The sequence below is a fragment of the Oryctolagus cuniculus genome, chromosome 7 (genome assembly GCF_051225735.1).
Source record: "Oryctolagus cuniculus isolate XC-2025 breed Fujian yellow rabbit chromosome 7, ASM5122573v1, whole genome shotgun sequence".
Classification (NCBI taxonomy): Eukaryota; Metazoa; Chordata; class Mammalia; order Lagomorpha; family Leporidae; genus Oryctolagus; species Oryctolagus cuniculus.
This window is the reverse complement of record NC_142873.1, coordinates 39725207-39796447: the sequence shown is the minus strand read 5'-3', so window position 1 is coordinate 39796447 and position 71241 is coordinate 39725207. Positions and strand designations below refer to the sequence as shown.

Here is a 71241-nt window from a genome sequence, read left to right as displayed (position 1 = left end):
CAGGAAGAGCACCGGGGAATGCGGACAGGGACATCGCGATTTATATGTCCATTTTTGTGACCCTGATTGTTTTTGAAAACTATCGGAGAACGATTTTCTTTTAGAGTGGCCACTACTGCCAGGTAATAAATCAGGTAATTTTTGAATCTGCCAAAACCCGCCTATAGTTCTTCATCAAAAGCCCAGATTCCATTTGATTACAAAATAATTCAGCAGAAAGGAGCATTTAAATAGAAATCAAAAAACATACATTATCATCCCAACCTAGATATTTTTTTGCAGCAGAAGTTTGAACAAACCACCTAACCTTTCTGGGCCTCATGTATAAAACCAGAAACTTGAGCTATAAGGGTTCTGAGGACCTCTTCTGCTTTAGAAATCCTGCAGTTCTATTCTTTCTGGTGACTCAATCCTCTTAGAGAGGCTCATTCTTCACAAAGGCTCACCTAGATCTTCTGAGGCATCCTTGGGTCAGAAAGTAAGAGAGGGAGAGCCAGAGCCTCAGTGTGGACAGCAGTGGCATGGCACCTGACACAACCAGGAGGAACTGGGTCCAGTAGGCACCACAGCGTCCAGGGTCCCAGGAGCACACTTCACCCGCCCCTTAATACATCCATGCCCACCCGTCCAGGACGTTGGTACTAAAGATCCCCCCCCCAACACACACACACACACACATGCACATGGACAGTGCTACTCCATCCTGTGACAATGCCTCTCCTACTTAGATCTCCATTCTCTTCTTCCAAAAACTGGTTCTTCAAGTGATTGTGTCCCTGCTCTAAGATTATCTTTTCTTCTGTCTCCTCAAGGTAGTCTTTCTTCAGGGTCTTGTCTTCCTCCTGAGGGGGCGTTCATCCATCAAAATTAACAACATCTGAGCTTGGCTCTGTGTCACATAGTTATGAAGGGGAGCACAGAATCTTTGTGCCCCTGCAGAGAGCGAGCCTAAAGGTGATGCCATCATTGCTGTGGTCCCTGGTGGCAAAGGAGAACAGGCTTTAGCTTGTGGCAGATCAGAGGAGATACTGCCCCTGGGAAAAGCCAACAGAAGCTTCCTCAACTGTGGTTTGAAACCTCCTAAGTATTAGTTGAATCTTTACAAATCCTGAAAGCCTAAAACCCATTCCCCTGAGGTTTGCAGGAGCAACAAAGCAGTAAAGTAATTTTCTCTTAGAGCAGAGGCCTCACTTTGTCACTAACATTGTTGGGGAGCACAAATCCCTGGCGATAATCACAAAGATCTTCCTGTCACTTTTCAGAGGATGAAATGCCTTTAAGTACATTGCCAAACCTGATTTTCACAATACCCTGTGAGTGGTTGGTGTCTTAGGAAAAGACGAGTGGAGGGGATCAGGAGCTCTGGGTGCAGGCCTTGACTCTGTCATTCGCCAGCTTGTGCCTTAAGTGAGTCACTTATCCTAGGAGTGTGACATCACCTTCATTTTGCAGATAGGGAAACCAAAGCCCAAGTGGGCCGAGTGAAGTGTGGTGTCCTACCAAAAGGGACACCACAGGACAGACTGGGAGGAGCAAAGAGCTGAAGAAGTAGCTTCTTTATTACAGGGTCTAGCATTAACATGAAAAAGGTGGGAGATAATATCCAAAGGCTGCCACAGCAATAGGCAGGGTGGACAGAAAGTAGGACTACAGGGGTTAAGGAGATATGAAAGCCATCACTGAAAACTAGCATGCACTACTTATTGGAATAATAACTAACATGAATGCCAATCCTGATGGAATCTACAAAGACCAAAGAGGTGGTGACCATGACTCACATGTGTGACTTGCCCTGAACCCCAAACCTGAGGGACCTCCTCAAAGCTGCCAAAGAGGCACAAACCTCCACCTGCCCAGAGCCAGTCATCAAAAATTTCACTAAAAGGGCCACTTATACACATCCTACTGTTCTTCTGAGTACCTCAACCAGTTAAAAATGACAGAGACTTACAAGGGTAAAGTCCAGGCACCTAAGAACTTGCTTAAAAGAACATTTCATTTGTATCCTAAATCTACTGCTTATAGGTTTCCGAACATACCTACTAGTCATGACGGGACAGGGAAGGATGATTTTTCTGCCTAGGTAACCACTTCCTATCTAGAGATTTCAATTATGCTCTTCTCAGCTCACTCTTTGCAACCTGAAGAGTCCTTGGTGAAGAAACCATTCACCTTAATACTCATCCTCCCAGAAGACCCCGCCCCTGCTCCAGCCAACTAAAGCCTGGGGAAGGGGTTTTCCCTAAAGGATGAAGAAGAATTGAAACCAGAGCGAGAGTTTCACCGTGGCTATGCCCTAAAGTCTCTACAGTAGTTCTAGTGAGAAGATAGAGGTGGTGAGAATGAGTCAAGGCCAACCCTTTGCACGCTCTGGTGTCCACCATTCATAGTGTATCCTTGTACCGGGCAGCATTCACGTGAACTCATCTTTCTACTTCCTGCCTTCCAGTTTAAACTTCCCTATCTTCAGTTATGTTTCTTCTGAACCTTTAGAGGGAAAAGTGTGAAGCAAATGTGCGATTATCTTTTTTTTTTCTTTTTTTTTTTTTAAACTTTTATTTAATGCATATAAATTTCCAAAGTACGACTTATGGATTACAATGGCTTCCCCCCCATACCGTCCCTCCCACCCACAACCCTCCCCTTTCCCACTCCCTCTCCCCTTCCATTCACATCAAGATTCATTTTTGATTATCTTAATATACAGAAGATCAGCTTAGTATACATCAAGTATGGATTTCAACAGTTTGCTCCCACACAGAAACATAAAGTGAAAAATAATAGATGATTTTTTTAAATGATGATGAAATCAGAGCAGACCTATTGTCATGTTTAATCCCAGTGAGAGTCAAGTTGGGAATTGATAATTTCTTTTTTTTTTCTTTTTTTTTTTTTTACAGAGGATCAGTTTAGTATGCATTAAGTAAGGATTTCAACAGTTTGCACCCCCATAGAAACACAAAGTGAAATATATTGTTTGAGTACTCATTATTATCTTTTAAAGTACAGGTGTCACTCAGTATCCATTGGTAACTGGTTCCAGGAACCCCCGGATGTATACCAAAATCCATGGATGCTTAAGTCCTTTATACAAAATAATAACATACATACATTTTCCTGTATACTTTATATCATCTGTAGGTTATTTATATTACTTAATGCAATGTTAATTTTATGTAAATAGTTGTTTTTAGCATATTGTTAAGGGAATAATGTAAGAAAAAGATCTTACATGTGTGATATAAATGAAAATGTTTAATATTCTTGATGCATGGCTGGTTGAATCCATGGATGGGCAACTGTATAGTGCTTCAGGAAGTGCAGTGATTGTAACTCTGCTTTACGTTAGGGAATGGCAACGGTTGCCACTGAAAGCTCCATGCCAGTCTCCTTAATGCAAAAGTAATCACAGTGGCATGACTTGGTGCTGACCCAGAGAAGGAAGCACCATTGATCCCATCATCTCTACACACTGCCTATCAGTGCCTTTGTACAGTTTGTGTTGCAGTGGCTTAGCCTCTCCCCATTAACATTTACAGAATGTGATTTATGTACCTCAGAAAGCCTGATCCATTCTGCTTTATACAGCTGGTTAAGTCAAAAGGAAAATGCAGAGGCTCATCTTAGCATTAAAGACAGTTGTTTCACTTATGCATCATCATGGCCAAATGAAAATATACGGAGTGCACATGGACTGAGGGGGATGGAAAGTACAGACACAGTCAGTGTGAGCACAGCAGAATGGGAGGGGTTGTCAGTAAGCATTCACTCACCACAGTAACAAGGACCCAAATACAGTGGCTGAAGCAAAACTAAGGACTCATTTTCTCGCGTAAAAGAAATCAAAAGATCAGGGGCAGCACTGTGGTACAGTGGGTTAAGCCACTGTCTGCAGTACCAGCATCCCATATGGGTGCCACGTCAAATCCCAACTGCTCCACTTCTGACCAAGCTCTCTGCTATGGTCTGGGAAAGCAGCAGAAGATGGCCCAAGAGCTTGGGCCTGTGCACTCACATGGGTGACCTAGAAGAAACTTCTGGCTTCAGGCTTTGGCCTGGCCTAGCCCCCACATTCTGTGACCATTTGGGGAGTGAACTAGTAGATAGAAGATCTTTCTCTCTCTTCTTTCCCCTTGTCTCTCTCACTCTGTAACTCTTTCAAATAAAAAAAAGATTGAAGGTCCAAGAGGTAGTAATACAGTTCCACAGAGTTATCAAAAACCAAGGAACCCTCTAATGAATGAACCAACCATTCTTACTAGATGTCTTCTATTCTCAGAGTTACAAGATGACTGATGAGATCTGGCCATCATTTCTATTTTCAAAATTAGGAGGGGAAATGGAAAGACTACAGGCAAGAGATTAGGTTCCAGCATTCTGTCCCCTTAAGTAACTTTACAGATGTGCCACCAATAACTTCTGTTTGAACTTAGCCATGTAACCAAATATAACTGCAAGGGAGGCTAGGAAATGTAGTCTCTCAGCTGCACATATCACACCACCTTGAATAAAACCAGAAACTTTTTTTAAGATTTTATTTATTTATTCGAAAGGCAGAGTCACAGAGACAGGGAGAGACAGAGAGAAGTCTTCCATCTACTGGTTCACTCCCCAAGTGGCTACAATGGCCAAAGCTGGGCAGATCCAAAGCCAGGAGCCAGGAGTTTCTTCTGGGCCTCCCATAGGGTACAGGGGCCCAAGCACTTGGGCCATCTGCTGCCATAAACAAAGAGCTGGATTGGAAGAGGAGCCACCGGGACACAAACCAGTACCAATATTGGATGTCGGCACTGCAGAAGGATGCTTAGCCTACTATGCCACAGGGATAGCCCCCAGAAATTATTTCTAGAAAGAATGGAAATACAGATATTGAGTGGGCAAAGAGCAGGTGTTGTCAGGGCATTATATAGTCTGTGTGAAGTCGGTGATCTGGGCAGTGTAATTTCAAGCAGAACTCAGTGCAGAGCAGGTGTGAAATCACTGAGACAGGGAAGTCTGTTCTGTTGGTATGAGCTTAGTAGGACTGTGAGAAACATAGACTCCGGTGTGGGGTTAACAATGTGATGTATAATCTGCAGGCTCAATGAAGTGGTGAGGGCTATGCAGTCAGTCTGGGCTCTAGGGGAACAAAAAGCTTAATGCACAGTCACTGTGAGATCAATGAAACAGCGACAAGAATGCACAATCAGAGTGGCCTCAGTGAAATGGTGAGGGGTGTACATACTTGGTGTAGTTCATGTCTGATTGGTCTGGAGAGACTGGCCTTCACTAAAACTCTTATTCCTACTTTGCAGCTGTTCAGGAGCATTGGTTTGGAAGAACTACTTAGCAAGATCAGGAAAGGCGAGAAATACTCTCTTCCTCCTTTATGGAGGCCATGCCCACTCCTCCTTCTCTGTAAGTGGTTTGGAAACAGGGTCTGTGTTCATCAGGGCAGATGCTACATGCACAGGTACAGGTGGCTCCTCTTGTCAGTTCCCAGCAGGCTCAACCCGGCTGTTGTCCTATGGTCAAGCTTCTTCAGGCTAGCAGGCTTCATTCATCACAGCAGGCAGGTTTATACACCTCAACCCAAAGCCAGAACTGCTAACAAATTACCTTGACATGTTGATTGCTTGCCTTATCTCACCCTGGAGGCCTCTAGAGTCTTCCTTCACATCACCACGAACACTTCCAATTACTGCATTGGTTTATCAGGAACTGTTTTCTGGGTGTTCCATTCTGCTCTCCACGACCTTGGTTGTCTGAGTGATACATCCTTTGAGTTGTGGCTGCATTCTTCTTAGATTTGCCTCTGCTTATCTCTACCTCTACTCCTAAAGGATGTGTTTTATTGCCACACAAACTTGGCTGGTAGCTCTATGGCATCATCCAGCACTAACTGTCCCTCTAACAACTCTAGAACACCTATAAGTGGCCTCTGTGGGAGAGATTTCCAGAAATGCATTGCGTTATCAGACTTCTTGAGTTGCACAATGGGAGGAAATCATAACATGATTTAAAAGAACAACAGAGAATTTCAACATAAACCGGGAATTTGATTTGTTGTTCAAGCCAGCCAATGCCAAGTTAATGACGGGAAGGGATAGCTAGCGTGTCATGTGATTGCCAAGCACTGTTCCAAATCCTTCCTGAGGTCAGCATTCTCAATCCCACCAAACCCTGCAGACCAAAAATCAGCTCCAAGTGCAACATGACATTGTAGAAATCAACTACTGAAATAAATTTCAGAGCCACACCTGAAACTTATTGATTTGGATTTGAAATGTGATAAACAAGATGCTCTTAAAAGTACCGTGAGCTTCTAAGAGATGATATTGACTCATTAGTTTATCTGTCATAATCAATTATAATTCTAGAAATAAACTCAACAAGAACCCTTAAGAGCAAAGGTCAGAAAGAACTGATACTTGAGAATCTACCCTATCTTACTTTGCAGATGCACTGATATAGTCAAAGAAAATGACAAGAAATTCATCTTGAGTTTGTTTACCAAGGAGTTATCCATAGTTATATGCTCTCAACACATCTAAGGAAAAGTATCAGAGCTTGGTTGGGATCAGATATTAAGTTTGGTTTTCCACCAACTGAGGATCTTGGGTTAGTTATCTTGGATGTGGAGCTTCTCCTTCCTTTAGTAATATCCTATTGAAATAAGTTAGGATTTCACACAGGTAAAGACAGTACAAATACCTAGGCTCCATGGGGAAACTGACTTTAGTTCACTTTTAGAATGAGGAAGAAAAAGTAGAAATTATCACCTATGAACCTTATATCAAATATCCTGCATCACAGCAACATGCCTGGTCTTCTTTGGAGAGGTGAATTGACCTCAATTTCAGGACACCACAGGAACTCAATATAAACTTGGAACATCATCTTATGATTTATAAAGGCATAACTAATTCAACAACTGGAAAGAATAACGACTATTGTCCATTGATTACAAAATATTTCTTCTGTTCAAGCATCATTTGAAATCCTATAATATGTAAAATCAACTATATGATCAGAAAGACCATGAAAATTATTCCAGATGCTAGATGAAGACATGAAATTATTAATTCCTTCAACAGTCCCCTTTTTTTATCTAGCTGCTTAATAAAACTTACTGGAGTCAGACTGGTATTGAGAAGAAATCCCAGAGCCATGGTGGGAAACCAAGAAGAAAAACAAAACAAGTCTAAGACTCACAGACAGTGTCAAGGAATGGGCAAAGTCAACAGGGCTCAGAAGCCAATGAGCATTCAGGAATCAGATGCATGTCAGGAGTTGAGATTAAGTCTGAAGGTTAAAAACCAAGCATCAGTTAGAAACCATGAAACTCACAGGCACCAGAGAATAATACAAATCAAAGAGTCTGTAACCAAGAAAAAAGTCAAGATGGTCAATCACAAAGCACCACCATCAGGATGGCGTTGAAGCTGAAGCACCTGCTATGTCAGGAAAGCAGATTCTTACTCCAATTCCGTGCGAGCAGATTGTGGCCATGCCAGATTGTACAGATGCAAGCAGAGGATTCAAAAAGAGGAGCTGGATGGCAGAGCTGCAGGATTTAAAAACATTGAAGAACACATCCTGACACTCAGCCCAGTGCCTGACACAGGTCAGAACATGAAGCCAGTGTTTCACATCAGGATCTAAGAACACACAGATCAGAAACAGCCACTATGGGTTTAGGTAGAAAATGAAAATTAAGAAATTATGCTTTGAGACTTCCCCACCACCCTGTCAGTACCACTTCCTGGCATCCTCTCCCTGCTAGTTCTCAAGCCCCAGGAAGTCCATGTTGCCCATCTGTGGTCCAAATCCTTCCTGTAAGGCACAGTACACAGATCTCCTCATTCCTCAAAGGTTTCCAAATTTAAAAGAAAAAAAATTGCTTCTTTTTTTAAATTTGGAAGGCATGTAACAGATGCTAATAGGCAAGCAAGTGCATCAAAGTAACTAACTGAGGTATAAATGATAAACACACATAGCTGAAGAGATTTAAATTTGAAGAGGAGAACTAATTAATACAAAAACATTTCTAGAACTCTGCCCCTAGCACTCTAGGGGAATGAGGGTTATCAGAAGAAGAAGAAGGAGAAGATGAAGAACAAGGGGAAAAAAAAAAGAAAAACTATCCCTCTTCTAAAAGTGGGGGGGGGGTGGCTTAAGACTTGGATTATCCTTCTAAAATAATGGTTGGTTTTTCCTCACAATAAAAATACTTATTAATCAACACTGTTAAGGACTTCATTTAAAGGCAATAACTGGTTCATATTTCTGATCTCCCTTTTTAATCAGATATAGTTCTAGGGCTAAACACAGACAATTTGAATTTCAATGGTTTCCGAAAACCGATACTTGACTATATAAAAAATTCAGATATTTCTGTCTTCTAGGACAAAAGACAAATTACTTCATAGAGGCTGCACTGCATAGTAGAAAGAGCATGAATTCAGAATTGTCTTGGAAGGGCCCTTCTCATGTCTGGTGCCATTCTCCTCACAGAGACAATAACACAGACTCTATAGCGTTCTTGAGAAGATTAAAAGCCACATGTGTGAAGTATCTAGCATACAACATGGCACATCATAGATGTTCCGTGAATGGCACCAATTGTTAATGGCTCATTCACCAAAGAGATGCCCAGGCATCTGTCATTGTAAACACATTTCTGCCTAATCAAAAGAAGAACTGGTGTAGCAGGAGGAGCATCTAGGTGCAGCAGTAGAAATTCCTGTAGAAGAGCAGAAGATTGAGCAACAGACAATCCCTGTTTTATCACCAATCAGCCACCTAACTTCTCTGGACGTCAGCTTCCTCACCTGAAAAATGAGGGCTTTAAACACATGATAACTTTTGTCATTTCCAAATCTGAGGGTCTCTGGCACCAGTTGACTACCCTCCCAGGCAGAGAGAAGGCGAAAGGTTGTTCCTCTCTGGAGTCAGCCTAGCCCTAGATGATCAGCTGTTTGCCCAAGGGAAATATTTGCATTCACCTTTCCACCTGCATTTCCCAGCCCTACTTCTGATCTTTGTACCTGGCTTAAGCACACAAAGGGACATGACCACCCTCCAAGACCAGATGTGAACCCCACCACTGACTCACACTTTCCCTGAGAACTGGAATAATTTCCTTCAGTTATCTGTGCTTCAGTTTTCTCTTCTGTAAAAGCAGGAGAGTAATATCCACCTCATTGAGTTTTTATGAGGATTAAATGAAACATGTATATGAAAATGATTTATAGGCTCTACAGCATTGTGCAATGTTAATATAACAACCATGATTACTGGTGATTTACACCATTGGAAACATGCTGTGGAAAGCAGTCCATGAGGTTTGATTCTAAGTCAGGACACTCATGGGTTGTCTACCTGTGAACTTTGTGTGCTCAAAAGAATCTGGCCAAATGGGATTGAATTTTGCTGTAATCAGATATTGATTTTGGTTTTCCCAACCTAGAAAAGAGGTTTGTTTAAACTTCCACTTACAGCAAGTGACAGGAACTTGTTTTAATGGCCCAGAAAAGTTTTCACCCCATTAGCAATATCCTACCCATGTGATCTGAAGTTTTCCTATTTCAAGAGGCACTTGCAGAATTTCAGGAGCACTTCCTATTACTAATTGTAACAAACCCATCAATCACTGGAAAGATATGTTCCTACAGTGCCCCACTCTTAAGCCTTGCTTCACAGAACACCAGGCTCCTATGGTCACAAAGAGACTATAAGAAATATCAGGAAGTCTGAAAAGAAGCTGAACATGATGTTGGATTCCTCAGAAGTGTCCTGAAACACCCCGTTTCCTGTGCTCTTCAATGTTGTAGAATTTCTTCCAGAATTTTCTCCTCCTTTTCAAAGTCTATAAGCTATTTGTTGATACAAAGATTTTAAGCAGTTACTCCAGAACATAATCCCATGTGTTGAGTTTTCAGAGCAGTCAGCTATATGGAAGCTTTAATTAGCCTCTATCTCTGGCTCTTTGAGTCCTTCCCATCCACATGTGCAGGTCGCATGCCCTTGGACAGGGCTGGTCGCATAAACAGAAGAGTAAGCAACTGCTCATATGGTGTAACTTGAGACATGTCACAGTCCCCACTGCCCAGAATATCTTCCCCACCAAATGCCACAGTGCCCAAAGTCCCCGGCATTAAATTCACTGCTGTTAATCTCCTTCCTTCACCTCACCTTCTCCCCCTGGCTCTGCACATGTAAGCACTTCCATCCTTCAAGTCTAGCTTGCTATCCTTCTTCCCTGAGAACTTCCCCCAGGTTGGAAGTAATCTCTCATTCCTCTAAACACTCATAAGGCTTAATCCCACCTCTCTTATGAAATGTTACTTTATGCTTAACCATTTGGACCATCCCCCATCAGGTATAATCTTAAACTCCAACTCCTCAGCCAGGCCTTATTCACCCTCGCTCAACCACCCCATTCCCAAACAACCAGGCGGCCCAGAGCTGGCACTCAGTGAAGAGTCAATATCTGATCAATGGGTGCCATGTGGGCAAATGGATTTTAAGAAACAGCTCAGCCAGATTGAGAGTTTGCTACTCACTAGATCTCTATATTTAAGTAGTTACTTCCCTTGTCAGTGCCCAATCTCCTTCCTATTAAATTTGGCCACCAGGGCCTGAGCTGTGGCGTAGTGGGTAAAACCACTGCCTGCAGTGCCGGCATCCCATATGGGCTCCAGTTTGAGTCTCGGATTCTCCACTTCCAATCCAACTCTCTGCTGTGGCCTGGGAGAGCAGTACAAGATGGCCCAAGTCCTTGGGCCTCTGCACCCACATGGGAGACCTGGAAGAAACTCCTGGCTCCTGGCTCCTGGCTCCTGGCTTCGGATCGGCACAGCTCTAGCCATTATGGCCAATTGGGGAGTAAATCAGCAGATAGAAGACCTCTCTCTCTCCCTCCCTCTCTCTCTCTCTCTCTGCCTCTCCTCTCTCTGTGTAACTCTGACTTTCAAGTAAATAAATAAATCTTAAAAAAATATGCAGCCACCAGAGAGTTATAAAATGCCAGAGCTCTCCTAGCAATCAATGCTAATCCACTGGATAATCTTACAGCCGACCCTGGGTCACTCAAGGCAAAACATTACTTGCATTCACTTTCTGAAGTACTTAACAATATATATACTGCAGAGAGGTTTTTTTTTTTAAGACAAAAAAGATTTTTAAAAATAGTGTAAAGCCAAGTGAAAATAAACACAAATGCATTCCTTATAATGCTATTTACGTGCAAAAGTAGAGTATAAATTCAGCTTTGAGCTTCCTAGTGACCAAAGCAAAAAGGTAAAAGTATACCAGTTGTTCAAGAAAGTACAGCTCCTGTTGATATTAAGATCCAAGAGAAGTTGACATAGTAGACTTTGTCATCAAAACAACTCAACAATGAGTAAGTACATCAGGGAGTTTTTTTTTTTTTTTTTTGACAGGCAGAGTGGACAGTGAGAGAGAGAGACAGAGAGAAAGGTCTTCCTTTTGCCGTTGGTTCACCCTCCAGTGGCCGCCACGGCCTGTGCACTGCGGCCGGTGCACCGTGCTGATCCGATGGCAGGAGCCAGGTACTTCTCCTGGTCTCCCATGGGGTGCAGGGCCCAAGCACTTGGGCCATCCTCCACTGCACTCCCTGGCCACAGCAGAGAACTGGCCTGGAAGAGGGGCAACCGGGACAGAATCCGGCGCCCCGACCGGGACTAGAACCCGGTGTGCCGGAGCCACAAGGCGGAGGATTAGCCTAGTGAGCCACGGCACCGGCCTCAGGGAGTTTCAAAGAACTGTTTCCTGAAGCTTCCATCCACAATAAAGTGTTCTAGATACTATTACTGCTACACAAAATAGTAGCTTAAAATGATAGCAACTGCTTATTATTATCTCACTGGGGAAGGGTAGCACTCAGCTAAGCAATTCTCACTTAGTGTCCTTGTTTTAAAGTTCTGCTTAGTTTTCATTTTATTTGAAAGGCAAAGAGAGAGAAACATAGGCAGGTCAAACAGATGGAGACCTTCCATCTGCCACACAGCCAGGACTTGGCCAAGCCAAAGCCAGGAGTCCACAACTCAATCTGGGTCTCCCACATGAGGGACAGAGGCCCAAGTATTTGATCCATCACCTGCACTTTAGCAGGAAGCTGGGGATCAGAAGAGAAGCAGGATTCAAACCCAGGCACAGGCATTCCAATATACAATGTGGGCATCATAAGTGAATCTTAGCCACTGCACCAAACACCAGCCCAAGTCAGGTTGTCTTATAAAGTTGCAGTCAGATGGGAGTTGGGGCTACAATAATATGGAGCCTACACAGGGAAGACTCAAACAGACAAGAACAGCTGTTTTTTATCAAATATCTCTAGGTTGTCACTTCATGTGCCCTCCAGAATGACAGCATTAGAGGAGCCAGAATCCTTACTTGGAAGTTCAGGTAGACCAAGAGAGAGCCAGACAGGATGTATCATGAGCTAGCCTCAAAAGTCCCATCACATCACTTCTGCCACATTCTACTTGCTAGAAACAAGTCACCATGCCAACCTATATTCAATGGAAGAATGGTTGGTGTTCATCTTTTGCAGTAAGTGTCTAAGAATGTGAGAACATGTTTTAAAACCACCATTATGGGGCCAACATTGTGGCATCGCAGGTAAACCTGTCACCTGTAACACCAGCATCCTATGTAGGCACCAGTTTGTGTCCTAGCTGCTCTACTTCCCATCCAGTTCCTTGCTACTAGTCTGGGAAAAGCAGTGGAAGATGGCCCAAATCCTTGGGCCCATGCCACTCACATGGGAGACCTGGAATAAGCTTCTGGCTCCAGACTTCAGACTGGCCCAGCTCTGGCCATTGCAGCTACTTGAGGAGTGAACCAGTGGATGGAAGATTCTCATTCTCTCTCTCTCTCTCTCTCTCTCTCTCTCTCTTTTCACTCCCTCTCTCTGTAAAATTTTCCTTTCAAATAAGTAAAAGAAATCTTAAAAAATTGACAAAATAAAAATTCGCAATTCAATAAATACTCCTTTAGAAAACCAAAGAAGGAATACTCTGACTTGATCCAGAAATAAAATGTAGCATATGTGGGGCCAGCATTGTGGTATGGCAGGTAAAGTTGCCACCTACAATGCTGGCATCCCATATGGGTACCAGTTCAAATCCCAGCCACTCCACTTCAATCCAGCTTCCTGCTAATGTGCCTGGAAAAGCAGCGAAGGGCAACCCAAGAGCTTGAGCCCTGGCACCCACATGGGAGACCCAGATGAAGCTCCTGGCTCCTGGTTTCAGCCTGCCCCATCTCCAGCCATTGGAGCCTAAATGGGAGTGAACCAGCAGATGGAACATCTCTCTGTGTCCCTCCCTCTCTTTGTAACTGTGCCTTTCAAATAAAAAAAAGGCCAGCACCGCGGCTCACTAGGCTAATCCTCCAGGTTCTAGTCCCGGTCGGGGTGCCGGATTCTGTCCCGGTTGCCCCTCTTCCAGGCCAGCTCTCTGCTGTGGCCAGGGAGTGCAGTGGAGGATGGCCCAAGTGCTTGGGCCCTGCACCCCATGGGAGACCAGGAGAAGTACCTGGCTCCTGCCATCGGATCAGCGCGGTGTGCCAGCTGCAGTGCGCAGGCCGTGGCAGCCATTGGAGGGTGAACCAACGGTAAAGGAAGACCCTTCTCTCTGTCTCTCTCTCTTACTGTCCACTCTGCCTGTCAAAAAAAAAGCAAACAAATAAAAAAAAGCTTTATATTAAAAAATGTAACCTATCTAGAGTTGTTCTGTCCAATATGGCAGCCATTGGAATAAGTGACCCTTTAAATTAGTTAGAATTACATTTTAAAATTATAAATAGCATCCCTGCTATTATAGACACATTACAAATGCTCAATAGCCACACATGACTACTGACTGCCGTGTTGGGAAGCACAATCACAAAACATTTATATCATCAACAGAGAGTTCTGTTGGACAGCACGCATCTAGAATAATGAAAGAATTATATAGCTTTCAGATGTCAATCAGAATTTCTAGCCCTTCTAATTAAGCTTTTAGCAGGCATTGGGCAGCAGAAATGTTTAAATTTTAAGATTTGTCAAGGTTTTGATTACATGAAATCCCTTTTGCTAATCAGGGACAGTCCATTTCACACAGTTTCCTAAAAAATGATTCCTCAACATAGTTGAGAGAAATACCAACAAAAGCAAAGCCACAAAGTTTATTCCTTTACTCTTTCATTCAACCAACATGTACAGAGCAGTCATGAATACCAGACTTTGTCCATAAAGAAAAAAATTTGAAATAGATTTTACTAATCTCCCAGTCTCCAGGAACCAACAAATGTCAATAATTAACCCAAGAAATGTCTACTTCTAAGTAGCATCATCTTCTAGTGAAACCACTGGGAAAAAATGGTTGCAAAATATATCCCTAAGTAGCTGAAAGATTTAGTAGAGTTGGCTGGCTATATTTAATCATTAGATATAAGCCAACTAGATTACAAATATTATCTGCCAAAAATGACAACTTTGTATGAGAAAAGTTGAATCCAAGCCACTCTATTTTCCACTAAGATAAAGAGGCCATTTCTGGTTAGTGACAATAAAATTATATCATGAGCATAGAGAATAGTTAGTTTTTTTTTTATTTTTATTTTTTTTTTGACAGGCAGAGTGGACAGTGAGAGAAAGAGACAGAGAGAAGGGTCTTCCTTTGCCGTTGGTTCACCCTCCAATGGCCGCCACGGCCTGCGCACTGCGGCCGGTGCACCGTGCTGATCCGATGGCAGGAGCCAGGTACTTCTCCTGGTCTCCCATGGGGTGCAGGGCCCAAGCACTTGGGCCATCCTCCACTGCACTCCCTGGCCACAGCAGAGAGCTGACCTGGAAGAGGGGCAACCGGGACAGAATCCGGCGCTCCGACCGGGACTAGAACCCAGTGTGCCGGCGCCACAAGGCAGAGGATTAGCCTAGTGAGCTGTGGCGCTGGCCGAGAATAGTTATTTTTATACTTTTTATAATAAGGGCACATGCAGCTAGATCATCCACAAGTTGTTTCAAATCATTAATATACAAATTAAAAAGAAGAGTTGGAGGAAGCAGAGTGAGAACACAGCTCCATTTTTTAAAGATTAGAATTATTATCTGATCCATTAGGAGACCATCCCCAGGAACACTTGTTGTGCTCTCAAGCTAAGGTTGCACATAAGCATTAGCTTTCAGATCTTCCATCCAAACTTCACCTTCTGTTTCACCCTCCCTGTCCACTCTCCACCCTTCTCCACCCTGCTCTGTGCCTTAAGAGCCTCACTTACATGATTTACAGCCTACTTCAACAGGCTCCCTTGCCCTCTCCTTTCTAAAGGCATTCACCCAATGGGAAGCACCAGCTCCCTCCCTGCCAGGCCACCGGGGGTTGGGTACACTGCTTAACCAAAAGCTGTAGTTGCTTCAGAAGCCCTCTGCATATAGTTATGCTCTCCAAATTCCAGGAACTCCTCACTTCCACTGGTCATTCAGGTCCATGACTGCTTCTGTTAGCTCAAGGTACTATGAAACTCTTTGTAAACTTTCCCCAACCTGCCGGCGCCACGGCTCAATAGGCTAATCCTCCACCTGTGGCGCTGGCACACTGGGTTCTGGTCCCAGTTGGGACATCAGATTCTGTCCCGGCCACTCCTCTTCATGTCCAGCTCTCTGCTCTGGCACGGGACTGCAGTGGAGGTTGGTCCAAGTCCTTGGGGCCTGCACCCCATGGGAGACCAGGAGAAGCACCTGACTCCCAGCTTTGGATCAGCATGGTGCGCCTGCCACAGAGGCCATTGCGGGGGTGAAACAACGGAAAAGGAAGACCTTTCTCTCTGTCTCTCTCTCACTGTCCACTCTGCCTGTAAAAAAAAAAAAAAAAAAAAAAAAACACTTTCCCCCAACCCTGTCTATTCTTTTGTGTATAGTCCTTTTATTAAACTCTCTTGATTATTCAGTTTATATGGACTGTCTCCTGATAAATCCTGTTGAAACATCAGTTCATCATTTGTTTTTATTCACAAAGACTAAGGAACGATCAATAAAGTCTACAAGCAATCTTAGAGTTATTCCTGAAAGACGTTTTCAACAAATTTTCAAGAGTGCAACATGTTTAATATTGAAATATTGCACCTAAATACAACCTAATTTTCATAGAAAATGTTAGTCAGAAAAATTCAGAGCTATGATTTATGAAAATCATTTAAATGAAAAGCCCATAAAAATAATGGCTCTATTATTTGATGGAGCAATGTTCCCCTTTGGGAGGGTGGAGGAGGTACTATGGCACAGCCAGCTAAGTTGCTGCTTGAGACACACACATCCCATAATTAAAGTGCCTGGGATCAGGGCCTGCCTCCACTTCTTTTTTTTTTTTAAGGATTTATTTATTTTGAAAGTCAGAGTTACACAGAGAGAGAAGGAGAGGCAGAGAGAGAGAGTAGGGTAGGTCTTCCATCCGCTGGTTCACTCTCCAGATGGCCACAATGGCCAGAGCTGCGCCAATCCAAAGCCAGGAGCCAGGAGCTTCTTTTGGGTATCCCACAGGGTGCAGGGGCCCAAGCATGTGGGCATCTTCTACTGCTTTCTCAGGCCATAGTTGAGAGCTGGATCAGAAGTGGAGCAGCCGGGACTCAAACCAACGCCCATATGGGATGCCGGCACTGCAGGCGGCAGCTTTATCTGCTGTGCCACAGCGCCGCTGCCTCCACTTCTGATTCAACTTCTTGTGAATGTGCTTGGGAGACAGCACATGATGCCCCAAGTACTTGGATCCCTGCCACACATGTGGGAGGCCAGGATGGAGTTCCTGGCTCCTGGCTTTAGCCTGGCCCATCCGCAAGTATTGCAGGAATTTGGGAAGTAAACGAGCTGAAGGATCTCTCTGTCTCCCTCTCCCTTTCAGATAAAATGAAACTGTTTTAACCAAAAAAAGTTAAATACCTAGCACAGTATCTGATTCACTAAAGTCATTACAAATGAAAATTCAAAAACAAACCCAACAGAAGGAAACCAAAGACTTACATCCCATGATGATCCTGAAAATCAACAAGTAGAAAAAAAATAAATATATATATATATATGGGAAAGAATAGGTTGATAAAGTGTCCTGCATCATCTCCTGTAGTTATGCACATTTTGAGGACTTCCATAGAAGTGAATTCCCTTCTCAAATACCCGTCGGTAAAGGATAGTCACTTAACGGAATTTCCTCATTCTCTGTCCTGGATGATCTCCAACTTTTCTTCTTCTAGCTTTTTAAGTTTCAAGGTTAGTTCTCTCTTTTCCCAATGCATCACAGCAATCATTTCTCGTGATTACAAACCACTGGGGAGGCCAGCAGATTTTAAATGGCCATTGGTCTGAAGTAGGCATCTCCTTGGCAACCATGGTACCCTTCCAATTGACCAGAAGTTCCTCTGACATATTGCTCCAGTAATGTCCTGAGCGCAGTCTCCATCTGAGTTCCCTTTGGGGCCTTTTGAGATCGTCCCATATGTATGGGAAAACATTGCCTTTGCATCAGTTGCCACATCCAGATCCCAGAAGACCATCATTTCCTCAAAGAAAGGGATTTCTTCCTTTCTATTCTCGAGTTATTCCAGATAAGTTACTGGCTCTACTTCTGGATCGAACCTATAATTTAACATCAATTTATAAGACAATGAGATTCTTCAATAAGACCATAAGGAATGAGATGTAGAACAAATTTTCTGAAAAATGACAAAGGAAGAGTATTCCAAAGACTGCATCAGACACTGAACAATGCATTAAAAACACTGATGACAGTACTCATGAAAGAATCCTAAAGACAATTCAGAAATTTTGCTCTATGCCTGGAGTTGATATAAAGACCCCTAACCCTAAAATCACGGACCCAATCACCCCAGTTTGCCTGATCCTGGAGTTGTTGAACCAAGGATCCTCAAATCCAAGGGCCCAGGGAACTCCTTAAAGAAATGTTGCATGATGAACAGAGCAAACCAAAATAGAGAGAGATCAACATGTGGGGACCACCCACTATGAGCCAGGCATTACACAGCATGTGCTTACATGTGGCATCTCCGTTAATCCTGAGAAAACCCATAAAATAGAGACCATCCTGTCCACTCCACAGGCACAGAAACAAAGACTCTGAACAGCTAGGTAACTTTTCCAAAGATGTCTTGCAGAACTAGAATTTTTACTTAGGTCTTCATGTGTCATAGCCCATTCTAATTCTGTTCTGCCACACGTTCATTAAAGACTTCATCCATTATTCAGCATCTTTACAGAAGGACTACTATGAGAGTCTTTAACACATTGTCTTCACTCCGTCCATTCTTCATCTTTTACACAAAATTGTCAAGAGAATGTCAATAACGTTCAGAAAACCAGAGAACCCAAGTGCACGGCATCCTCCTGGTCTAAAATTTACGAGCTATAACTGGATGCTTGATTGCAGACACCACTCTTAGTTGTCTGGCTTTGCATAATAAAATACCCCCAGAGTTAGTGGTTTAAAGTATTGTATCTCATGATGCTGTGGGTCATTTGGGTCATGCCAGCTGCCTTGAATAGCCTTGAACTGGCAACTTACCTGGAGATACGGTCAAACTAGGACAGTTTGAGGCAACAAAGTCTCTCTGTCCATGTGGCCTTTTTGTAACAGGCTCTTTCACAACGTGGTGATTCCAGGGCAGTTTCCAAGACGACAAGCCACAAAGTACAAGCATATTTCAAGCCTTGGCTTACATCACATGTGCTGATATACCACTCACTAAAGCAAGTCTTACAACCAAGCACAGAATCATTGTGGGAAGGGGATATCTAGGGCATGATATCCCATGGCATAATTCATTAAGGTTCATTATCATAGCAACGTACCACAGTCTTCCCTCTGGCCCAGGTCACTCACATTCCTGAATCACACAACACACTGTCTTCCCAAAACTACCAAATATTTCATTTACTCATGCTATCAAACTGCAGGTCCAGGGTCTATGAGAAGGTCACACTCAATAAACACTCCTATTAATTTTAAATGGTGGAAGAACAGGGAGCCACAGTGCCACCACTTGTCCATAGCAATTCTGAAATCCAGCTACACGTATGTTGCAGGCCCTCCTACTCTTAAGTACCGGAAGTTGTTTTGTTCTGAAACGGAGCCTGCTTCTACCCTCTGGAAATGGTTAGATCTGCCTTAGGAGGTAGACTTCCTTTTTAATACAAATAGCCTGTGCTTGCAGCTAAGAAATGTTCTCACTTAACTTCCTCTTTCTTTGTTTTGAACCTCTGTGCACCATTTAGTCTAAACTGGTCCAATTCCCTGATAAATTCTATAGGCTTTCTACACACCCAGTTATAGTCCACTTCATTAGTTAAAAGCTGTACCTACAATTGAGACGGGCCTCTACCTTGATCAGCATGTCAAGGTTCTTTTAAAAAATGCCCTTAAAATTCTTAGAATCCTTTTAGTATAGATGAAGAGTCTAGTAGACATCATTGTAAATCTTTCTTGCTGGGGCTAAAGCTGTGGTGTAACGGGCAAAGGCAGAGCTGGCATCCCATATGGGTGCCAATTCAAGTCCCCACTGCTCCATTTCCAATCCAGCTCCTTGCTAATGTGCCTGGGAAAGCAGCAGAGGGTGGCCCAAGTACTTCTGCCACTGCACCCATGTGAGAGACCAGGCTGAATCTCCTGGCTCCCAGTTTTACCCTGGCCCAGATCTGGCTTTTGTAGCTATTTGGGGAATGAACCAGCAGATGAAAGATATTTCTCTCTCTGTCTCTCCCTGTCTCTCTCTGTAACTCTGCCTTTCAAATAAATAAATAAATCTTTTAAAAAATCTTTCTTGCTAAATAAGCAATATTTAAAATAAAAATAAATCCCTTTGTGGCTTTAACAGTCTTGTTAACCATATTCTTGGTTTAATTTGCACCCTGATGTCCTTTCTTACTTTGAGAATCTTTTGCCAACTGGAGAAGCTGGAAATGTAAAACAGTTTTATTTCTCAACTTACACAGCCTGGACACTCCATGTTTGCTTTAAACTCTGCTTGCAAATGGAGCAGTTCTTTCTTTAATTCATCTCTCTTCTTCCTACACTAGATTATATATAACTTTTTAAAAGCTAATTGACCCCTTCAGCATTCTAAATGGAAATTTCCTTGAGCCAAATCCAAAAGTTCATTAAGTACATTTTCTATCTGCCTAGTTTCTGGAGGTGACAATGCCGCCAGTTATTCTACTACTAAATAATATGCTTTGTTCCTTCAGCCTGTAGTCCTAGTTCCCTCTCAGGTGCTCGGGGTCCACTAACTCTCTACTTGGCTGCCCTGCAGCCTCTACCAGTCAATCAGTCCCAGAGCCAGTACTACATGTTTTAGGTTCTTGTTACAGTGACACACCACTCCCAAGTGCCAATTTTTATGTCAAATTTAACTTCTGCATAGCAAACCACCCCAAAACTTAGTGGTTTAACAAAAACTATTGGTTCCCATGATTCTGTAAGTTAGCTTGGTCACTCCTCTGCTGGTCATTCCTGGGATCACTCACGCATCTGTATCAGCTGGGGGTGGGGGTTGACCTTGGGGGTTGGGCTCAATGGTCTCACCTATCACATGATGTTTAATTCTGGGCTTCTTCATAACATGATGGTTTTGGGGTTCCAAGATGACAAGCCCCAATGTGCAAATGTTCTTTATGGTCACATGGCTGAGCCTAGTACCAATGGGTACAAGAATAGATAAAGGTATAAATATACAAGGAGGTATAATCCATTGTAACATCTACCAAATGCCCAAAACATACGTTTCATGCTTTTCTCTGTTTCTCCAATCAGCTGTATAGCACATCATGCCCATATAGGCATTTTTGGTTTATATTTGTTTATCTGAATTGAGATGTGGAGTTTTCAAAACATAAGAAACAGAAAGGCTAAGACTACCACAATATATAGTCTTTAGAAAATTCCAAAGACTGTAAAACAAAGTTAAGCATAAGAAAAAATAATTTCTTCCCTCCATCTTCCCATGTTATTATAAATCAAATACCTTTTCTGCCCAAAGATCTTTGGGGCAACATGAATTTCAAGCAAATGACTCTGACTCATCAATCTGATATCTGTTATGGTCATAGCAATTCTAGAAATAGATTCTATATGAATTTGTAATTTTCCTCATCCTAAATAAGTGTTTGAACATTCAAATAATCATACAATGAAGACTCTAGTATTTGCACAAGAGAGAAAGAATCAAATAGAATCACTGACATTTCAAACACAGTATTTGAGTTTTTGCTAAGACATAAGTTAGACTTGATTTGTCTTTCCCATCTGAATATATAGGTATATTTAGTTTCTCACTGAAATACAGAGAATTGGGAGTGCATTTTAAAGGCCCTGAAAGCTCTCTTCCTATCAGTTATTTCCTTCAGAATTGTTTGGGATTTTTCATCAATAGTGGTGGGTAATGATGAATACATTCTGAAACAGACTCTCCATTAATAATGTCTTGCTTTTACGGATTGATTGGCCATAAAATCCTGTGCTAAAAGACCCATTCTTCCCTTGCTACCAATTGTGAATCTAAGGATCCAAGTATGCTTTCACTGTTTTTCCCCATGAAGCAGAATATCCCATCAGGTGTAACAAGGGATTCACTGAGAACTCAATTTGCATGTGGTGGATTTTGTTCTGTTTTGTTTGCTTGCTTACCTGTTATACAATTAACCCTCTGCCTGAGTCTCCAGTTTTGGAAGTGGTGTTTCCACCCCAGACTAAAGACAACAGGAGGAGTTCTTGAGCCTGTTCTTTAGGATCAGATGGGGCCATTAATGCACTCTCTATTTGAAACACCTACTACCAATTAGTCCTGATAAGTATGTAGTGCCTACTGTGATGACGGTGGTGGTGATGGTAACAATAGCATTTATTGATCCCTCACTGTGCCAAGCATTGTTCAAAGCACTTTACACAGATCAGCACACTTAATCCTCACAACTCTATTGGATATTATTGTCATCTGTACTTTATAGAGAAATCCAGGCAGTATAAAGCAATTTATTCAGGGTTATATAGTTCAAAATGCCAGAGGTGGGATTTGAATCCACCACCAGCACTGTGGCTTCAAAGAGACTAGTTTCATACAGAACTCAGAATCCCTTCCTGTATCTGTCACCTTGGGAATGTATCTTCAGCAATAAGTCACTGACATTCATATGCTTTGATGTTAGTTGACCTATTTATGATTTGCACAAATGAATAGAAAGGCAATTCTAGAAGCCTCTTCACCTACAGCCAATGATATCTCAGCCCAAGTCTTTTTCTCCTCGATTGTCTGGAAGTCTATTTTCTTCTGGAACTCAGATGAGATTACCAGCCAAGCCATTAACAGTGCAGATATCTCATAATATCCAGTCCCACAGAGCTAGAGAACTCTCATGTGCCAGGCACTCTTCCTGGCCACCAACACTATGCACCCCTCCAACACACAATCAAAACAGGTCACCTGCTGGACTCCTATATGCCCGGCCCCATGGTAGGTACAGAAGATAGATCTGATACTGGGAACTCTCCTTCCCAACAGCTTTGACTCCCAACTTGAGAAACATGATCAATTTAGGGAAATATCAGCCTGGAAGTAATTGGAGGAGTGGGTGTTTTAGAAAAGATTCAGACTAAACCATAAGTCCCTTCCAACCCCACCCCATGCTCTTGATTTCTCTCTAAGCAAGCATTTATTAGTTTGATTTCAAAACACACACTTGTACCTGTAATTACTATATAATGTCTGTTTACTTTTCAAATGAAAATGAATTTAAATTAATCTTGTTTTGTGAATTTCAAGGCACCCCCTGAGATAAATGAAGACACTCCAGGGTGTCATCAAACCAGTGTTGGGAATCCTTGCTTTAAAAAGTAGAGAAGCAAGCTCATTAAACCTTCAAGGAGCCAGAGGGGAGAAATGTATATAGATATATAGACAGGGCAAGCACATTAACGAAAGTTTTATACATATGTTATTCACTTATACATGCTATATACTACACTTGCAAATACATAGGAAAAGTAGCATATCAAAATGCAATTATCATTAGGTGAACTGTCTCACATAAACTTGCATCAATGCCACTCATTTCTAAAGTCTCTACACCACAGAAGAGATGCTGGAACATTTTCAAAGATTCCCCCTCCCCATAGATCTTGAGTGCCATTGAGAGCACTTGTTTGAGATTTGGAAGAAGAAAAGAGACTGATATTTCCATTATTTTCCATAAGCAGACAAATTCATAGGCAGATGAGAGGTTTAGACCATATCCGGGTTAATTTCTTGAGTCTCCCCACATTAGTACTGCAGGCTTTGACAACTGGTGGAAATTTTCCAGAAGTTCTTAAGATTTACAGTGGAATAGCTTCCAGGCCAGGTATCTGAGAGTGTCTCCTTTGGGTACTTTTGCTACACAGTTTATCTACTCTGCAGGCATGTACACTGTGAATCCTTCTATTGCTCCCTTTCATGCCTGAAAGCATACAGTGGCTCTTCTTGTGCTAATTGAACACCAACAAACGTAAGTAGGTAATGGCTAATCATTTCTTTTTTGTGTATATGCATTTCAATGCTTCTACAATAAACATTGTGTTAGAAATTAATACTTTCAAATGTATTTAAACGTATTATGTAACAAATATTGATAGAGATACTACAAAAGCTCAAATGGACATACTGGATGAACTGCAAGGGACCAGGGAAGCCTTCCTAGAGAAAGTGTTTATTCACAAACTGAACCTGAGGGAGGCGAGGTGTTCCTGCAGGCTAAAGGTAAGAACAGAACAGGCAAAGGGCACTGCGTGAGAACAGCTCTGCCTCTCTGACAACTCAAACCCTGCTCAACGAGATGGGAACAAACACTGTCACAGAGGAATGAGCTAAGACAAGGCTGAAGAGAAACGCCAGGAGCCTCATCCTGGGGGCACTTTTTCTGCCAGTCTATAAATGCCAGAGGTTTTCTCTTGAAGACAATAGGAGCTACTGAAGACCTAGAAAAGTAAGTAGTGGGTGGGGAGTTGGGGGGAGGCCAACATTGTGGCTTAGCAAGTAAAGCCACTGGCTGCAACACCAGCATCCCATCTGGGCGCCCGTTCACGTCCCGGCTGCTCCACTTCTGATCCAGCTCCCTGTTAATGGTCTGGAAAAAGCAGCAGAAGATGACCCAGGCGCTTGGTCCCCTGTCACCTGCATGGAAGACCTGGAAGAAGTTCCTGGCTCCTGGCTTTGACCTGGCCCAGCCCTGGCAGTTGTGTAGTTGTGGCCATCTGGAAAGTGAACCAGCAGGTGGAAGATTCTCTCTCTCTCTCTCTCTCTCTAATTCTGACCTTCAAATAAATAAATAATTTGTTTTTAAATTAAGTGGGTTCCATGAAAGTGACTGTAGCTGCACAGAGGAGAAACGTGTAGGGCTGGAATAGGGGACATCAGTGTGGAGATCCACGTAGGAGGTGGGTCCTCAGGACATTCTGGAAGGATGGATGCATTTGGATGGAAAGGTGGTCTACCCTGCAAGAAAGGCAGGGGTGGAGGGATGATAGGAGACTGCCAATGGCTCCTTTCTCTTTGTCCAAAGTTGCAGGGATACTGGAAGCACTTGAATGGTAGAATGACTAGGGCAATTTCTGCCATGCCTGGAATGTAGTTTTAAGATGGAGATAGGAGGAAGTGATGTTTCAAGCATTCCTCCAGAAAGGAAATCTGGGAACCAAGCCCTTCCTTGGAACAAAAACAGGAAGGGCAACCGCAAACTTAAATGTATTTTTCTTGGACATCTTCCTAACCTGCAGATGAAGCCAACAGACTGTTCTCATCTGGGAGATTAGGTACTTCCACTTGGCCTCAGGCTTTCCCCTAGGCCACTGAGGCCCCTCTGAGGGCTCTGCCTCTGCCAAAGGGCTCCTCAGCCCACATCACTGCTCAGCCAAAGCTTCTCAGGTCTAGAAAGAAGGCACCTGGGGCCCTCCAAGTCAGCAACTCTGCGAGCAGCCCCTGTGTTCAGGTGCTGCCCATGAGCATCAGGCAGAAGGGAAAACAGCACTGCAGCACAAGCAGGTCTTCTCAGCCCAAGTGTGCCTGTGAGCCGCCTGGGGCTCCTGCAGGTCTCTGGTGGGGCCGGAGATTCTGCATTTCTCACAAGCTTCCCTGTGTTGCTGACTGTGCATCGCACCTTCGGAAGCACTGGTCTGGAAGTGGTTGGGGCAAAGGCCAAGCGTTTGGGAAATTACCTAAAGGAAACCAGAGGGAGGCTGACAATTCCTGAGCACCATAGATTCTATCTGTTGCATCTGCACTGGAAAATGAACCTGTCTACAGTTGGAGGTTAGAAACTTAAAGGGGAAAGAAGTAATACAGTGGTGGGACTGGCACTGTGGCGCAATGGGTTAAAGCCCTGGCCTGCAGCGCCAACATCCCATATATGGATGCCGGTTCAAGTCCCGGCTGCTCCACTTCCAATCCAGCTCTCTGCTATGGCCTGGGAAAAGCAGTAGAAGATGGCCCAAGTCCTTGGGCCCCTGCACCCATGTGGAAGACCCAGAAGACACTCCTGGCTCCTGGCTTTGGATCAGCTCAGCTCAGGCCAATGCAGTCATCTGGGGATTGAACCAGCAGATGGGAGATCTCTCTCTCTTTCTCTCTGGCTCTACGTTTCTCTGTAACTCTGCCAATAAAATAAATCTTTTTTTTTTTTTTGACAGAGTGGACAGTGAGAGAGAGAGAGACAGAGAGAAAGGTCTTCCTTTTGCCATTGGTTCACCCTCCAATGGCCACCGCGACCGGCGCACTGCAGCCAGCGCACCGCGCTGATCCGAAGCCAGGAGCCAGGTGCTTATCCTGGTCTCCCATGCGGGTGCAGGGCCCAAGCACTCGGGCCATCCTCCACTGCACTCCCGGGCCATAGCAGAGAGCTGGCCTGGAAGAGGGGCAACTGGGACAGAATCCGGCACCCCGACCGGAACTAGAACCCGATGTGCCGGCGCCGCAAGGCAGAGGATTAGCCTGTTGAGCTGCAGCGCTGGCCAAATAAATTTTTAAAAAAAGAAGTAATACAGTGGTTTAGAAGGTCTAACATTGCAACCAGCATATTAAAGATAAGAAAATAAGTAAATAAGAGGATCTGGGTTAGCTTTCTATTGCTTCATAAGAAACTACCACAAACCTACTGATTGAAGAAATACCTGCTGATTATGTCATAGGCCTGTGAGTTAGAAATCCAGACACAGGTTAGCGGGATTCTCCACTCAGGGTCTCATCAGGCTGACTTTAATGGGTCAACCAGGCTAAGACACTGCTGAGGCTCCAGGCAGCATGAATACAGAAGTGAGAATCCACCAAAAATGGTTTTAATGGAAAGGGGGCTCTTCCCTAACTAGGTGACCCCTCTTCTCAGAGCCTGCTCTCACCTGCTTTTGTTGGAGAGCTTTTCAAAAACCAAAGCCTGGCCCCCAATGCCTCCCCTGTCTGCAGTTCCCAGAACAACAGCACCTGGAGTAAGGCGGCAGTCCCCAACATCCTCACTTGACATTTCAATGTGCTCCTGGGACAGTCTAAAGGAAAACCACAAATTTTTGGCAATAGAATTGTCAAAGGAACAAGAAATCAGCTAGTAAATTGTGAGATTTCAGTTATACTATGTTTTACAACAGTACACAAATCACCAATTTTTCAACAAGACAAAGCAAAGAGGAGGAACAAGGGAAAGCTATCAGTGCCATCTTGTGGAAAGACCTATATTAAATGTCCGAGGTGATCTGGCCACACCCAGACCATTTCAGAACCCCAAATCCAACGCACACACAATAGACACCAGGGCAGCATCACTATTTATTTGTAGGGCAATTGGTAGAGATCCTGTTTTTGGTAGGTGTCCTGTTCTAATTTCTTGCTTCCTGTGGCATAACCAGTTATTAATCTCTAACCATACATATTCCATCCCAACACCATCCACCTCCCAACTACTCTTGTTCCCTTAGACAGTATAGTTCTCCAAATGTAGAAAGTGTGACTTATCACAGCACACACAGACATATGTCACAATTGCTTATGTTTCTTTCTGTTTAAATTAACTTTGATCTTATATCACTTCTTGCGTTTATTGGAAATGACTTCTCTTCCTTTCTTCAAACTGAATATTTTCATCAGCATTAGTTACTCACTGCCACATAACAGATGTGATGGCTTAAAACAGTAAATATTTATTATATCAGTTTCTATAGAAGGAGAGGCTTAGCCAGGTAATTGAGGGAATCCATGAAATCACAGTCATGATAATGAGCAAATATTGTCTTGATGGGTTGGATGACCCACTCTCAAAATAGCTTACTCACTTATGCGACTGCTGGTAGGAGCTTCAGGTCCTCACTCTATGAACTTTTCACATCCTCACATGGAGGTCAGCTTCCTCCAAAATGCTTCGCATGGCAACTCTTCTTCCCAAGACACAGCAACACACACACACACACACACACACAGGCATTTTATGACCCACCAAGAAAGTGACACACCATAATTTCCATGATATCTTAATGATACCCCGAAACTGGCCCTATCAGTGTAAGAAAGGACTTCACAAAGCAGGGAATAGCCCATGGGGGTCATCTCAGAGGAGGGCTACCACACCACTCCTTCTTTATAGATTCAGTTTATAGATCAGTGGGTTCCAGCTGGGAGATGTGCCTTAGACACAGAAAAATCACAACATTTAGGACACTGAGAATTCTGACTGCAGTCCAAGGCCCACAGAAACCCAAACCCAAGCAATCCTTTGCGTTCATGGGACATAGGACCTTCCTGGAGGAAGAAGTTCTTTAAATTGAATTTCACCTGTAACTGCATCAAGCCTATCAGGGAACTAAGCCTTCAACATGAGCAAGAACTAGGTCAAGAAATGTGTGTGTGTGTGTGTGTGTGTGTGTGTAAAATAACTGGGGTAGGGTGGGTGGAGGATAGGATGCCTTAAAACTTTCTGTTGGCCCACGCTGCAGCTCACTTGGCTAATACTCCGCCTACAGCACTGACACTCCAGGTTCCAGACCCTGTTGGGGCGCCTGTTCTGTCCCAGTTGCTCCTCTTCCAGTCCAGCTCTCTGCTGTGGCCCGGGAAGGCAGTGGAGGATGGCCCAAGTGCTTGGGCCCTGCACCCGCATGGGAGACCAGGAGAAGCACCTGGCTCCCGGCTTCAGATTGGAGCAGCGCGTCGGCCATAGCGGCCATGTGGGGGCGGGGGGTGAACCAACGGAAGGAAGACCTTTCTCTCTGTCTTTCTCTCTCACTGTCTAACTCTGCCTGTCAAAAAAAAAAAAAAAAACTTTCTGTTGAGTGTTTCAATGGACAGAGAACAAAACAAGAATGGGAGACCTCACCTTCCGTATGCCTCTCCTTTTGGTTCCAGACTAAGCTTATCTTCCCTCCCCCTCCCCACTGACTTCTTTTGTGCTTGTTATTTTTCCTGAACAATTATCTCCTTAATATATATTACCTGATTGTCAGATGATGACGATTGCTTTGATGAGTAATTTAGTGCCTTATTATATGTTCTGAGAATAATTATATCTACGTCTAAATCCCCCCAAGTATGTTGCAAATTCCTTGAAGTCAGGGAAATTACTTAAGCTTATTACTCATCCCATTATCAGTGTCAACAGATTGTTTTCCAGGAATATGTCCCCCAACACACTCATACACACACTGTCACAGACATGCACACCACAGGAACAATGCTCTATAAAGAACAAGTCTTATTTATCCCTTTTTTACAAAAATAGTAATTAGACTTGGCTGGGATCATACTGACACAGTCATTCTTTCCTTAAAAGCATAGACCAGCACATCTCAAAAAAGGTGCCACACAACACTCAACCCATGCAAATAAAGAGAACCACAAATACACATTGTCACCTTGTCCTAATCACATTTGCCCCCCCTCAGCAATGTAGGCGCACAGCCTTGCCATTGCCTCCCACTAACTTAATTTGCCATTTATTTGATCATTGAACATTTTTGAGCACTTCTGTGTCAGTCTCCATATTAGCTGTGTAGAGTTCAAACCTGGAAGTAGTAGTCTTGGTTCCTTTGCAAACAGGTCATCCCAATCCAGTGTAAGAACTGCCATACTGGGAAGGCATCCTGATACAACGTGAGATAGGAGACACAAAGAGTCTAAACCTTCCTGAGGGTCAAATAACCCTGTACAGAGGAAAGAGGGAAGAAAGGCAGTATTACCTGTGTAGGGAAACAGGGGGACAGGCTTCTCGAGTTCTTAGTTGCAGGGGTTCTGGCCAGGCCACCACCAGAGACATTTTGTTCTTACAGCTTAAGACTCCCTGGTCCCAATACAGAAAATTAAATGTCACTCTCTTGATGATGGACACAGACGAAACAATCACGCTGGCCCTCTCCATCTTGGGTCTACTGGAGGGGAGCAGCAGAGGAGGGGAAGGAAATCCTAAAAAGGGAGCCTGGCCTTTCCATAGAGAAGCCCTGGTGTGTGGTTGGAAGCACTTCCGGCCCTGCAGAGACCCTCATGGAGGGAAGTCACTAACAGGGGCTCGGGAGAGAGGGAAATCTCTCTGCAGAAGACAGGCTTTGGACAGGACATCAAGGAGGCAAGGAAGGAAGGGTGGGAAGAAAGAAGAGGAAGGCAGAGGGATGAATGACTAACTTGCAGGGAGCAAGAGCAGGAGTCTTGTCTCCAGGAGCAGGGCAACCAGAAAGCCTGGGGCACAATTAGAATGAGAGAAGTGGAGGTGGGGTGATGGGCAGCAGAAAGCCTACAGCTGGGGAGGGGTGGAATGAATTGAGGTGGGCTAGAGAGACTGATAGGGAGTTCTGTGGGACCGGGAGTGCAAACAGGAAGAGCTTAATCAGGGCTGTGATGCTGTGGAATGGGAGCAAAGGGGAGATGGGGCAGCTCCTGGAGCCGGGGAGAAAGCCGTTGTGTGCAAATGGTTAAGTGCATTTTCCACAGGGGCAGAGCACACTTTGAACTCTAAGGGAGGAGAAATCCTTTTTCATTTTCTGGGGCCAGAGGTTTAAACGGTCAAGTGTGTTTGTCGGAGGCAGAAGGGGAAGAAGGAGGGAAGGACCTGTGCCTGGCCGTGTTAACCGTCTCTCAGACTCAGATTACTCACGTACAAAATGGACATAGAGCACCTCCCTTCCAAAAGCACTTACCACAGGGCCCGACACACTAGCACATTCAATAGGAGTTTTCACAGTTACAGTCACTCTGCATCCCTAGAAGCCCAAAGATTTGCACCCTTCAGAGCTCAGCTAAAGAAGCTTGTTCAGATCTAGGTCCCCACCTGACAAGAGCAACGCTGATCAACTCCAGCCTGCCCAGTGCAGGGTAATCCAGCCAGCCTGGAAACCCTGAAATAGGAAGAAATGTGCACTAGAGAAAAAATTCAGAAAGCCCACAGGTATCTGTACCAGTTCATATTTGGGGTGTGAGGATGGTTACATGATGAAAAACTAATTTTGTTTAATTAACAGTTCTGTGCTGTTAAAGATTCATCTGCTGGTCAAGTTCCCGAGCCTCACCCAGTAGACAGTGGCTTGAGCTATCACGTCATGCCAGCAGAGAGTACCTCGTCGTCCCATGCCAGCAGGAAGTAGCTCTAAAGACAGATCATCTACCCTCTACCCCTCCTGGACTTTTGGGGCCAATGTAATCCCTTACAACTCTTGCTTTATAAAAAAAAAGGGAGGGGGGAATGTTAGTAAAATGCCACAGTCATCTATGGCACAATCTATGCCCTGAACACCATACTAGGCTCTGGCCCCCCCACCCCACCCCACCCCTCACCATTGCTGGAAGCCAGTGACCGCATGGCCCAACCACTGGTGTCAGCTCCACCCCCATCCTAAAGAGATTCACTGCTCCTATTTCCCTACCCGACCCCCATGCAAAGGTTTAACAGGACCAGGTCCTGAACACAGGGCCCTCTCTTGATCTCTCTCTGTCTCTTAATCTCTCTCCCTCTCTTTCTCTTGATCTCGCTCTCTTATGCTCTTTTTCCTTCTTCGCCCCTTCCCTCCAGCCTTTGGGTTTCCCCCAATAAACCCTTTCCTTAAAAAAAAAAAAAAAAGTTCCTGAGCCTCTTGCCTCTTCAGTGCCTGAATTTTCTCATGTACAAAATGGGGTTTATTAGGTCACCTATCTCATTATCGTGGTGATTAAATGAATTAATACATGTAACATACTTAGAAGAGTAGCTGGCACGTAGTAGATGCTCAGTATACATGAATTGGTTGGTTATTATTAGTAGTACTACAACTGTAGTTATTGTCTTGGTAAGATCTCAGAGTGTTAGAGGGTAGCCCAGAATTCTTAGTAGTTCCAGCAATGGGAAAATAAGGATGGTGTCCGTGCGGTGGTGATTCCCTCATACTGGGAGAATTCAAAAAGCCATACTGATAACGACTTGTCAGTCACAGGAGAGATTGCCCATCCCCCTGGACAAAGTGTGGCCCAGGCCTTAGGGAGGCAGAGGCGGCTACCCAGAGTTGCAGTAACACCAACACACCGCCAGGGCGCAGCAGAGCCCGACCCCGTGTTGTCTCAGCCACAGAAAACAATTCATTCGTTCCAGGTTTTCCTGCTTGGCTGTTTGGGTTGCGCACGGCTGCAGTAATCCCGCCCATTATTGATGATGCAACCAACCAACGATTGTCCTGGGCGGGCCTGGGGGCGGTGGCGGTGGGGGGGTGGATCGCGCTGCCACTTTGCATTGCTCAAAGCCTGGAGGACCGCGCTCTAGCCACGCCCCCGGGCGGCTCGACCAATCCCCAGCGGCGGACCGGACCCGGGGGCGGGGTCCCGCAACCCACGTGGCCCGGTCGGCGCCGAAGCCGCGTAGGTGGCCGGTTACTGCCCGCCCGAATAGAGGTGACGGGAGGGCGGCTCTAGCAGTGCCAGCCTCGCCCCGGGTGACCCCCAGCCATGGGAGTGCAGCCCCCCAACTTCTCCTGGGTGCTGCCGGGCCGGCTGGCGGGGCTGGCGCTGCCGCGGCTCCCCGCCCACTACCAGTTCCTGCTTGAGCTGGGAGTGCGGCACCTGGTGTCCCTGACGGAGCGCGGGCCCCCGCACAGCGACAGCTGCCCGGGCCTCACCGTGCACCGGCTGCGCATCCCGGACTTCTGCCCGCCCGCCCCCAACCAGATCGACCGCTTCGTGCAGATCGTGGACGAGGCCAACGCGCGGGGCGAGGTCAGCGGGCGGGGTCGGCGCGGGGAGGGCGGGACTTGGCCGGACTCAGCTGGGGACGTGGGCGGAGCTGGCTGCGGGGAGGCCCTTACGGGGAAGATGATGGGGACGCTACAGAGGAGCGAAGGGGAGAGGGCTAGGCAGCGCTTGAGAGGGCAGAGGCTGGACAGACTCGGGAGAAGTGCAAGGTGAAGTCAGAGCGAGCCTGTTTTCCGGTTTCCGTAGCTATGTTCTCATACCAGGGCACTTAAAAAAGTTCAGAGAGCAGAATTGAAAGGTAAGCTCGTTTTGGTTCCAAAAAAAATCTGAAATCCATGAAAAGTATTTTCATGATATATGTTTTTCATGAACTTTTCTGACAACCCTTTGCATAGGTTTCAAAATTTTTTGCACCACAATAAATTTCATTTCATTTTCCACAAGGCTTTCAAAGCACCTGCATATGTAATTTTAAATTTTCTAGCGATCACATGTTTTAAAGAGTAAAAACAAGCAGGTGAAGTTAATTTGGATAATATTAACTTGGTAAGTCAGAAATATTATCATTTAAACACGCAGTCAATGTAAAATTAAAAATTTGTTTTTCATTTTATAAGAAAGGTATAAAAAGACAGATGAAGAGAGATCTTCCACCCACTGGTTTGCTCCCTAAATGCTTGCAACAGCTAGGTCTGGGCCAGACTAAAGTTAGGAGCCCACACTCAGTCCAGTTTCCCTGCATGGGTGGCAGATACCCAACTACATGAACCTGGGGTTCACATTAGCATTCAGAAGTTAGAGCAGAAGTGTAGTATCCAGGAGCAGAACCAGGCACTCCAATATGAGATGCGAGTACGGAGTAATGCCCACTTCTGAAATAGTAGACAGCTGCTTTCCTTTTATTGTACTGCCTCTTCAGACTCAGGTGTGTGTTTTACCCCGCATGTCATTTGAAATGGCCACATTTTAAGTACACAGGAGCCATGCATAGAGGCCCTTGTAGTGGATAGCACAGGTAGAAGGCTGTGTGGATGGAGGCCCGGAGCCTGGCTCTGGAACCAGCCACTTCAGAGGCTTCCTAGCCACTGGGGTGCAGGGACACCCTCCCTGACTGATGTCACTTGCCCTCTGAAGGCATGAAAAGAGCCCTGGGCCTATCCTGGAGAAGCCGCTGTGGGGAGGGTACTGATCCCAGTGAGCAGCACAAGAATGGCGGGGAGGGTGTTGGGCTCCACACCCTCAACTTCTTCTTCACAGGCGGTGGGAGTGCACTGCGCCCTGGGCTATGGCCGCACTGGCACCATGCTGGCCTGCTACCTGGTGAAGGAGAAGGGCTTGGCTGCAGGCGATGCCATTGCTGAAATCCGACGCCTGCGACCTGGCTCCATCGAGACCTATGAACAAGAGAAGGCCGTCTTCCAGTTCTACCAGCGAACTAAGTAACAGCCTCGGCACCCTTCTCCGGGCTCCTCCTGTCCCGCCCTATGGGGTAGACAGGGCCAGAGATGAAGGGAAATGGACTAAAGGATTTAACCTTGCGGCTCCTGGCTGGTTCAAGAGACTCAAGTAGCCACCCCTGCAGGCAGGTCCTGGTTGACGGGATGGCTGGGACCCCGTTGAGGTGGGAGTTGAAGGGAGCCCTGAACTGTTTTCTTGAAGCAAATAACCTTCAAGAACCAGCTCACAATGCATAGCACTCCACAGAGTACTCCCACACATTGTTTTCTCTGCATCTCACGCAAGGCCAGAGATACAGGAAAGGCAAAAGCCGGTTCCATTCTTTGGCTGAGGTGGCCAAGGCTCAGAGAGCCCCCAGGAGAGTGGAAGGATAGGCCACGGCTACGACACGTATGTTCTGCCTCTTGAAGATGCTGAAATTCTGTGTATCTTGATATGGCTTCTGGAGCACTGGGCATTGACAAACATGCAAACCCATGGCACCTGAGCCCCCCCCACCCTGCAGCTTTCTCTAATGCACCCCTGTTGGCACGACCCCTCAGTCTAGGCCCATCTGCCCCACAAATGTCACCCTTGTCCCTCTCAGTACGGAGAAGGCCTGGACGTCAAGCTCACAGGTGACCACCAACTCCGTTTTCTGGGGACGGGCCCCTCCTGCCAGCCTCAGTGCTGCTAGGCTCATGTGGCATCTCCAGCTTACTGTGCCACCCCCACGATATCAGGCCTAAGGATGCAGATCGTTAATGATTAAATGAAGACCTCCAGGACTATGAATCTTAGCCATGTTTCTCAGATATCGTCTCCACTTCTATCTTGCTAAGTCCCATTGTGCCATCAGTATATGCTTTTGACATCTAACAGATGGGAGGAGTGGCATACACCAGCCAAATGGACTCAATTTGCTACAGTGTCTGGGTGAATTCCCGTCCTCTTGTGCTAGAGTGGGCTGGGCTGGATAAGGTAGAATTCATCGTGAAATACATAGTAAGTGCCTGTGTGGACCAGGCTCTGTTACATACAGAGGCTCCCCAATGAGATGTGACATGGTTTCTGTTCTCAAAAGCTCACAAGAATATGGACATAGAAAGAGCTCAAGCACATAGAATGGACTCCACGGTAGACCTGCTTTGCAGGTAGGGTAGAGACAGAGGAGGGAGGAGGTGTCCCCCTGCAGACCCCATCTCTGAGGTCTAGGTCAGACCCAGGACTAAACCACCCACTCCTACTTTTTTCCACCACTACCTCGCAACTCACCCCCATCCAGCTCACCCTTACATAAAAGGTAAATCAGCCAAAGTCTCCCTAGTCAGAGACTGTAAGATGCCCTCCCCCCCGTTGCCTTCTGTGCATCACATCTGAGAGGTCAGTTCCTTCACTTCATTCCTTGGACCCCACTCTCCCAAGGAAAAGAAACCTACAGTTCCAGGCATTCGGGCTGCAACAGAGGAATGAAAAATAGTGCAAAGAGAGGATGCACTGAATAAAACCCTTAGTCTTCTCTCCCCAAAAGCTTTTCCACCCTACCCATTCCCACCGCATGGCCCCATTGTGTTTCTTGATGCAAACCAGAGCATCCTCCAGAGGAACCTGTGTGTGTGTGTGTGTGTGTGTGTGTGTGTGTGATGTGAAGGGAGTGGACAGGAAGAAAGTGAATGGCTCACTTCCTGTACCCATCCCCTTTGTTCTGAGACTTACCATGATGGGAAGAGAGGTGAGAGGCTAGAAGCTGCCTCCCAGAGTTCACTCTGCCCTGACCTGCTGGGGCCATACAATCAGCCTCTCTGGCCCTATTTACTCCCCGTCCCTACATCCCCTGCACTGCAGGAGAGGAATCTGCCCTTGTCTCACTCCCAAGGCTCCTTTGAAGGAGACAGAAAATTTTTCTAACCCCATTAAAGCCCTGTGTGCAGCCTCCATCCCCATAATTTAAGCAGGTCTCCTCTGCTTCGAGAGTTCCTCAGGGAAATAAACATATAATTATGTGCTTAAGGAAATCGCTTTTTAAATAAGTAAGAGTTGCCTTGAAATGAGAAAGTCTGCCCTTATCCTTCCACCTACCTTGAGAAGTTAGCCCAGGGTTACCTTTGGGTTCATTCCCACTCCCAATTTTTTTTGCCTTCTCATCACCCACTCATCTGTGTGTGTCCACCAGTGAGGGACAACAGGCTAGCCGTGGCCTTTCCCCCCCTCTACCCTGCAGAGTTGCTGGGTGAGAGGAACAAGCTGGCTCCGTCTGGAACATCTGCACTGCATCTGACCAGGGTTTCTCAAACTCAGCACTATTGACATTTAGGGTTGAATAATTTTCTTGTTGGGGGTGCTATCATTGCAGGGTGTTTAGCAGCATCCCTGGCCTCTACTTGCTGGCCTCTCCTCGCATCAGTAGCACACCCCGCCCCCCAGTTGTGACAACCAAGAGTCTCTGTAGACATTGCCAGATGCCCTCTGAGGGAACAAAATGTGGCCCAGTTGAGAACGTCTGCATCAGACCAACAAGCACCAGATGCAGTCATCAGTGTTCATTTCCTGCGGGGATAGACTTGGGGACATCCTTGGGTCATTTCTCCTGTGGATGCACAGCCTTAATAGGGAAGAAAGGACCAGGTCTGGCTGCATTACCTTCACAAGCAAGGTCTGGCAGCCCACCCGCATTCCTCAGCCTTTTCCCAAGCGACTGGGGGAGACACCAGTGACTCTATTCAGGGGGGTTCCGTCCTCAATGAGTTGCCTAGCTGCAGTTACATCTACTCCCACTCCTGTGTTTTTCAACTTCCATGCCTGCTTATTCTCTGTATGGGTTCTGTGCTGAATGCAGACTTTTCTGTTTGGAAATCATCTCTCCCTATCATCTGGGCTCTGTTCCAGTCTCTCTTGGATTTGTCTTCCAGAAAACTGGATTCAAAAAGAACTGGAGTCACCAGGGGAGGGGCACCATCCACACTTTTCTTTGAAAAGATTCCTTCTGGCCTGGTTGTCCCACATCCACTCCCCCTTGGGTCCTTGGGCTTCCAGATTTCATGACTGCCTGACAGACCATGGATCCCCGCACACTACTGCCTGCTGCCGAGAGGACTAGAAGGGGAGGTGAGCCCACACTTGCGCATGCACTGAGGCTGCCCACACCTCCCCTGGAGCTAGGTGTGATCCCTGCCTGTACAGCTGATCTTCCAGCTGCTCATAACATGTAAGGATGCTGTCCACAGGGGGCTCATCACTCATCTTCCTCTGGCTGAGGTCTGTTCGTGCAGACTGTCCCATCTGCCCCCCGCCCAGTATCAGCAAAATCCAGTCTCCCCAGCACAATAATGAGCAGAGATTGATCCAAACCATACACTGTTTCCCAAGATGAACTGCATCCAGTTGCCAAGCTTCAAAGCAAACCTTCTGCTGTCTGTATCTTGCCATTCTTTCTGAGAAGGAAACTAATTTGGTCTCACAGGATTGTTTTTGTCACAGAACAATAGCAGTTACCACTAATACATTTCAACTTGGTCCTGACCGTACTTTGCCTACTTATGTGATCATAATTTGCATCATTTATGAAGAGCTTCCCATGTAGCAGGTGTTTCTATTACATTACTTTATATTATTTTATCCTTACAACAACTTTGCAAGTCAAGCATTTTCCTTTTTTTAATACACGAGGAGACTGAGATCATGCCCAGATCCACACACTTATATTGAAGGAGCTGGAATACAGACACAAGTCGTGTTTGGGAGTCCACAGTGGGTGCCTGCCAGTACTATCTCTGGCTCTAATGACATAGAACTGTGTGCCTTCATGATCAGAGTGTGGTCTCATGGGCCATCTTATCTGCATACCCTCCAAGTTCTACCCTCTTCATTCTCTTGGGAGATGTTAGGAGATGACAGAACAACCTTGCACCTGAGGTCAGTAGCAACCCTGGTGCTAAAGTCAGTAGCACGTAAGTTATGTGCTGCTCTTTAAAACTTTACCTGAGCACTGAAGGCCTAAATAGTGAAAGTAATCCATCAGGGCAGTTCTGTCCCATCCACTGAAACCTGACCCAGAGCACACGGATGTCCTCTGCCAGCATGACATTCTTGAAGCATGTGTGACTAGCATCACCCCTCCAAAATGCCTTTTATGTCTGATGACTTACTAAAAACCCCAATACTTTCTCTGGCTTTGTTGTTGTCTGAGCTTTTAATGCATGCCAGGCACTGTGCCAAGTGCTTTACAGACATTATCTCATTCAGTCCTCAAGGAAAAGGCAATCCTGTGAACAAAGTCCATGAGAATAACCAGTACACAATTGAGGAAACAGACCCAGAGAGTCTTAGGAAACTTGCCCAAAGACACACAGTACAATAGGCTTCAAACCCAGAGCTGGCTATAAACAGCCTTCCCTCCTGAGAGCAGAGACCAGACACTTTGTCGTAATTAGAAAATAGGTAACAGCCTCTGTGTTGGCAGAGTCCAGGCATCTGGACTCACGGGCTATCAGCAGAGCTCTGTGATCACTTGGCTTCCCTGAGTTCAGGCCAAGCATTCAGTAGCACAGCTCTGACTTGGGGGTGGGCTGGCTACCAACTCAGCTGTCATCCATCACAGGCTTCTGCCTCAAGTCCCAGCACCATCCAAAGTGTAGGCCTCTTTTGCTTTAGAAATGAGCCACCAAGCCCTTCTCCCATTGCTTCAGGGATGTTCTCTGGCCAACGTGCATTAAAGGCATGCTCTTGAGAAAGCAGCATGCTGCGCCTAGCAAGCAGAAGTTTGACAAATTCTTGGATCCCCCATCCATGCTTGGACTTGACAACTTACTTGCAACCTTGACAGCTGAGTCTTTGTGACAATAAATTGCTTAAATGGCTTCAACCTCTCCTCTCGTCTCTCTCCCTCTCTCTCTCTCTCTCTCTCATTCTATTTTCCCTTCCCTTATTCTGTCATCACGAATATGTGACTCTGAAACAAATTAGTGGTATCACCTCTGAATTTTCAATATGTGGCATTCCATATGGCAAACAGTTCTGGGATTTTTTTCCCCATAGGTTTGAGAATAAACGCACCAGTGTGTCATCTTTACCAATAGTCATTGAGTCAGTGACTGCTCCAAACCCAAGGTCGCCTCATGGGAAGGGACAGTCAGTGCAGCCATCCCACAGGTGACACCATTCACCCCTTAAGTAGGTTTTTGTGTGCCTTTGGGGTCTCCCACCCCCCAGCAAACACATTGAGTCCTGTGTTTTCTGCAGGTACTCTTAAGGGAGTAGCTGATGCTGGGTGCAGCCAAGTGCCACGGCATAGAGTTTAACAAAATGACCACCCTGGAATCATGCCAAAGGCCAAGCCATTCTTAACCATGATCTGTAAGGATCTGAGGTCCCACGTCTTTCCTACCTCCCCTCCCTCACCTCAGCTGCTCCCCTCCCTCACCTTTGTTTTCTCAGTTTCACCTGTGCTGGGGATCCCCAAAACCACCCCAAAAGGACTCACAGAACTCAGAAAAGCTGATCCACTCCTGTTCACAGTTCACTGCAGTAAAAGGACACAGGTTAAAATCAGAAAGGCAGGAGCTCAACTGGGGCAGAGGCCAGAAGCAGCCAGGCCCACATTTCCAGGTACCCTCTCCCAGTGGAGTCTCATGGACAGCACTTAATTCTTCATCAACAACGTGTGCCACCATACATGCCTTCACCAACCAAGGATGGTGCCCAGAGCCTTGGTGTCCTGAGTTGCACTAGGGGTCAGTCACAATATTTGCATGACTGGCCCTGCATCCTCAGCCTGCAGCCCCAGCAGGGGTCAAACTGCAAGTGGCCTGGGCACATTAAAACAGGCACATCCTAAACTGTGAGCATAAACTATCTGCCCTAGCCAAGGTCTCAGGTGCACAAAGACACTCTTATGAGGCAGGATATTCCAAGGGCTCAGAGGATGTCTCTTGGGAGCTAGCCAGCGGGCAATGCTGAAGACCTTTGGAAGTGCAGGGACTGGGAAGCCCTAGACTGCTGAGCTAACCTTTACTGCACTCTGTCCACTTAACAGTCTGGGCACCTGCTATTCCTTTTGCCTGGGACCCTTTACCCAGCTCCTAATCCCTCCCCAGCCCCAGTGGTCTCAGTTTAAACATCACTTCCCCAGAGAAAGGTTTCCAAAAGTCCCCTACATGTGCACAAGGGAGCTGTCCTACTTGGAAGCCTTTGCTCGCCTGAAGTGGTTCACTTAGTCATTCTCTCTTGCTAGAATCCAAGCGCTGTGTCCATACCTCTGACACCTAACACAATTCCTAGCACATGGGTGCTCAGTAAACAAATGGTGACTAACTCACTTGCTGTCCCCTACCTCAGTGTCTGCATGTGGGCAAATACACCAGGAAAAATACATCTAGAAGGTAGATTATGTAGTGGAGGAACACATAACACATGTGCACTTTTTTAATGTTATTTATTTATTTGAAAGTCAGAGTTACACAAAGAGGAGAAGCAGAGAGAGATAGAGAGAGGTCTTCCATCCGATGGTTCACTCCCCAACTGGCCACAATGGCTGGAGCTGTGCTGATCTGAAGCCAGGATACAGGAGCTTCTTCTGGGTCTCCCACTCCACGGACTTGGGCCCTCCTCCACTGCTTTCCCAGGCCATAACAGAGAGCCATATCAGAAGTGCAGCAGCTGGGTGTTGAACCGGCACCCATATGGGATGCTGGTGCTTAAGGCCAGAGCACTAACCCACTGTGCCGCAGCACTGACCCCACATGGGCACTCTTAAGTGTCAATGCAAAGATGGATACATATAATTAACAAATATGTAATACACACAGTCATTGAAAACAGAAGTGTGTCTGGTAAAATTCAAAAAGCTGAACCTTCAAAAGGATATAGAAGGTGTGGCTGGGTAGCCTAGAAGGTTATACAAATGTTGGATGTTATTTAAAATAGCAGTGTTATGTGTTGGGTGCGAGTCCACATAAGGAGGCTCAGAGAAGTGGACAGGATGAGTGGGTGTCAGTGAGGAAACGGAAAGATATGGGGAACTGACTGACATAGAGGACCTACAGGGCTCCTCTAGTGGGTGGCAGAAAACACATGGTTAGGTTGAGGACCGCAGAAACTCATGCCAAAGGGCTAGGCTCATACCCGATCACTAGGGTAGCATCGCCACGGGTTCCTGAGTAGAGGACATGTCACTGGATTCAATATTTCATGAATCACCCAGACAGAACAGCCCTGTTACTTAGCAGCAGAGCAATGCTTTCTGGTTTAATGTTGTCAAAGAGAGACAAGATCTCACCACTGCTGATTTTTTAAGACTTTTCAGGAGGTAAGAGTTAAGTAAGAACTTGCTTTTCCTGCTTGCTGCAAGTTAATGACTTTAATGCTTTGCAGAAGAAAGTAAAAGGGTTGTTAAGTTAGAGTGCTCACCCTCTGGGCTTGCCTGTTAGGATTTTTAACTGCTTTTCAAATGGGAAAGGAGCTCAAGTGAGTGCCATCCGTAACATGCTGGAAATATGTCTTTCAGAGGGTGGCGTGCACTGGCTCCTGCACATCCCCTGCTCTGGCTGATTCACTGCTACCCTATCTTTAGTCTTAGGCCGTTGCCAAACCACAGTTGACTTGATTCTGATGTCCTTGGAGGCAGTGACACATGATGCTGCACTCAGTCCAGCACCTTGGTGTTTCCGCTTGTTGCCCCAGTTCTAAAGAGGGGCAGTGCTAGGAACGCCAGAGACAGCTCCACCACCAAGAGCATGCAGGATCCCCAGGGGAATCGTGGCAGCTGCAAACGCCAAAACACCCACGCCTTGGGGCCCTCCTGGCTGGATTTTTAAGCTAGAGGCCTACAGAAGAGCCAACCTGCATGGGAACCAAGGGAACACTTTCTTGCCCCTTGTGGGGGCCTCCAGAGACCAAGGTGGGACGAGGCAAGGAGGGTGGCCCTGGGTACTCGCACTGTGCGCTTCAGTCCTGGGGATCCAGAATCTGTACATGCACTTAAATCCCCCCAGGGAAAAGGAGGAGAAAGCACAGAGGATTCCAGGTCATGCAAGAGTCAGGCTGCTCCCTTGAGAGTGATCCTAATCCCATTTTTGCTCTGGATTACCTGGAAGCCACACAGGAAGTCGATGGCAAAGCCAGGTGAGGCAAATCAGAAAGGAGCTTGGGGGATACAAATCAACACAACAAGGCTGGACACACACAACCCAAAACTCAAAGTATGAAAACTGTCAAGGCCAAGGGGAAATGGGAAACTCTCAAACTGCTATGAGTATAGGAATTAGTATGATAACCTTGGAGAGTGATATGAGGAATCCACCCAAAAACCTAGCCACTTCATACATATATGAATACATATAGACAAGTTCTGCCTTTAGAGACATGCATGAATCCATTCACTGGTTCGTTAATTCAGCACTTATTTCCTAAGCACCTACTGTGTGCTCAGAACAATTCCAGGGGCTAAACACTGAGGGTGTATGAAATGAGACAGAATAGAAACAGGACTTGCTAAATCAAGCCTCTTCTGATCTGACAAGCATCTACCTCCTGACCTGACCAAGTATCCATCTCCAGCTCCAAACCAATCAAGAGTGAGGAGTGTCCAGACTCTGACCACAAAAGACCCCGCAAAAGACCCGCTACTGCCTTGTTAGGGACTTCCCTAACTAACCTGCATGCACCATGTGACTCCCATGTGACCTTCGTGGGGTGTGGGTAGTGAGCAACACTGCCATTTTGAACATGTGGTATGCTGTAAAAGAGCAGCTGCACAGAACACCAAGCCAGGTGCAAACCAAACTGAGGGGATGAGCCAGAGACAGAGGGTGCAGCCACGCCTCCCAAACTCAATAAAATCCCTCTTCAGCTCCCCCTGGGGAGCCAGTTGGTAGAAACTCTTCCCACCCTGCTGCCTCCCTTGTGCTCACCACAGGCCCCCAGGAAACCTTGTCTGGGTTTCATGTTGGCCTCTTCACTATTTCTATTGCAAGAAAGTCAGAGAACTTCAGGTGAGTATCAAAAAGATAAAAATCTCTACCCCTGTGAGTGTATATACAGCATCATTTAAATAGCCAACAACTGACAGTAATCTAAAAGTGCACCTCTCAGGGGCAGGCGTGGTGCAGAGAAGTAATCCACTGCTTCAGATGCCTGCATCCCATACCAGAGTTTGTTCCAGTCCTGGCTCCTCTGTTTCTAATCCATCTTCCTGATAATGTGTACCCTGGGAGGCACCAAATAATGGCTCAAGTGCATGGTCCCCGCCACCTATATGGGAGAACTTGATGGAGTTCCAGGCTCCTGGCTTGACCAGGTGCCAACCTGGCTGATGATGGCATTTGGGGAGTCAACTAGCAGATGTAAGATTCTCTCTCCCTCCCTCCCATCCTCCCTTCTGCCTTCCTTTGGCCTTTCAAGTACATAAAAAATTAATAAATATTTTTAAAGGTTTAAAAAAGTACACCTTTGAAAGAATGGGAAAACACTGGGTTGGGGACACCAGCATCAACATAGGAATAGTTTGGAAATGATGTTCTATGGGCAGGAAAAGCATTTGCAGAATATTATTTGTGTGAATAAAAACAAACACTAGTATAAATCATTTATGGATACATACATATGTCATAAAAATAAATGGTTTGTACAGGCACCAAACTCAGAGTCGCAGCAGCCTCCTAGAAGGAAAGGAGGGGGGAGGCAGGGAAGGAGAGCTATCGGTTTAATTCGAATTCTTCATTTCCTAACAAAAATAACTCATGCAAATAAAGATGTTAAAATATCAGACCTGTACACTTTGGATGTTAAGCATATAGATGTTGTCTTAACAATGTGCCGCTTTGTGTTTGTGTTTTAGTTTTAGTTCAGAAGTTTTTGTTATGTATTGCTTTCAGATTTTAGAAGAGAGTTAAATAAGAGGATTAAGACTCCATCTCCCTGTGACCTAGGGGTTGGACCATGCCCCAGAGGTGTCTCTAGGATCCCCCACATCCACCCGCAGAGCCCCTGGACCAAAGAGGAAAAATGAGTAGGGCCCAGCCCCTGCTGCCTGCCCTGCGTTCCAGCGAGATTCACGGCGTCCCCTGGCGGCCCTGTCCAGCTCAGCAGCTCCACCGGGGCGAATGAGGCCTTCCAGGAAACTCGCCCACGCTGAGGTTTAAAATTTGTTCAAACAGCTTGAGGAGCAATCCAGGACTGTCTAGTGAAGTTGAGGAGGCACATGGTCTGTTATTCAGAAATTCTGTTTTTAAGGTTTTTACCCTAGCAAAAATCTCAACTGTGTGCCCAAAGAAACAAGCACACATGTTCTTGGCAGTGCTTTTTCTGGAGACCAAAAATAGCAAATGACATCATTATCCATCCTTAGGAGGATAGACAAATAAAGTTGGGCAACTGTAGCCAATGAAATACTACCCACAGTGCAACTGAGTGCTGGGAGAACGCACCTGTCAGTGCAGATCCTCAGCACGAACCTTGCACAGGGAGAGACTGGGCGGCAGGGACCTGCTGCGGTGAGCCAGGGACATAGAACTGTAAAGAGTGCAAACAATGCCAGGTAGTGTTGAGGGGCAGGCCCTTGTGAAACAGACAGGGAAAGGATAAGTTCCCAAGGGAGGGGTCACTCCGGGGAGGAGAACACAGGGGTCCCCTCCTTTTGTGCTATTTGTGTCTCTAAGGAAAACAAAACCTGAAGCAAATAGGACAGAAACTGTAAATAGTGCAGGGTTGTGGGCACCGGGGTGCTTCTTACATTACTTGCTATGCTTTTGTGACTGTGTAATTATGTCTGTGTGTATGTGTGCGTGTGTGTATCATTTGCTTGTTCACTTTTAAGAAGAGTAGAAGGAGATGGTGGGTAGGGGAAGAGCAAGTGCAGGTGCAGAAGGAGGAGCCAAGCCAGAAGCCCAGCCAGAACATGGTAGGAGGGGGCACAACCTGAGCACAGCCGGAGAGAGAGGCGGGGCCCCGCATGGATGGGGAGCGTTAAGGCAGGGAGTGTAAGCGCTGTGTAATCACTGTCTGCACATGAGACAGAAAACAAAGGACAAGCACAGAGATAAACTAAGAGGCCTTTATTAATGTAGGTCAGAATGTGGGGGAGCTTCCTGGTCATGGAGGCGGGAGGGGTGGAAAGAACGAGGTGGACCCAGCGTGTATTCTGAACCCGAACAGCTAGAGCCTGGTGCTGGGTGAGATGTGAGCAAGACGCTGAGGTTTCTGTCTGCGATGAGGAAACCAGTGGGGGAGGGCAGGGACAGTGAAAAAGACTGTGCCTTGGCTTGTTCCCAGGAGGGAGGAGAGGGAGGAGGAGTTAAAGATGTCTGTTAACCACCTAAGTGGAGAAGTGGAGAAGAGACAGCAACCATCTTCAGATCTAAGCCCATGGGACAGGTCGGGGGTAGGTGCAGAGGTGTAAGCCTGAGTGCCCCAGCGTATTGTTTACAGTCCCTGGTTTGGGCATTTGACCTAGCACATGAGACACCAGTTAATAAGCCCATGTCCCGCATCACAGTAGCGGCCTTCCACACCCAGCTCTGCCTCCGCACTCCAGCTTCATGCCAATGTGTGCCGTGGGAGTCAGGAGGTGATGGCTCAATTAGTTGGGTCCCTGCTAATCACATGGGAGACCCAGATGGAATTCCAGGCTCCTAGCACTGGCCTGGCCTAGCCCAGGTTGTTGCAGGCATTTAGGGAGCTCTCTCTCTCTCTCTCTCTTTGTCTTTCTTTTTTTTCTATCCTCTGTTTCTCTGCCTCTCAAATAAATGCATTTTTAAAATGTCAAAGTTGGCCAACGCAGCGGCTCACTTGGCTAATCCTCCGCCTGCGGCGCCGGCACCCTGGGTTCTAGTCCCAGTTGGGGCACCGGATTCTGTCCCAGTTGCTCCTCTTCCAGTCCAGCTCTCTGCTGTGGCCCTGGGAAGGCAGTGGAGGATAGCCCAAGTGCTTGGGCCCTGCACCAGCATGGGAGACCAGGAGAAGCACCTGGCTCCTGGCTTCGGATCGGCGGTGCACACAAGCCGTAGCGGCCATTTGGGAGGTGAACCAACAGAAGGAAGACCTTTCTCTCTGTCTCTCTCACTGTCTAACTCTGCCTATCAAAAAAAAAAAAAATGTTAAAGGAAGAGACGAGAAGGGGCCCAAGACTAAATTTTGAGTATCCCTGCTTGTGTGTCAGGGAAAAAAGGATCCAACAAGCAGACACGTGTGGCCAACCAGGCAAGAGCAAAAGCAGGAGTGAATGCACTGGATGCCAAGAAAGAAAAACATTTCCACGGGGAAGCAGTGTTCAGCTGACGAAACCGCCACTGAGCAGCCAAATAAGCGGAGAGTAGGGAACCACCGTTTGGAGCTAACCGCAGTCTTTGTGAGTTTGACAAAAGCATTTCAGTGGAGTGGTGGAAGCCGAGACCCGACCATCCATGTTGGGGAGTGAGGAGAGTGCAGAAGAGGAGATGGTGTCAGTGAGTCATTTGAGAAGCTGGGGTGTGGAGGGAGGAGAGACAGAGTGGAAACCCACAGGGACGCATGAGGCAAGGGAGACGTTCCTCCTGTTTTAGGTGATGCATGTCCGCATGCCCAGGGAACGAATGCAGTAGGGAAAGTGGAGGGAGTGCACGCAGGAAGTACCCTGAGCAGAGGAACAAGAATGGAATGCACAGTGGGCGACTTCCTTCAGCTCAGCCAGGGCTCTGCTCTGACTCCAAATCCCGTGCTCTTTCCAAGATATCTCATTACCTCCTTTTATTTTGTACTTGCCCATGGGTGTCTAACTCCCAGGGCCCAGTACACTAAGCCCTTAACCACCATCTCCCACAAATGCACAAGTCTCCCAGTTTCCATCTGGGTTCTGCATCTACCCAGGGAACTGGAGGGGAAAATAAGCAAACTGAAGAAAATTAAATCTGACCTCTCTTATGCATTCTGCATAAATGCATGAAACAGATTATATTTGACAATGATAAACACAAAAGCCAAAAAAATCCAATTTGTCGCTTAATTATACATGCTTTTCTTCTTCAATCCCCAGAGAAGAGTAAGCCTCCGGCAGCTTTCAGCCCCTTCCATGGCACAATTCCATAATCTCTCTTTTTCAAAAAAGATTTTATTTGAAAGGCAGTTACAAAAAGAAAAATCTTCCATCTGTTGGTTCACTCCCTAAATGGCCAGAATGGCTGGGGCTGACCAGGTTGAAGCCAGGAGCCTAGAACTCCCTCAGGATCTCCTGTTGTCAGGGACTCAAGTACTTGAGCCATCATCTGCTGTTTAAGAGTTATATTATCAGGGAGTTGAATCATAAGCAGAGGAGCTGGGACTCAAACCAGGAATTCCACTCAATATGGGATGCCGGCATCCCAAGAGGCATCATAACTGCTATGCCAATGCCTGCCCCCTTCAGTTCTTTGTGGCTAACTTAATGGCTAATACCATTGCTTACAAAAGTGTCACAGGCCGGCACCGTGGCTCAATAGGCGAATCCTCCACCTGCGGCACTGGCACCCTAGGTTCTAGTCCCGGTCGGGGCGCCAGATTCTGTCCTGGTTGCTCCTCTTCCAGTCCAGCTCTCTGCTGTGGCCTGGGAAGGCAGTGAAGGATAGTCCAAGTCCTTGGGCCCTGCACCCACATGGGAAACCAGGAGAAGCACCTGGCTCCTGGCTTCAGATCAGCGCGGTTCGCCAGCTGCAGCGGCCATTGGAGGGTGAACCAATGGAAAAGGAAGACCTTTCTCTCTGTCTCTTTCACTGTCCACTCTGCCTGTCAAAAAAAAAAGTGTCACGAACCTGAGGGAGATTATGTTGAGAAATAAAGTTCATATTTATATTTTTGTCTTTTCATTACATTTCACTATGAACTTCTTGAAGTACCTTCATAAAAGTGATGTTGTATTTTGACCACAATTATAATCCAGCAAGGTTTAACAGTTATGAACCTTTACAATAGCCCCATCCTTAGCTTCTAAGGCTGCTTCTGTCAGTCAAGGGTGTCCTGTGTGTAGCCCACTAAGGAAAGTCCGACCTGCTACCTAGGAAAGCACATGCCAGGAGGAATGTAATGAGTGTGTATAAAATTGAAAGTAAGGAGATAGAGATGGAACGTGGAGTTGTGACTCAAAGGAATTGTCCTTCGAAGAAACTAGTTAAGGAAAGTATTAAAGTAGTGAGGTATTTGGATACTAGGCTAGCTCAGAGTTAAGCAACTACACTCTGGTACAGGCATCTCACGTCATGGATGCGAGGGCGAGAGGACCACAGGAGGCTGGGAGACCGCAGTTCAGCAACTGTCTCACTGACTGTCACTGCGCAAGAGCGGGAGCTTTATCACAGGTATGCAATGAATACACTCTATGTTAGACACTGAGCTAAGCAAAGAACAAGACAAACACGGTCCTTGCCCTCCGGGGGCGTGCAGTCCTGTGGGGCGATGTTTGCGGAAGAAATTATCATTCAGAGTGAAAATGCCAACTGCTAAGACAGGGGTTGTATGTGCACCTGGTTCTGCCTAGGTAAGGAACGAATTTCTCCAGGGAGCATACTACAGCTCAGAATCTAAGATGCAACTAGGATGTGCCAGACTGACAGTAAGAGTAAGCAGTGGGGAGATTTGGAAAAAAAAAAAAAAAACAGAAATACAAAGAGCAGACACACATCCACATATCCACAATACAACACCTACTATACAGAGGGTCATGTTAATGGGGATGTTTTCACTGGGCTTACTTGTATTTGGGGGCAAATCAGTCATGACACTCAGGCTTATGATGTATCAGTGACTGGTCCTTTCGGCTCACACAAGGCAACACCAGAAGGGGACCAGGTTGGGAGGCAGAGGCTGAGTCCAGTCTTGGCAGACTGAGTTTCGAGCCTCCACGACCTCTAAGTGGAGCTCTCAAGTAAGCCTCTGGATGGGCGTATCTGAAACCCAGGGCTGTGGCTTGGGCAAGGAAAGCAGGTCTGAGATGCAGTAGGTTACAGTGGTCACTTAGACCACAGGCACAAGTGAGATTGCTAAGTGAGAGGGTACGGAAAGCGAAGAGAAAAGGGCCTGGGACTGGGTCTATAGCTGTCCTTCAGAGCACCACCGGCAGGGGGCAGAGCCTGCAGATGAGTGTGGCAGGAAGGTACCAGGAGACAGGGGAGGGAAAACTAGAAGGGGAGTGCATTTAAAGGAGGAGATAATCAGTGATACTGATGTTAGCGTGCACTCAGACAAGGTGAGGACGGAAACCCTAGGGTGTGCTGGAGACGGGAAAGAGGCCGAAGCCACATCAGAGTGGCTGAGTTGAGTGAGAGGCTAACAAACACTCATCCACGGTTCCTAAACATGTTTGCTTTGCGGCACACACAGAACATGGTGCTGAAATAGAATGGGTAATTGAGCAAGGATGCCTCCAGCTGCAAAGATGGCTCTACCCCGCTTCTCTGAGGCTGAGGATCATGTAGCTGTCTGAAGCACACCAGTGTGTCTCAGAGCACAAGCTGGTAAGATCTGCCATAGACCACGCTTTCAAGTAGACTGTGAGAGGGAGCTCATGGTGGGTGTAGAACCAAGGGAAGGGTTGTTGGGTTGGTTAGGCTTGGTTTTGATAATGAAAAGGACTTGAGCCTTTCAGAAACTTCTATGGGAAAGATCTGGTTGAGACTGATTGCATTTATGAGAGAGAAAAGGGTGATATAGCCTTGCTAGTGTAAGATTTCTAGAAAGACATATAATAATCTAATTTCTTGTGAAGAGGTGAATGTTCAAGATACTATGTGTGCAAAAGTATAATACTAGAAATATTTTTAGGATGTCATTCTTACCAAAAATTTAAATGCTGAAGCTTTACGAGATTAAGTAATGGCCCCAAGTTTGCCACCTAGTAAGCAGTATAATCAGGATTATGACCCATATGCTTCTGACTCCAGAATTAAAAATCATACAAGTACCTTGGTTTATCTTGAACTCATACTGTGGTAGGCCAGGAACACAAATATGAATTAGATTCAGTCCTTGACTTTGATGAGATCACAGACTGGAAGTAGCAAAAGACAATAAAATAAATATAATACAATATGATAAACAGAATAGTGGAGACATGGGAGAAAATGCTTTAAGGAACACAAAGAGATTCCGGCACTGTGGCACAGTGGGTAAGCTGCTGTTTGCAATGCCGACATCCCATACCAGAGCACCAGTTCAAGTTCTAGCTGCTCTTCTGATCCAGCTCTCTGTTAATGCATCTGAGAACAGCAGAAGATGACACAGTGCTCTGCCCCCTGACAAGTACTTGGGATACCTGCCTCCAGCCTGGCCCAGCCCTGGCTGTTGCAGTCATTTGGGGAGAGTGAACCAGTACATGGAAATGCTCTTTCCCTTTCTCTCTCTCTCTCTCTTTCTCTCTCTCTCTCTCAACTGTATCTTTATTCCTCTCTCTATCTCTCTCCCTGTAAAATTAATAAATAAATCTTTTTTGAAAATAAGGATAAAGACTGTACCCGAGTATACTATGCCTCATTCTTTCTGATCTCATGGAGTCAGGGATAGACGAAGCATTGTACAAGAGCTAACACAGAGAAAAAACTGAAGAGTGGATGGGATGGAGGATAACGGAGGATGAATGGGTAGACGGAAGGAAAGATGAGTGGCTGGGTGGACAGGATGGGGGATGGATGGATTGATGGAAGGATGGGTGAGGTGAGTGGATGAAGTCAAGAATGCCCATTCACTGTTAAAGATTCCCTCCTTAGGGCACTCCTGTCCTCATAGCCACAAGAGGTCGCTATTGACTTGACACAAAGGAAGTCTTCCCTTTGAAGAATCCCTACTCTTTGTCTTCTTAGAAGGAAGGGAGGGGGCGGCGGGGGGGGGTGAGGATTGAAGGTGGAAACTGGATGCTGCATAGTTTCCTACCACGTGAGCCTGGCCCAGAGCTTCATTCCCAGGCTGGCTCCACCTTCTCTTCATCCTACTCCTGGTCTTGCAGCTCATGTCCTGAGTTAAAGGCTCTTTCGGATAGGTCTAACATTGAGACTCTAGTTCTAGTTAGGGATGTGGCGCTAGTCCTGGCTGACTGTAGAGATCAATGCCTTTGCACAAATTACTGCATCCTTCTGGGTCTCGGGAATTAAAGCTCAGGTTGGGAGGAAGGTTCTGGAGGCTCAGGGCTCCCTGGATCAGCGTCTTTGTAAAGGGAACTGACCTTCACCAGGCACTTCCTACCTCCCCACCATGGCTCCAAGCCTGGGATGTTCTACAAGCAAGCCATTTGCCACATGGAGCTCTTTTAAAAAAGATATATTGGGGCCAGCACTGTGGTGTAGCATATAAAGCTGCTGCCTGCCGTGCCAGCATCCCATATGGGTGCCGGTTTGAGTCCCAGCTGCTCCGCTTCTGATCCAGCCCTCTGCTACGGCCTGGGAAAGCAGTAGAAGATTGCCCAAGTCCTTTGGCCCCTGAACGTGCATGGGAGACCTGGAGGAGGCTCCTGGCTCCTGACTTTGGATCAGCGCAGCTCCGGCACTTGCGGCCAGCTGGGGAGTGAACCAGTGGACAGACCTCTCTCTCTCTCTCTGCCACTCCTTCTCTATCTGTGCACCTCTGACTTTCAAATAAATAAAATAAACCTTTTAAATAAATATATATATATATTTGTAAGTCAGGGTAACAGAGGGAGAAAAGAAAAGGCAAAGAGAGAGAGGCAGAGAGAGAAAGATCTTCTATATGCTGGTTCACTTCCCAGCTGACTGCAACAGCCAGTGCTGGGCCAGGCTGAAGCCAGGAGCCAGGAACTTCCTCCTTGTCTCCCACATGGGTGAAGGGCCCAAGCACTTGAGTCATCTTCCATTGCTTTCCCAGGCCATTAGCAGGGAGCTGGATTGAAAGCTGAGCAGTCAGGACTCAAACTGGCACTCATATGGGATGCTGGTTTTGCAGGTGATGGCTTTACCTGCTACACCACAATCCCAGTTCCCACATGGAGTTCTTTAAATTTCAACTAAAATAAAAGCCATTAGGACTTCAGCTCCTCGGTCTCTATTAGAGATATCTGGAACAGAGGTCCTTGTCTTTGTGCAAGAAAGAATTAGGCACTGAGATAGTGGTGGTAAGCAAGGTAGCAAGGTTTCATGGGGTAGGGCATCCATCAGAATAGATGGGCACCTCTGCAGATGCAAGGAGAGACAGTGCCAAGTTTACATTTAGATGGGAGGTTTTCAAGGGTGTGGGGTCCACTTCTTCCCATCATTTCTCCTTCCCCCCTCCCTCTTTTGGACAAAGGTTTGTTGTGTATGAAATAGGTAAAATTTCTCCCAAGGTTTTATTACCCAATGTCATCAGACTGGGTGCTGAGCAGAGAGGATTCTCCTAGGGTGCTTTCCCTGCGTGAAGTCCGGGACCACCTATAAAGTTACTGGGGTATGGGCAGGACTTTGTAGTGTAAAATACTGGGCTGCTTCCAAGATGTGCTTCTGAGGCTGCAAGAGGCTGCTACGTTCCTTTCCGCAGGTACTTTGTTTTCTTTGGGGCCCTGTCACACACATAGGCTAATGTCTAGCTTCCTACCTAGTATCTCTAGTCAATGTCAAGTGCCTATGGGGCCGGTGTCATATGGGCGCGGGGTTCTAGTCCCTGCTGCTCCTCTTCCAGTCCAGCTCTCTGCTGTGGCCTGGGAAGGCAGTGGAGGGTGGCCCAAGTGCTTGGGCTCCTGCACCCGCATGGGAGACAAGGAAAAAGCACCTGGCTCCTGGCTTTGGATCGGCGCAGCACTGGCCGTGGTGGCTATTTGGGGAGTGAACCAACAGAAGGAAGACCTTTCTCTCTGTCTGTCTGCCTCTCTCTCTCTCTCTCTCTCTCTCTCTCTCACTGTCTATAACTCTACCTGTCAAATAAATTTTAAAAAAATTTCAAGTGCCTTGTACCTACCTGCAGCTAGAAGCTACTGAACTGGGCAGTCCAAAGAACACTTCCATCATTACCCAAAGTACTGTCTATGCACTTCTCAGATTATCACATTTGACCTCCATAACAACCCCATGATGCAGGTATAATTTTTGTCTGCTTTAGAGAGAATGGTCCTGAGGCACAAAGAGTTTTTAAAATGTAGCTAAGGTCTTCCAGAGCAAGGATCAAGTTCAAGTGGCTGGTTTGAGCCCAGCATGATGCTGCGTCTGTGTCAGCTTTCCTGCTTCCTCTCACCTCCTGGGGATCAGACTGACTTCTTCCATTCCACAGCAGCCAATGTTCCTTATCGCTGCTGCCCTGAAACTGACCCTGACCCTGAGTAATGAACGCACCTGGACATCGGGGGTTCTGATAAGAATCCTTACACCTCCTGTTAGCCCCATGATTTCCTTAGAGCATTCGTATTGTTATGGCTCACTATGGATTTTGATTCCTCCCCTAAGCCTTTCCTACTTAGGTTCCAGGTCAGCCTGACTCCTGGAAGATTCCTTACCTGGGCAGCAGCCCTGCAGCTGCTACTTTAGGGCCACTGTCATCCCCAAAGGAACGATGCGCAGCCAGCTCAGCTCAGAAAGCCAGTTTCACTCCCACCTCTGAAGGTGCAACATCTCACCCTGCAGGGGTAGAGCACCAAGGCAGAGCACAATTCACACCCCCACGCTGCTGAACCCAGTGAGAGTAGAAACGGGTGGGCACAGAGGCCACAGCTGCTCTGTGTGAAAACCGCCACAGGCATTTGCAAGCTGGACCGTTTGTGATAGTTTGTGATACCCTCTTTCGTCTCCTACCCCAGCTGCTGCCCTGCAGCGTCTCTGGCCCATCTACTGCACCAACAGCTGAACAAAACTGGAGGTAACTCAGACCAGGAGATTCGTTGGAAAGAGAACAACTGAGGAAAGTATATAATTGCCAACCTCTTTAGGTGAGTGGGCAAGATAGCCATTTCAGACTTTAGTTCCTTATTGCTTTTACCTTTCTCCTGAGCAATTGAGTCACAAGAGAATTGCTTGACTGTGTCAGATTGGTTTCCATGTCCACTGAGTCAGAGAATACAGGGCAAGAAAACAGAAAATTCACTCTCTCCATCCCAGCTTCAGCAGCATATACATACATCAAATTCTTTTCATACTATATAGGACTTATTGAAAAATGTCTGGGGAAAATCTTACTGTCAGAAAGTGCTTCCTCGTGTTTTACTCAGCTCCTCCATGTTTCACCTTAAATTCCCACATTCTGTCCTCAAAGAAAATGGGAAAGTGGTCTGTGAGGAATGGTTTCCAGTTCTTACCCATTAAAAATGATCCTGCTGTGACACTTGTATTTGGTTTCTTAAGACTTTTTTTTACCAATTTTCAAGGCAGAATGACAGAGAGAGAGAGAGAGAGAGAGAGAGATAGAGAGAGAGAGAAAAGTTCCCCCATTCACTGGCTCACTCCACAAATGGCCACACCAGCCAAGTCTGGTACACGCCAAAACTAGGAACCAGGAACTCTGTTCTGGTCTCCCAAGTGGGTGGCAGGAGCCCAGCACTTGAACCACGATCTGCCACCTTTACAGGAGCATTAGCAGGAAATTGGATCCGAGGCAGAGCAGCTGGGACTTGAACTGGCTCTCTAGTTTGAGGTGCCAGTATGGCAAGCCTCAGCTTAGCCCACTGCACCACAACACTAATCCCTTGTACATGGTTTCTTATGTTCATAAATATGCATTTTCACTCATCAGATATCCATAGGTTTAGCTTTAGTAGATTCTGAAGACCATTTTCCAAAGTAGTTGTACCAACTTATGTTCCCAACTTATGTACCAACTTATGCACCAAGAATCCTAGTTGCTTCAACTCCAATGCTCAGCTGTCTATCTTTATAGTTTGGGTCATTCTTATGGGGATGTAGTAATATCTCATTGTAGTTTAAATTTGCATTTTTACTATGATTTATGATGTCAAGTTAATTTTCCTATATTTAATTGGTATTTAGAGATCTGCTTTTGTGAAGTTCTTCTCTAATGATTCTGCCCATTTTTCTAGTGGGTCCCCTGTCTTTTTCTTACAGGCTTATAGAAATTCTTATATTCTGAGTATGAGCCCTTTGTCGACTATAGGTGTTAGCAATATTTTGTCAACTTGTGGTTTGCCTCAGAAAACCAGAAATCACTTGAGAGTGGGGGTGGATGATGGAGCATTTCCAGGGCTATGCCACCTCACAGGCAAGCAAATTCTCGTCTTTCTACCGGGGAGGTTTCATAGCCATGTCCCATCCAGGTTCCCTGGCGTGAGCTTTGTAAAGCCACAGAGAGTCAGAAAGTGCTTCTTGGTGACTGACCTGACTCTTCCAATGCTTCATGTTCAAGGGCATTCGTTCATGTAATTGCTCTAATCAGCCAGAAAGGAAATACCATTTTGAGCTTTTCATATTTCTTCCCCACTTCCTCTGGTTACAGTACCAAGCTCTGACACCAAAGAGGCCAGAGGATCACCAGCCCTGGGCCTGGGTCCACAGCCTCACCTCTGCCTGCAGACTGAGCTGTGTGCTCTGCTGTGTGCCAGAACAGGCTCCATGCTGCCCTGGATCTCCCTGCTGCTCTTCGGTAAGTCACAGAGCATATACATCCTCTCTAGGGATGCTCGGAACTGTAAGTCACTCCTGAGACACAGAGCGCCTGGTCTTACCTTTCCCAGCTCATGTGGAGCAGGGAGCTTGAGTCAAGTGCCTGTGTAAGAGCATGCCTGGGGGAGATGGGCATGGAAGTGTCTGTGTAAGGGCATGCTTGGGGGATTTGCACATGGATGTGTGTGGCTGGGGTACTCCTTGATGTTTACCACCTCATCTTCTTGGATCCTTAGCAGAACAACCCTTCGATGTGTCAGAGATAATCAGGGCGGCATAAAATCACAGTCTGAGGCTTTCTTGCTTCCCAACGACATTTTTACCCTGTGAAATCAAGCTAAAATATTCATCAGGGCTGTCTGAAAACCAAAAAGAAATTTCAGAAGGGAAAAAAGCTCCTGGGGCCATCTGGGAAGATATTCGAGAAATGAGGGATACAGTTCTATGCATTTCACTCAACAGAGAGAGATGGAATTTTATAGAGACAGTTCTTTTTGCAATGACCAGACTTCTCACCTGGTCAAAACGCATGCGATGAGTGTCCAAATCCCTTTGCAAATTCTGCACACATCCTCACTCTGCTGAGGAGTGGAGGAGTTTCAGAGCTGACTGGTCCTCGGGGCCATTCTCTCTGAGCCACATGTCTTCTCTCCATGTCCCCCCAGGTCGGTCACACCTGCAGGTGCCTAAAGGAGCTGGTGTAAGGGTAGAGGACGGCAATGGGGAGGGTCACTGAGTTCCCCCAGACCCAGATCACCCTCGGTAGGAGCACCCTGCTACACTTAAAAGAAGCAAACTGTGCATGTGCTTTGTTTTCCTTTACAGTTTCCTAGTGGAAACACTTTGTTTTAAACATAATCCCAGTAGTTTGTTTGCTGTTTGTTTTCATGGAGCTAAGAAAGCAAAAACTGTTCATAAACATGCTGTCTTCCTGGACAGACTTTGTGAGAATTTGGCCCTGGGAGGAAAGTGCCTGCCATACTCAATGTTCTTCCCTCTCTGACAGCTCTGTGCCATTTGTGTTCTGCAAATGGGCATTAAGAACACCAAGGCAGGGACAGGATGGCCCCTGGTGACAATATACTCCAGGTTAAAGTTTCCTGAGGGAAAATTGCTCTGTCATTTAAGAGGAGCTTGCCCCTGGACTTGCCTAGGAAAAAGTTCAAGGGTGTCTCAGTTTGGAACCCAGGATTTGAATGGCAAAGAGAAAAGGAAGAGAGCACAAGGAGTCAGTGAGAAGCTAACGTGTGCACAGCATCATGGAGAATCTGGCGTGAACTGGCCACACTCACTGCCTAGGAGCCCCAGAAAAATAACTTAATCTGTAAACTCCAGGGCGGGCTGTGTGGGAACAGTTACCATGAGTGCAGAGCTATTGTTTCCTCTCAGAGAAAAAGAACATTGAATGCCTACTTTATGGTGCATCCATTTCATCTAATATTCAAAACCTTATTGGGCAGGAATTTTTATCACTATTAAACAGTTGAGGAAACTGGGATTCACAAAGATTAAGTCATTTGCCTGGAATCATCCTGCTAACATGAGCAAAACCCAAGAGATGCAAAAGCAAGCTAGTTCATTTGATGTCAAAGCCCATGCTTTGTCTGTTCTGCCTCTTTACCTCTAGATGTTTTTTAGATTCTAATCAGCTACAAACTAGAAAATGAAAGTGCATTTAAAATGCCTAGCAGGGAATGGGCACAATAATTTGTGGCTATTTTTATTGGCCATCATGGATCCAGGTGTCTTGAGGCCCTGACACTGAATATGATCTGCATGGCTGTGCACTAAATAATGTCTGTAAAGTTTGGGAGATGAGTCTTAATTTTTTTTTTGAGTCAAGCATTAGCCAATTTCACCCTCACCATTGGACACTACCCATACATATTCATGCGGCAACTGTGGGAGGCATCGTGAGGCCTCCACACAATCCTCCCAGCAGCATGGGAGCCACAACTTGGCAAAGCAATGTATTATGCCATAGTAGAATTCAACTGTGTCACTGGTCTTCATATTCAGCTGAAATCTGCTTCCTTAATCCTGCTCATTTTCACGAATTAATCTCATTTCTGTTCTCTGCAGTAACTCAGAATACTGGTCTCTCTTTACCAAATGTTTGAAGACTACTATTGCACTACTGTGTCTCTATCACATCTTTCCCAGATAAATATCTCCCAGTCCCTCAGCAACTCTAACCTAAGATCGTTCCTAGAGCCTCTTCTTCATCCTCATCTTCCTTGTCGTGACACCATTTATCAGTGCACAAGGACGGAACTTTCTTCTTCTTCCACGTTGACCTGACTAGTACAGAGTTGAAAAGACTGCTGCTTCCATTGTTTGACAGTCTGTTATGCAAATCAATCTGACAATAGCTCTGGTGGCTTCACCACATTGTCACCTCATCTTCATCCTACAGCTAACCAAGGTCTCTGGGCTCTCCATACAGGAACTTCTATGATAGGTGTTGTCTGCTGCATATGTTTCCTGTTGGCTGCCATCTTAATTACAGAGAGCAGTTTTGCGGCCACATCTTCGTGGGCAGCAGGTCATCAGGATTTGGAATATGAGTTCATTTGAACTGGCTCTATGCTCTCTGGATGCCTTCTTTCTTGATATAAGCTTCAGTACCCTCAACCTTGTTTGTCCAGCACTTTGTAGTTACAAAATTATTTTCTGATGAGGAGAGGGAGGGAACTTACACTACAGAGTAAGTTCTCAATCATTCAGGTCAGGCCTTCTTTCTGTTTTCAGTTAATGTAATAGCCACTTTCCCAGGCAGTGGGTCAACATAACCTTTACAACCATCTTGTAAGAAAAAATTGACTATTATTGTTCCCATTATATGATATGATGGAACAAGGAATTGGAGGCTCTTCAAATCCAGAGTTTATCCAAGGTCACACAGAAAGAAGTGAATTCATGGGTGCTATCCAGTTCACCTACTTTCAAATCCTGCATGCTATTCTTTACACCAAATTCATAGATGAAGGGAGGAGAACAGAGAGATGATAAGAAAAATATTATTATAGTTATACACAAACTTGAGGACCTATGACTGAACTAACAGTAAGCTGATCAGAGAATTAAGCTATTAAGCTAAAAGTTTCCATCTGTGCCTGAGATACTGTGGACACCATGAATGAGAGTGTTGACTGAATATGCCAACCATCTGTTCTGAGATTTTTCATCCACCCCTCCCAAGACTCTTCTTGAATTTCTCAGTGTCCTGCACAGCACCTAGAAGATGTCAACAATAAGGAACACATAGCTACATGTGCCAGTTGGCTGGACTGACTGTACTTAGCCCTACAACCACTTATGGTTTCAACTCTTGACTCAAAATCCAGAATATCATCCACTACTTCAAATATAACCATGCACCTCAACTTAGGGTCCTCTGCTCCTTGAGTTACTCATACTATCTAGCAATATCTGACATTACTTTGTGGCTTGTCCTCTCTTCCATGGCCACCTTTTTATATTCAAGCACTCACTCATTTTAAAATTTTAATGCAGTGTATACAAGGTGAGAGGTGCAAGCCTGGTGTGTGTTTCCTCTGTCCAGTTTGTAGTTCTTTCACTTTGTTTTTTAAAGATTTATTTATTTTACTTGAAAGAGTTACAGAGAGGCAGAGGCAGACAGAAAGAGAGAGAGAGAGAGAGAGAAAGAAAGAGAGAGAGAGAAGTCTTCTATCTGCTGGTTCACTCCCCAAGTGGCAGCAACTGCCAGAGCTGGGCCAATCCAAAGCCAGGATCCAGGAGCTTCCCCTGGGTCTCCCACAGAGGTGCAGGGGCCCAAGGTCCTGAGCCATGTTCTACTGCTTTCCTAGCCCATAATAGAGAGCTGGATCAGAAGTGGAGCAGCCAGGATTTGAATCAGCACCCATTTGGGATGCCAGTACTGCAGGCAGTGGTTTTACCCACTACACCAAAGAGCCAGCCCCATGTAGTTCTCTCATTTATCTGTTCTACCTGACCATGTCCCATACTCCTTAATAATTACTCCTCCAGGAATCTTTGATTCCTCAGTATGATCATATCCATACACCATTCCCCAGAGTTCTGTGGACAAATTTGATCACAGGAAATAGATCCTGATTTCACTATATGAGTTTTCCTATAGTTGTAGGAGGTAGACCCCCTGGGTGTATTAATGTAAGAGTCAAATACTATGTGTTCTACTCTTTTTTATCACACAACTGGACACACAAAAAAGCAGTCATACAGTTATTCAACAGATTTTTCTTAAAGACAGGCTATTCCAGGCACAGATGATAGGAATGAAGAAAACGGCAATAAGTAAGATAGGCAAATTTGCTGCTCCCATGGGACTTACATTCTAAGCAGAGGAAGAAAGGAATAATAAAAATAGTGATAAGTGCTATCATGATAATATGATGGGGCACTATGACTGTGATTTGGTATAATTCTTTTCATTGGACTCTGAGGGAAGACTTGTCAGGGGAGACAATGCTTGAAATGAAATGGAGCAGGATATGTCGAGGAGTGGATCCACTATAAAAGTTGACCCATTATAAAAGTTGGTTAGTTGAGTGGTTGGGTGGGTGAGTGGCTGGGTGTCTGAGTGGTCAGATGATTGAGTGATTGGATGGTTGTGCAGTTGGGTGGTTTTGTAGTTGGGTGGCTGGATAATTGTATGGGTTTGGTGGCTGAATGTTTGGGTGGTTGGACGGTTGGATCATTGGGTAGCTAGGTATCTGAATGTTCTGTGGTTGGGAGATAGGGTGGTTGGGAGGTTTGGTAGTTTGATGGTTGGGTGACTGGGTGGTTAGGTGGTTGGGTGGTTAGATATCTGGGTGATAAATTAACCAGGTTGTTGAGTGACTGGTAGTTGGATGATTGGATGATTGGGTGACTGGTGGCTAAAAGACTGGATGGTTGGGTGGTTGGAATATTGGATGGTTAGATGGTTGGATGATTGGTTGACTGGGCTTTTTTTGTTTTTTTTTGAGTGACTGGATGGCTAAGTGAGTGAATGGTTGGTTAATTGGATGATTGGATGACTGGTGGCTGGTGGTTAGGCTGTGAGTGGATTGGAGACTGGATGGTTGGGTAATTGGACTGTTGGGTGGCTGATTAATTGGGTGATTGGGAAACTGGATTCTTGCGTTGTTGGATTCTCAGGAAAACCTGTCTGGGGTGGCAACATTTGAACTGAAATAGGCTGGATAGTTGAGTGGTTGAATGATTGTATGGGTGGGTGGTTCTGCTTATTAAATTATTAAATGCATGGCTCAATGATTAAATGAATATAAGTACCCACTGCTGAATTGACAGGACTTGCTGTCAGAAAGCTTTTCCTGCTAGTTAATCTAATTATATCATTTTGTTCTCTTGCAGTTCCCTGTGATGGGGCAAATGGTAAGTCTTGTTCCTGTCTCCTCTGACTCTAATTGTGTCTCTGGGCCAAAACTTAGCAGATGGAGATATTACAATGTCACTAATGCCCCCAGTAACATCTGCAGAGCAGCCCCAGATGAGTCTACTTTCTCAGAAATTTTGACCAGTTCCCAGGAGGAGGAGAAACCTGGGACCCCACTGGTCTACGGCTGAGGGTTGTCCATAGATGACTCAAATCTCAATAGAGTGTTTCTGGAACTCCATCCTGTTCCCTTCAAAGAGGCTCTGGCCTCTGTCTTCTCCACTCAGTAAAACTTAGAGTCCCTTTTATTTTCACAGAAGCAGGCATCTTTGTCTGCTGACTAGTCTTTTTTTCTCTTCCTCAGATAGCCCTGCCCTCTGGTCCATCCTGTCTCCCTGACCTTCATGGATCTTTCTGTCAAGTAGGAAACAGGTCTGATGTATGGACATCTTGACCCCCAAAGACATGTTCTATAATTCAAGGGGAGGGAATTCAAATCAATACTTATGGCTGAAACAAGCAGCAGTTGTGGAAACAAAGCTCACCATTCAGTAACCCTGTGAGCATCATTATTTTCAGAGTCAGGTGAGTGGGACCTAAGCATCCATGGAGACCCAGCCAAAGGCAGGAATGGGCTGGGACTCACCTCAAGGATCTCTATCTGATTCCTCATTATTCTCAAGCTGTCGGTCCAGGCTCCTAATACTCTCTGGGATTATTGGTGTCTGATTTGCCAGAGAGATACATCCTAGGAAGATGCCCAGCCTGAGTTTGACCACCATCTGCAGCTGGTGCTGAATTGCTGGGAGCTCTTCTCTTGCCCACATCAGGACATAAAATGCATCTTAGAACTAAAGACAGAGAGGAAAAATCCCAAAATGACTGTTGTGGAAAATGAAACTCCCTGCTGAAGATGAAGAAAGAGGCTGGGCCTGGCAAGAGGGAGCAAGCCCAGGCTTTGGCAACTCTAATACTCCCCCTGCCATCCCTCAGCAGCTTCTTCCTAGTGACCAGAAGTGAAGACTGCAGAAAGTGTCACAGTGGAGTGGCAGGAGGGTGAGAAATGAATCTAGGGGAGGAGAATTGAGTCTGGAGGAATGAGGAATGACCACAGATGGAGCGAACCCAATTCAAACCAATTTGGCAAGGTGGAGGAGCAAAGTGCTACATACAAGGAGAAAAGGAGAATAAGAGGGGGTAAAGACAGAGACGAGGTACAGGGATTGGAGGTAAGAGAAGGGAGGAGGGAAGATAATAAAGAGGAAGGGAAGAAGAAGAAAAGGAAGTCATGGCCCTGCCCTGTTCTGGTCTGGCATGAAGAGGTATTGACAATCCAGGAGACTTCGTGTTCCTTATCTGGGGAACAGAGGGAGGAAAGTGGACTGATGGGGCCTGCAGCTCCAGGTCTGACCCTGTTCCTCTGTCTCACAGGCTGGCTGAACATCCAAGCCTTGCCAAACCCTGTGTTGGAAGGAGAGTCCCTGACTCTGCGATGCCAGGGGTGGAAAAATATGGAACTGTCCCAGGTGAATTTCTACAAAGATGGAGCACGCCTCCATTCATCAAATGGCAAGAACATTCTGTCCATACAGACAGCAACACTGAAAAGCAGTGGCCAGTACAGCTGTTCTGGGAGTGTGACATATTTGCCACACATAGGCCGAGAAACCTCAGGGACTACCACAGTTCAGGTCCAAGGTGAGTCAGTCACTAAGAAGGTTGGCAGGGCAGTAGGGTGCTGCTAAGGAATGTACACTGTGGAGGCCAGTAGCTCTCTGGACAGTAGCTCTCTGTCTGCACCAATGTTGGGTCAACACACAGGGTCCTGAGGTTTCCCAAGATGTTGTCCAAATGTCAGCTCCCCCCAACCAGGGGGCTCATGGAGAAGGAGAGGGGAGATGGCTGGAGGGGTAGGGGTTGGGAAGAGGCCTTGACCAGCTCAGCCAATTGCCCTTCTGCTCTGTAGACCAGATAACAACTAAAGCCCCTCTGGTTCTGAGGGGCTTGCTAAGGGAGGCATTTCAAAGCTCATGGGTGAGGACAAGGTCCTGTCTGGGTCAGGGGCTGCAGCCTGGGATGTGTTGAAGCTTGGTCCTCAGACCCCTGGAGCTTCATTGTCGAGGACATCCTTCCTAGATCCTGGGCCTGTATCTCCCCAGAGCTGTTCTCACCTCCTGTGCTGAACGCCATCCCCTCTCCCAAGCTCTGTGAGGGAAGCCCATTGACTCTGAGATGCCAGACGAGGCTGCACCCCAAGAGGCCGGCCTTGAGGCTCCTCTTCTCCTTCTACAAGGATGGCCGCACCATGCAGGGCAGGGGCCAGCACCCAGAACTCCACATCCTGGCCATGGAGGAAGGAGACTCTGGGCTTTACTGGTGTGAGGCAGCCCCTGAGGGTGGCAGGGTCCAGAAACGGAGCCCCCAGCTGGAGATCATGGTGCAAGGTGAGTGGGCGAGTGAGGGGAGACACTCCCTGGGGGTCTGGGCACCAGGCAATGGGACCCCCTAGGAATGGGGGGCAAAGTTTCTGGGGGAGGAAGGAGCCTGAGTCCCGGGTGGCCAGGCTGACCCTCCACCCGTGTGTCTTCCCAGCTCCTGTGTGCCGTCCTCTGCTCACTCTGCCACACAGGATCATTAGCCCTGCCGTGGGGGACCTGGTGGAGCTCTTCTGTGAGGTCCAGAGAGGCTCCCCTCCAGTCCTGTACTCCTTCTACTTCGATGGGAAGCTCCTGGGGAACCTTTCAGCTCCTCATGGTGGAGCTGCCTCCCTCCTCGTCCCAGTGAAGTCAGAGCAGGACATTGGGAACTCCTCCTGCGAGGCTGAAAACAGTGTTTCCAGAGAGAGGAGTGAGCCCAGGAAGATCTCCCTGAAGGGTATGTTTGGTCCCCCAGCCAGGCTCTGAACTTCAGCAAGCTGATGGGAGAAGATCTCTTCTATGCAGCTCCTACCATGTCCAATACAGTGTGGGCCAATGGCAGCCCCTGCCTGAGTAACTGTCCACTGAACTGGACAGGGACACCATGAAGCCCTCAGCCAGTGCAGTGCACTCTGGAGAGAGGTCTTCCATGAACATCCCTTGTGTTGCTTGTCCATGCTGATGTTCTCAGAGCCATCGCCATTCCCACACACAAGGCTCCTGCAGGCCAGATGGTTCCCCTAATGCCTAATGGTTCTCTTCTATGCCAGTCTAGGATGTTTTTCTGAATTTCAACCTTAGTGCTCATGGTCACCTTCTCCTCCTAACTCAGGTTCCCAAGTCTTGTCCACCCCCACCCACTGCAACTGGCCAGTTGTTTACCTGCCTGCAGGCCTGCTTGGTGTGATGGTCATTGCAGCTGCACTTCTGGGTTATTTCAAACCATGGAAAAAAGCCGGTTGGTAAATCTTTTTTGCTTTCTTGGTTGCTGAATCCCTATGATAATCACTGCTCAGCCTTTGTGAAGTCAGCCTGACAGAACCAGTCACTCTCTTCTCCTGGGTGTTTGGGAGGGAGAAGGGACTTCTCTTCACAGGTCACACACAGGAGCACATGGAGGGACACCTACAGCTTCCAATACTTATGAGAGTTCTTCAAAATGTCTATGGAAAGTGGAATTGAAAGATTTGTTTATTTTGGTGGGAAAGTATTTTGAATCCAAGCCCATGAAGGGTCTTTAAAAGGTTTGTGAGCAATACATATTATGAAATAACTGCCTGGAAGAGTGTTCTGTAGGTGTGAACTCATCAGAGAATGCCTGGGAGAGAAAGGATTGAGCAGTGCCTACTCACAGCATTGCTGTATACGAGCTCCACTGCCTTTCAGCAGTTCCTTCTAAGATTCCCTAAATTTTCTTCCCCTTGAGAATGGTGGTAGAAGGGTTTAAGATGAAGAGACAACATGTATCTGATATCTGATGCGTTCAGTTGGCACTGAATGGTGAGTGCTGCGTAAGTTCTTGTCTAAGCAGACCACCCAGCACATCCCCAGGCTGCTCTTTCTCCACTGTCCACTCTGTGAGTCCCCTAATCACAGTCACTGGGAATAAGTTTAGATAAAATTCTGATGTACTCCACAGAGAGGAGATTAAAAACAGTCCTTTAATGGCATTTCCAGGTTGTTAGCTGCTTTTGGTATTCCAGACTCTCTTCTTCCCGCCTTGGTTATGATAATTAAACATGAATGTTGGCTTTCAGAGCAATCACTCTGGGCAGCTACATGTTTATTACAACTCAAATGCTTGTTTGCTTCAGGCCACATTTAAGGAATGGGCACCAGTGCCAAGTCTGCGTGGTGCCAGTTTGTTCCTAAGGCTTCAAATCCACCTACAGAGTCTCAGATCAACCCCCTTCCTCCTCCACAGAAGCAAAGTTCTTGTTTTCTACTTGTCTAGAGCAAAAATGATTGTTCTCACAGACCTTGAAAGCCATTGAGGAGTTTGTGATGAGCTTTCCAGTTGAGCCAGCCTACTCATCCAGAAAGACCACCCAGCCATGCATCCAAAACATTCCTGACCATTGTCCAGTGTATCTGAAAAGTTCTTTCCCCAGCCGTGGATCCAATCCCCTGATTCACAGGGAACCCTAGTTAGGGCTTGAGCCAGCCTTCAACTCCCCCCTCCCTTAAGTTTAACATAGCAACTTTTACCCATCTAATTTCCCACGCCCTCTCCCCACTAGTATGGAGCCTATATTCCATGCAGGATGGCTTGCTAAAGCTATATCTGTATGGTAGCAAAAAGGTAGAATTGGGCCCAGAGCTAGATGGATGGAGAGAAAGCTGAAGTAGGGGACCACAAACTGAAGATCTATGAGTTCAACTATCCTCTTCCAAATGGCCCAGCCTGGCCTTAGTGGCACAAGTGTTTCTGTCTATTCACCTCTGGGTCTGAGTACAGCTGACTCCCTCTCTAGCCTCAAACAAGGAGGAGGAGGGGCAGCACTAGTGAAAGACGCTCAAGAGGAAACAAAAGAGCATCCTTATTCATATAGGGATTCTATACCCCCTTACCCCTACTGCCAACCTTGGAGCAGGCAGGATCTGTTTTGCTAAGGTGCCTGTGTCTCATGCAAACAGGACTCCTAGTGGTGGGGTTGATACCTCAGAATCCCGCAGGCAGGATCTGTTTTGCTAAGGTGCCTGTGTCTCATGCAAACAGGACTCCTAGTGGTGGGGTTGATACCTCAGAATCCCGTGGGAACAGTCTCCCTTTGAATGTCCGCTCATAAAGCCACTCTCAGGCCCCATTCCACAAGTACCTACCCCCCCCCCCAAAATAAAACAGATCAACGGTGTTACTCTGTGCTGTAGAATAACACTCACTCTCGAGGACTAGCTAGTCTGGAAGGCTCTTAGCCATTTCCAGATAACATATTCACTGCTCGGCAAACAAAAATATACCCTGCCAAGGTAGTCACCAAATGTCTGGAGGCGGTTTTCCGACCGTTCTGACCCAATGATGGCATCACTGGAACAAGGATGTGGTCACACAAGGGGTCACTTCAAAGCCACACTCGTCCAGACAGACGAGCTCTGGTGTGCTTGTTTAAAAGCTTATTTTACCACCTGTTGCTCCCCTCACACAAAACAATTCACATAACTCTTGACTGAATAAAAATGCAGAAGCATGGCACTGACACAAGTGTGCGAGGAAACGTTTAATAATCAGTGGCTGGTTTAGGTCCCCATAGATTCCCTTGTGGTTTTGCAGGAGGAGTCATGCACACAGCTCCTCCTGGGGGTCCTGTTCTCTCTTGCTTTTAGAGCTAATGAGCATTTTTTGCAAGCACTAGGCATGGACCAGTCTTCTAAAATCTACATGTGATACAGTTCCCATGCCAGGAGTAAATTTTTGGTTGTGGAAGGACCTGCTGTCACAGGAGCCACATATCAGTGGAGAAAAAGCACTGTGACCTCGGACCTTGGAGAAGTCGCCTCCTCCAGCTTCAGTTGCTTCATCTATGAAATGGAGATACTAGTACCCACTTTGGAAAGACAATTGTTGGGGGCGGCACTGGGGCACAGCGGGTTAAAGCTCCAGCCTGCAGCACTGGCATCCTAAATGGGTGCCAGTTTGAGTCCTGGATGCCCCACTTCCAATCCAACTCTCTGCAATGGCCTGGGAAAGCAGTAAAAGATGGTCCAAGTGCTTGGGCCCCTGCACCCACATGGGAGACCTGGAAGAAGTTCCTGGCTCCTGGCTTCAGATCGACACAGCTATAGCCATTGTGGTCATCTGGGGAATGAACCAGCAGATGGAAGGCCTCTCTCTCTTTCTCTCTCTCTTTCTGGCTCTACCTCTCTCTGTAACTCTTTTTCAAATAAATAAAAATAAATCTTTTTAAACTATTAAAATTTTTTTAAAAAACAATTGTGAAAAGTATCAGGTACCAACAAATTAGGAAGGCAGGATTTTTTGAGATCCAACTATGTGTTGGTCATTGTGTTAGATGATTTGCTAGGACGTCAACGTTTTATTTGAATTAACCCACCCAGTGTCTAAAAAGCAGCCTGGCTTGTGGGCCTGAGCCCTTTCCAAGCAAGAGTGCAATCCACCCCCGATTCTCTCCCTCCCGGTTTGTGATTTACAGTGGAGCCATCCTACCCTGTAGGTTGTTTTTCAAAGGAAGCATACCATAAAAACCACATCTAGACTTGTGAATTAACCCTTGTAAAGCAGCCTCAGGCCCTCAGCAGCCCTACTGGCATCCTTCTTGCAGCCTCCCTGTCCCTACTGCCCCACCTGCTCTCTGACGGAGGCTCAGCGGATTGTGCCTTTGTGTCTCCTAGGGCCTCTTCCATCCCAGGATCTGCCCCCAGCTCCAGGTGGAGAGCAGTGCCCCATCTATGGCAATGGTAAGGATGCCTATCAGGACCATGGTCTGTCCATGAATGTGGGGAAAGGCCACTTAAGGAAGAAGCAAGCCCTCCTGAGTTTCGAGTCTCTACAATCAGGCTCTTTGGGGAAAGGGAAATGGATGGCTTCCAGGAAGCCAAAGGCCCAGGAGGGAGGGTGGGTAGCGGCTAGATCAAGTTTGGCAAACCATGGACCGTGGGCTGTTTTTGTAAAAAAAAAAAAAAAAAAAAAAAAAAAAAGGTTTTTATTGGAACATTGCCACATTTATTTGTTTACGTATTCATTACAGCTACTTTGCACTATAGTCATTGTGACCAAGACTACAGGGGTGACAAAGACTAAAATGCTTACTATCTTTTTATAGAAAAAGTTTGTCAACATTTTGGTTAAGCAGCATCCAAGCTAGAGTATGCTGAGGAGCCAGGCACTCCAGACAAGATGGATATCCCCACATTAACATCAGCTGCCACTGTCAGATACGACAGCACACCTGGTCACCTTCCCTCCATATATGTTTCAGGACACTTATGGCCTGAGGTAGGGGAGTCAGATGGGTGCTCACAACTCATTCCTTCTTCCAGTGCACCACCAGAAAGATGAAGATGTTACCTGCCCGGTGGTGCATACAACCTTAAAGAGGAGTAAATGTGAGTGATTTGGGTCTAACATGACATGTTTGCTAAGGGGAGCTTCTGGGCCCAGGGTGAGAGTATCACTACCATTACCACTACCATTGATTGCCATTATCATAATTACCAACACCACTACTATCACAGCACCACCTTACTCACCACTACCATCACCTCCACCATCTCCCCCTTCACTACCATCATCTCCATTACCACCACTACTTTCACCACCTTCATCAACAATACCACAACCAACACTACCACTCCACCACCATCCATAGTACCACAACCATCACCACCACTCCACCACCATCCACGCTACAACCATCACCACCACCAACACCACCATAAACATTACACTTCTCTTCCACCACCAGCTCCACCATCGCCAACAACTTTCCCAGTTCATACAGATCCTGTAATTACTTACCTACACTTCCATGTATGGAAAAGACAACAGAGGGTTGCTCACCACTCTGAACCTCCATTTTCTCATCCCATCATAAGAGGAAATGAAGCCGGCGCCACGGCTCACTAGGCTAATCCTCTGCCTGCAGCGCCAGCACACCAGGTTCTAGTCCCAGTCGGGGCGCCGGATTCTGTCCCGGTTACCCCTCTTCCAGGCCAGCTCTCTGCTGTGGCCAGGGAGTACAGTGGAGGATGGCCCAAGTGCTTGAGCCCTGCACCCGCATGGGAGACCAGGAGAAGCACCTGGCTCCTGGCTTCGGATCAGTGCAGTGCGCCGACCGCAGCGCGCCGGCCGCGCCGGCCATTGGAGGGTGAACCAACGGCAAAGGAAGACCTTGCTCCCTGTCTCTCTCACTGTCCACTCTGCCTGTCAAAAAAAAAAAAAAAAAAAAAAAGAGGAAATGAAGAAGCCCTACTCTGCAGGTGTAATATATAATATTCATACCTGGAAGATTCCCTTGTGTACAGTGGGCATCTAATGAAGCCAGGGGGACCTCAACTTACATTGCTTTGTCTTGGGATTTTTCTGTTCTTGATTCTCACTGCAATCCTTGTAGAATTACTACCCTTTTTGGGGGTTAAGAACGTTGAGATTCAGAGGCTCAGTGATTGGCCTTAGCTGACACAGCTGGTGTGTGGCCAAACTAGGGCAAGAACCCTGGTTTCCCAATTCCCAACTTGGTCCACTTTCAGATTGAGGGAAAAGAAAAGGCACCTCCCTGGGCTGGGTCCACATGTTGGCAAGTGACGTGCTGTGAGCACAGTTATCTAACCCCGGAGCTTCTCTTTTCCCACAGGCAGGCCTGTGCAGTTAACCTCCGAGCCAAAGGTAAGCTGGGATCCCTGCTCTTTTCCGGGCTGCTGTCTCACCTCTGCTTCCTCATCCTAACCGGACTTTCCCACAGGACATTTCCATCATCTATGCTGAAGTGAGAAAGCCAGGCCATCGTGAGATTTCCCCCGAGGAGCTGAGCCTGAACCATGCCCACCCAGGTCCACTTGGCGACTATGACGAGGTTCTCTACTAGTGATGATCTCCCGAAAACACACAACCCATCCTTGGCCTCCAGTGCACCCCCAGCCCCAGCCCCTCCTGTGGGTCCTCCAGTCCCTGAGACCAGCAGTGAGGAAGCTCCTGAGCCCTAGTCCTGGCCCTGTCTTAGCAGAAGACAAGGCAATGATTGGGAGAGACACACACACACAAAAACACACAAGGAAACTTCAAAAACTTTATGAAAAATGTGACTCAAAGTATGAGCTTATTTTGGTGCCAAAAAAAGTTTCTATATCCATGCCTGGTTTTTTTCTGCCACTCATTTTTCCACATATGTTGGTAACAATTTTTGTACCAAAAATGTTTTCTACTATACTTGTATATTTCCACTGTGGTTCACAGTCCCTTTGAATGCACTTGGCTTGACCCTGAAAGAAAAAGGGCATCCATCGCCCCCACCTAGCCCCAGGGCGCTGGGAACTCTGCCTTCACCTGCCACCCCGATTCTGTTCAGATCCCTTCCAGCTTATCAAAGACAGAACTGAGACTTGCCCAAAGCCCTCATTTGTAGAGTACCTTGGAAAACTGTTACCCTTGCTTGTTTGAGACGACGTGGTCATGGCGGGGATTTGGTCCAGGAGTTAAGATGCCTTTTGAGATACCCACATCCCATAACAGAGTGTGGGCTCGAGTTCTGGCTCCACTTCCAATTCTAGCTTCCCACTAACCCACAACGTGGGAGGCAGGTGACGGCTCAAGTGGTTGTGTCCCTGCCAGCCACACAGAAGATCCAGACTGAGGTTCTGACTCCTGTCTTCATGCTGGTCCAGCCCTGACTGTTGTGGGCATTTGGGGGAATAAACCAGGCAGATGTAAGACTCTCGCTCGCTCACTCGCTTGCTCACTCTCTAATAAAAGAAAGGAAATAAATAAATAAAATCATAAAAAATAAATCAGTAAAATGGTACATGTTATGAAATCTATGTTGTTAACACATGGGCATCCGTTTGCATCATGTTCAGCAGTGTCAATCATTGGCAGTGCCTATTTGGTTTGTTCAAGGACTACCTACTCCTTGATACATAGCAGCAGGCAGACTCACTCTATTCACTCCTGCGAGACCTTGGCCCTGCTTCCTCTGCTCCTGCTTGGCAATCACAAAGAGGGCAATGCTGGGCTGACCAGATTCCTCACACATTACCCACAGAAGCCAAGTCCACCTTATCAGAGAGCGCCCAGCACCACAGAGCAGCTAGCAGCTAGCATCTATCTTGGCCTGGCAATGTTGGCATCTCCCAGGAGCTCACGAGCAAAGCAGACTCTCAGGCCCAACCCCAGATCTGTTGCATCAGAATCAGAATCTCAGTAAGATCTCCAGGCTATCTGTATGCATGCCAAGTTTAGATAGCACAGGTCTACTGACAGGACACAAACTCAACCTAAGAGCACCCATCCATCAGCTCACTTCTGGGAGCCTAATTATCCGTGCCTGTGCTCTGGGTGAAGACAGAGAGGGAATAGGAAGATGACTTATGCTAGCACTTTTCCCATTTCACTTCCCTTTTCCTCCCACCTCTCCCCCACCCCATCCTCATTGTCCTTCCTCTTCTTCATCCTCCTCCTTATGTCTCATTGCCAGTCCAGTCTGTGCCCAGAGTACATCAGATCCCCACTCCTTTGCTGCTAACCAGAGACCCTGCTTGGAGGACTGAAAAGCACAGGGTCCGCACTGACCAACCAGGAGCACCCAAGCCCTTGCCACTCATCTGAAAAAGACTCTCC

At 46.4% G+C, this 71241-nt stretch overlaps 2 protein-coding genes across 9 annotated transcripts; both read left to right on the top strand.

Annotated features, from left to right (window-relative positions):
- Positions 1-31814: 31814 nt before the first annotated feature.
- On the top strand, positions 31815-34428 carry DUSP23 (dual specificity phosphatase 23). The gene is made up of 2 exons (XM_002715275.6): positions 31815-32220; positions 33454-34428. Exons 1-2 carry the CDS (start codon positions 31954-31956, stop codon positions 33637-33639), a joined length of 453 nt encoding a protein of 150 aa, XP_002715321.1. The 5' UTR covers positions 31815-31953; the 3' UTR covers positions 33640-34428.
- Positions 34429-54984: 20556 nt separating this feature from the next.
- On the top strand, positions 54985-70429 carry LOC100347831 (Fc receptor-like protein 6). Of its 8 annotated transcripts, XM_089299743.1 has the most exons (10): positions 55021-55131; positions 60513-60533; positions 60899-62232; positions 62694-62978; positions 63127-63408; positions 63784-63909; positions 67302-67367; positions 67950-68015; positions 69263-69294; positions 69371-70429. In XM_089299743.1, exons 3-10 carry the CDS (start codon positions 61632-61634, stop codon positions 69491-69493), a joined length of 1581 nt encoding a protein of 526 aa, XP_089155869.1. In that variant the 5' UTR covers positions 55021-55131; positions 60513-60533; positions 60899-61631; the 3' UTR covers positions 69494-70429. The 8 variants fall into 8 exon arrangements, with proteins under 8 accessions (XP_089155874.1, XP_089155875.1, XP_089155870.1 ...); XM_089299748.1 differs by lacking the exon at positions 62694-62978 and having other exon boundaries at positions 54985-55131; positions 61966-62232; XM_089299747.1 differs by lacking the exon at positions 62694-62978.
- Positions 70430-71241: the final 812 nt, after the last annotated feature.

What these genes read in the sequence shown, in the direction of transcription:
- DUSP23 (XM_002715275.6), top strand. Translation starts at nt 31,954, where the DNA reads ATGGGAGTGCAGCCCCCCAACTTCTCCTGGGTGCTGCCGGGCCGGCTG. An exon ending in AGGCCAACGCGCGGGGCGAG is followed by an intron (nt 32,221 to 33,453) that starts GTCAGCGGGCGG and finishes TCTTCTTCACAG; the next exon opens with GCGGTGGGAGTGCACTGCGC.
- LOC100347831 (XM_089299742.1), top strand. Translation starts at nt 61,632, where the DNA reads ATGAGGAATGACCACAGATGGAGCGAACCCAATTCAAACCAATTTGGC. An exon ending in GCTGGAGATCATGGTGCAAG is followed by an intron (nt 62,979 to 63,126) that starts GTGAGTGGGCGA and finishes GTGTCTTCCCAG; the next exon opens with CTCCTGTGTGCCGTCCTCTG. An exon ending in CAAACCATGGAAAAAAGCCG is followed by an intron (nt 63,910 to 67,301) that starts GTTGGTAAATCT and finishes TGTGTCTCCTAG; the next exon opens with GGCCTCTTCCATCCCAGGAT.